This window comes from Eucalyptus grandis, chromosome 3, assembly GCF_016545825.1.
Source record: "Eucalyptus grandis isolate ANBG69807.140 chromosome 3, ASM1654582v1, whole genome shotgun sequence".
Taxonomy (NCBI): domain Eukaryota; kingdom Viridiplantae; phylum Streptophyta; class Magnoliopsida; order Myrtales; family Myrtaceae; genus Eucalyptus; species Eucalyptus grandis.
Genome location: NC_052614.1, coordinates 59,194,799 through 59,266,887, shown reverse-complemented (window position 1 = coordinate 59,266,887; position 72,089 = coordinate 59,194,799). Strand labels below are relative to the sequence as shown.

The window sequence follows — 72,089 nt, the reverse complement described above, 5'->3', positions numbered from 1 at the left end:
AATGTGAACTAGTCAACTCAAACAGCATTTGTCCTCCTCTTCATTTTCTCTCGAATTACCGATCCATTGCTTTGTTTCTAGAGCTTTGAAGCACAAGGAAAAGAACCCCACTTAGGCCTTTGATGTCCAATGTGAACTGTTCAACTTCAACGGCCTCCTTTCCTTCTTTTGGGGGTCCATTCCGATGAGCACACACAGAGCACCGACCCATTATTTATTTAGTGGCCAACAGCCAAACCTGTTAATAGGTTTAAATTAAAATACTGAGAAATAATGCATGGACGATCAACCTCATTGAGATTTCCCAGGGGGATTAAAGAATGCATGATAATGGAGGAATTAATTCAGTCCGAACAAATAGTCGTCACGAGTGCACTCTACTGCCCAAACCCTAAGATAGGAAAGCTTTAAGCTTGTAGATGGAAACAATTTTGACACTAGTCTAGCTGAAATATGAAATTTTTATGTCACGAGCCGTGATGCACCAGCCTCTGTCAGTTGATGCTGATTGAAAGTCCTCACGAGACAAAAAGAAAAAATGAATGACATTGATCTTATAATGTGCCGAGCAACAAAGATCAAGTCAATCTTGGTCCATTGATCTTTGTTCGTCTTCACTTTTTTGCTAACCAAGGTTCACACATTATTAGTTCATATTAAAAAGCCCCACTCAGTTCTATCCCCATAGCATCACCTTTTCTTCAGAGACAGTCTTTTTTCGCTTTGGTCTTACTCGGTCTCTCTTTATTAAATACAGTAGTGCATGTTGTTGTTAGACGCATAAAAGTTTAGAAAAAAAACAGAAAAAGATAGAATTTGCACCCCCTAATATAGACATAATTACATATCCCATCCTCCCAAGTTATTGTTACATTCTGAGTCTAAAATCTTTCTATTTGTTTGTCATTGTAACAACTAGAAAAACTTTTACCAAGATATCCATAGATATGAGAGATAGAGATAAAGTAATATATAGAGCGTGTGATTGAGAGAATGCTAACAATCTCATAATAATGACAATATAATTTGTTAGAGAAGTTTTTGGTGGTTTCACACAACTAAACATTATTGACACCTAAATTTTGGCAACCCGTATAATTACTCATTAATTACATAAAAAATTAGGGAAATTTTTAACTCCTAACAAAAATAATTTTCATCAAATTGCATGACATATAGACATTAGAAGCATATGCATTACTAGTATTAGAATTTATTAGTTAGAAAAAAAATTATTATTAATTAAAAAAGGGAGCAAGGCTGGGCTTGCCCAGCCCCTTCTTCTTCTTTTCTTTTCCTTTTCCTTTTCCTTTCCCCCTACTGGGCCGGTCCATCCTCCTTTTTCCCTGGGCCGGCCCTCTCCTTTTCTCTCTTCCTCCCTTCCTCTGTCTTGGATGCTAGCTGAAGGACGATGCGAACGAAAGGACGGCATGAAGGAGACAAGGCAGAGTAGAGGGCGTCGCGTGAGACGTCCAGTCGGGGGCAGGCCAACAGCTGCAGCTAGCATGGCAGGAGGCCATGCGCACTGGATGGCTTTAATAGGGAGAGAGGAGCGAGCTCTTGGAGGGGGATTCGTTCGAAAAAGATAGAAATTGAGAGAGAGAGGGGGGCCAGAATTCGCCTCGGCTGGGCGTCACTCAGCCGTCCTCGACGCAAATTGACATACCCTAGTCGGCATGGATGGTGGTCGTTGGAGGAGGCGGTGATTCTTGATTTAATATAGGATAGTTGGCGTTTTGTTGTTCTGGGTTTAATGGACGTCGATGGTCCTAGGGCCGTGCGAGGAAGACAACAGGAGTAGGACTAGAAGGAAATAGGAATATAGGGGTGAGGGGAGGATATGGGTTGGGTCAAGCCTAATGATTTTTGGGCCAAAATAGGTTTTACGAGCTTGGGTTTATTCCGGATTTTGATTTTGGGTTTGACCCGGCTTTGAAATGGGGGCCGAAGCTGGATTTTGTTGGATTTGGGCTTATTTGAGCTTAGTGTGTTTTAGATTCTGGATAGGATTGATGGGCTTGTTAAATTAGCTTTTGGTCCGAACTTGATCCATTGGGATTGGGCATAGGTAAATGCTCGAGGAATTGGGCTTAATTCTATGAGTTGACCCCAATTCGTGTTTTAAATCAATTAAAGCCTCATCACGTGTAAAGCCCATTTCGTGTCCATGAGCCCAGATTCGTGTGACCTGCGGTAGCGCATCTTCCTGGGTCCCTATTTTCGGAATAAAAAAATTATTTTTTAAAAATTATTTAAAAATATTTAAAAATTCCAAAAATATTTTTTTTTTTTTTGTTAAAGTTATGAAAAAGCTTAAGATTTATATTTTAAATGTATGAAAATCCTTAATAAAAAATTGTGCTCAATGTTGAACAAGCTTTTAAAGCTTAACAATAGGATTTGAATGTTCTTAGAGATGAGTGCTTGGTCGTTATTCAAGCGTTTCTCTTTCAATTATTAATTGATTACACACTCTCAATATATTGATTATCGTTTCCATTTTAGCCTAGTTAAGAATGACATTTTCCTTATTTCTTAGCATTTAATTCTCACTTTGCCTTGCAATTTATTTAATACTTTATTGGCCGTTGATTATTATTTTAATGATTCCGCACTCGTATAATTACATTAGATGTTAGTGAATAGGTTTCACATCAATTAAGACTGCCCGACAATTCTTCTTTCTCAAGGAGCAACATTTCCTCTCAAAAAAATTTCTTCTAGGGGGACATCTTCAGGGGTCATACCTGGTTCAAAACTCGGCCTCCGGGAAGGACTCACAGGTCGTGATGGACCAGAGGAAGAGGAAGAGGAAGAGGAAGAAGAGGATGATCTAGAACCACTAGTCCGGATGAGGAGGCAGGAGCACCTGGACAATCTGCCGGATCAGGTCGCCCAGCTGAACAAGGAGGAAACACCGGATCGGGACCAACATCAACATCACCGCACAGGCACAGCATTACTTGAGCATTTAGGCTGAGAACTCTGTGCTGAGAGCCCAGGCGGGTGAGCTCAGCCACAACTTGGAGTCACTGGATGAGATCATCGAATTCTTGAATGCGAGCAATGGAGCTTTGGATTTGGGGTTGCCCACGATGCCAAGAAGCTGACGAAAGGGAATCTCACCGGTCATTCGAGCAGGTGCTTGACACGTCTCATTATCGGGTTGGTAGTGAAATTTGTCTTCTTTTAATTTTAGATTTTAGATTTTATTTATTTAGGAAAATGAATAATTTTAAAAATATTTTTTAAAGATGATTTTTATATCACTTATAAAAATGAATGAACCAAGAATAGTTTCATCTTTCATGAAAAATATATTATTTAATTGTTTTTATCATTCATTTTATCTTTTTTAGCATGAAATTATTATTTGAGAAAACTGGATGACCGGTGCGAACAGGGGACAAAGCTATGAGCCATTGTACGGATGGACAATAAAGTTAGTATGCTCTGAAGAATCTCATAAAAGAGAGGCGAATTACATTCAAAATTAGCATTATTCATGAGTAAATTTTATTTACAGTGAACCCCCTTCACTCTAATGCTCCAATCATGCGATTTTTCAATGTTCTTGACATTTCTTTTTCTTTTTTTTTTTCCCATTTTAATTCACTTTCGTCAATTTGTGTGCGGAAGTTTATACTTGCTCATTCATTTGCCTCGGGCTAACCAAACACCTAGATACGGTCTAATTAGGCCCTGCAGCTATTTAATCACAAACTGGACAATTGTACGTTTTATAAAGTCTCTACCTAAACCCCTAATATCAAGTGAATGACGTTATTCGTTTGATCACTGTAATTTCGTTTGTTCTTCATGCATTTGCTTTTTCAGCACCTTAAATTCTAGTTTTTATCTTTCATTTACTTCAAATTTCGAGCCTTTTAATTTCTTGTCAAATGAACGCAAAACTATTTCACAAAAAAACCAAAATCAAACTTTAAATGGAAGATATCTCACTTCCTAAGTAAATTCGCATTTTTGGTGAAACGAATGTATTGTCATTTTTTATTGATAGAATATTTAAATATTAAATCATACTTTCGCCTATCAATTTAAGTTTCTAAGACAGTTATCAATAGTCCCATCATATCCCACACTTATCTAAGAATATGAACTCTCTCTAAAGGATTTTAACCCTCAGTTTGATTTTCATGAAAAATTTTGGATATAGATTTAGTTTCTATAGAAACATGACTTGGGTTGGCCTGATCAAACACGATTCAATAAATGCCTGAATGCACATAATGTGTTGTAGTCCCTAACATGTGCTGCAAGTCGCATATTTTAGTATAGCCAAATCAACCCTGATTGTTCAAGTGCTTCAGGCGCGTCTCTCCTCCCAGTGCATTCACATGCTCGGAACCTTTGCTTCCTTTGTTCTTGTTGTCCTGGTTAGATTTGCTAATCACGTTCCCAATCAATGGAAAATTCGAGTGAACTTTCGAACTGCACATGGTGGATTAGGACTGAAATGTCTGTTACTGCGTTCAGTGTGGTATATTGCTTTAATGGGGAATGCTGGCGATTGCTCGACTGACGGATATTATGGGGAATGCAATTAATGCTGCGGTTTATTCTGTTTTGGCTATTCCGTGCTTCCTTTGTGACACTTTTTAAGGGTTTGATCAGAATAGGCCACGGGAGAGAGAGAGGAAGAGATTTAGAAGGAAATGGCAGGAGGGAAGCTCCGTACATGGCAGACTCTACATTGAGGGCTCTCACGCCAGGATCATCAAAGAATCAACCTAGGCTGCTGTTGAGGAAGGGCAGTTTATTGAGTTATAACCAGCTTTCCATTGCTATAGGACTCAAGCTCCATATTTAGTGCTTGTCCTGGCCAACGCAGATTGAGTTTCCATTTGTAACTTCTCAGCTTGGTTCAACAACAATTAGAGAACGCAACTCCAGCCAACGGCGAGGTGTTCTACAGGTCTCCAAATGGGGTGCCTCCAAAAAGGCCATCTAGTTTGCTGTGATAGCTGAATGAGATACGGGTTGACCTCGCTGCACAGTGTTCATCAAAGCTAAGGTCCTCGTATGTTTTATCGTATCCCCTGCGCATGCACTTTGCTTCAGTGACTTTTCATTTATGATATCTGGCTTTGTATCTTCCTTGCTTTTCCATTGGAAACGTCACAATTTTCCTGGACAACCTGCATGTGAGGTCGAACGTTTGTATGTCCTGCTTTTGCTTTCTTATTCTTCTTTTTTAATTGAAGCGCTCATATCTTCAAGATCCCACTTTAACACCTGTACTGTGTTTGCATTTTGATGGGCGAATAACCAGTTTAATTTTCTTTCAACCGTTTGAAGAATATATGGACTGCATTCTCAAGGCAAGGGGAAGCAATAGAGTTTGCTTAGGTTCCTCCTCAGGTTCTTGTGTTCATTTACCAAGACAATTGTAATGGCCCGAAAAGATTTCTTTTATTTTCTTACCAGGAGTTCTGAAAGAGGTGGTCATCTTTTATTTGCTTTTTTAGGGTGCCCGTGCAAGGGATTGGTGTTTAATTGTGATATTCTTTTCAATCAGGTACAAAAAATATGGATCCGAAGTTACGCCACCATTATGAAGTAGTTTCAACTATTTCAGTAGTGATATCTCGGTGAATTACTTCATTGGAAAGTCGCCTTTCCCGATTTTGGATAAATTCATGGTCTGTGGCCTCTGTTGGAACCGTATTAGGCGATTGCTATCATTTTATTTTTAGATAAACAGAGTGATCAATCATTTCAATTGCTTCATACATACTTCATGGAATTCTACCAGAGACCGTGTAGGATATTAAAGTTGTTAAGTCTTTTCTAAGGAAGGCAATTAAGTTATATCTAGCTTTTCTGTAGTGGCAGACCTGAAAGAATTTTAATGGGACTGATATGTCCTATTTGAAAGGAAGTTACTGGTTGGCACTTTCTCCTTCCTTGCATAGTTGCGTCGAGAAAATGATCTGCTTTTGAAGGCCTATCGTTTCTTCTTCTTTACTCCTGTAATGTTGATGAATCTGTCACAGTATTGGTAAAATTCGAAGCTGGTACTAGTTCTCAGTGCATGGACTTATGGTTTATAGCATGTTGAGGAGCAGGTTCTACGAGCGGATAGGAAGAGTGCATACAAGCAATCATGGTATATGCTATATCTTTTCAATGAGAAATTTCTTGGGTTGAATCGTACTCTTTGAGCCTACCTTAGTAGACGCAAGCTTATTTTTACTCTATTCTGATTGGCCTAGTTTGCAAAGGTACAGAAAATTTCTGCCCAACATTTTATCCATTTGAAACCCTTTTTCTTTTCTATGTGGAATTGAAGGTAAATTGAGCTTAGTAATAGCCCAAGTTGGTGCTCTCCGCTGCGTCTGATCCCGGAGGATATCGTGCCTAATTTATCAGCATTCTTTGATTCTGGCAAATTTTCCTGGAGTAACTAATAATGTGGTTGACAATGATGAAAACACGACAAATTGCTCATGATATGTATGGATGGTTTTCTATAGCATTAGCGACTCCTATCTCTTTCCGTCTCCACTGCATAATTTCTGATCAACTGCTCTTCCTCTTTGGTTCATCTTCTTCCTCCATCTGTGCGTTTCCCCTCTCTCGAGCTTTTTTGGCCAGTAGAAATTCGAAGCTCTCGAGTGATGGCATAGCCCCAGCACAGAGAGAGAGAGAGAGAGTTTGTGCAATATTAAATTCCACAACCATTGATTTTACTATTTAATAGAAATTGACAACCGATTTAATATGAAAGAACAACAATCCGTGTACTTGGCTGTCATCCGTCAATTTTGGTTTAGTGTACGTCCATCTCCTGCCATCTTAACCATTGGGGATTGGGCGCTATGGCAGTGTCCACGGAAGGAAAATGACTAGTATGGAAAATTGGAAGAAGGACAGGGATGAGATTGGGGAATTTGCCAACCAAAATGTTGTCGTCTAGTCGAGTTGCCAAAGGTGCTAAGGAGTGGAACATGATGAGAGATCCTGCAAAGCTACAAGTGAAGTTGAGGATCAAAATGACCTTTCTTCTGCAAGTACTGGACATTTGCATCGTCCTAATTGTGAAGCCCTTAAAGCTTTATGTGGAATTGCAACGTGGTCCAGGTGAAGCGGGATAGAACTCTGACGATTACTTGCAAGAACAAGCAGAGGAAGCGAGACCAGATGTGCTTGAAATCCTAGAAGGGATCCTGCAGGAAGAGGCAGAGCAGGGGGTACAACTTCAAGTTCAAGAAACAGCAAAGCTTCAAGGTCGGTTTAGGGATGCAGCTTCAACTTCAGGAAAGGCAAGCCATCAAATTCAGGAAGGGCATTACTTCGAGTTCACGAAGCAGCACAACTTTGAATTTGGGAAGGCGGGCAGAGGATCAACTTTAGGAAAGGGGAACAACTAAAATGGGCGCAAGTTTAACATCAAGGATGGACAAAAGTTCAAGCTCAGCCAAGGTTCAGAGCCTCAACCATCAAGGTCATGATAGGAACAATAACGCAAACTCGAACAAGCACTGAAGCAAGCAGAAGGTCTAAGCTACTTCTTCAGCGTCCGACTAACCTTCATTGTTTATGGGTGCCCATGCCACTGGCAATGCAAAATTACGTACTCTGCTTTTCAGAGGAGTCTCGAGACCAATTTGTCAAGGTAAAATTCTATTTTCCTGGATATTTCCGACATTTTTTTTTCTCAAGGAGACTCGAAAATAACAAATGGTTATCAGGGACCGGATCAGTTGCCTCCTTTCATGGGCCAATCTACCTGCCTTCAAGAAAGGCGAAGCTGACACGTGTCTTGTTTTCCATGACGCGTTTTCATTCTGAAATAAAAGTGGTGAGCCTAACGTTATGGACAAATTTGTGCATGAATTCTTTACTAACTGTTCGTTCTAATTTCATCATTTCTTCCATTACTTTATTTTCTTTTCAATGAAAACGCATGTATTGGTGACTTTGAAAATAGAGGACCGTCACCTGCTCTCGAATTTCATTTCTTGGTCACCTCCAATCAAATTTAGTTTCTCGTTTTCAGCGTATGAATGTTAAGAGCATAATTACTTCGATTTACGATCCAACATGCACTAAAATTAAGGTTTATTAAATGGAACGCCAAACCCAATATAAAAACTAACGAAAAAGAAGTTTTATTAAATAATATTATTGCCAAAATATTAAGTGCACTGGAAACTTAGTAAAAGGGCAAGCATCATATGAGTAAATCTCATCGAACCCTACTTCATTAACATACTTATTGTAAAAGTCATAGGCATCTTGCTCACTCTTAAAAACCACAGCAATCGCATTTCACGTGACCTAGAAATTTAAAAGGATCAAATCAGCTCAATTGAATCACATTACCAGAGACGAATCAAGAACTTCTGCTCATACATCATACTCATACAAATGAATGGAAATCTACTTTTGTTCATTGACTTACTTCCTTGGTTAGCAAGATTTTGGGCCACTAGAGAAAAGTTAAAACATAGCGCCTAAAAATTTCATTAAAGCATGAGCGTAACACATGTCGACATGAACACTTGACAATCTCTTTACTACTCCGAGATAAATTTTGGCTGTCGCGAGATGTAGGGTTGATAATTTCTAAGAATTTGACTCTCCTACAACCTCAAATTCTCGTTCCAGAATCTCATCCACGAATTTCACGTGTTCAAAACCACTCGGGTTTGCCCCAGTGGTCACTCTTCCAACATTGAAGGAGGGTGGGGGTTTCAAATCCCCATCTTCTCATGGGGAGTTGTGGTGAGGACAATTTAGTTTGAAGTGTGGGTTTTGACTCCCACGCTCTATAAAGAGACATGATAAAAGTCTAAAAGTGAAGGTTAGAATAGAAGTAGAGTATAACCAAAAAAAAAAAAAAAAATTCATGTGTCCAAACAATGATGTTGTATGTTACGGAGTCTTACTATAAAACCACACCATAAATGCTATCAAGAATTAGTGAATCATCTTTGAGCAAATCGAGCAAAGAAGTCGTGTTTCCTTCGGCTGCTACTCCATAAAGCCCTCTCTCCATTTTCACTCCGAAACGAATCCGAGCTTTCACAATTCCGTTTTGCTTTTAGCATTTGGCTGACCGCTGCGAAAGTCAACCCCTTGTGAATCGAACATCAACACACCATCTTTTTGTTGACATTTCAAATATCATTTTAAAAAAATTTGTTGACCAAGTCATCAGCCCAAAAAAACAGTAGGACCTGATTTATTCATACGCGGGCACAAATGAATGTGGTTTTGATTGTTGTACATCATGCGTACCGGTGTGCTTTCACCGGAGAAAACACATACTTTCAAAAGTAATGTATATACTGATTTGTACACTGCTTGTCTCTTGGTATGGGATGTATAAGCTTCCATGATGCATGGAACTCGTCTTTTAGTTTAATGCGGGGCTGCATTATCATTAACAATACCAAGTGTGTTTGAAAGTTATGTCTATGCCAATTCCTACGCGGTTTGCGGCTTAGTTTCTGGATCTGACATCGATTGTGTGTGCTGTAGGGAATATCGGATTCCCAAAAACCGAATTCGACACTAAATCGAACCCCTAAAATAAGTACGGAAGACGAGCCCTGGAAAATCACATGTATCACCGATCCTAAGGCACATCATAGAATCGAACGTACCTTATTAGCCACAGATTAAATACCGACTCTAATATGAGGAAGAGAAACTGATCTCGTTCGATCCGATGACATGAATTTGTCTTCAAAGGAAGAGAGTGTCGCCTCCTTTTTCTTATTGTTCTTTTTTTTTTTTGGAGTGTTTTAAGGGAGAGAGGGAGGAGGAACGTACGTAAATCCAAAAGATGTGTTCCTCCCTCTCGTTTCCCTCTTAAATACGTCCTCTCCAAAGGACGTGTCCCTTCGGTAAAAGACATCCCCCAAAAGTTACAACTCTTCAACGTATCCCTCCATCCATGGGCCCTAATCTTGTGGGCCAGGCTTTTAGGCCCAACATGGGCAGACGGGCCAACTTAGGCCCATCACAATAATTAATAAAACCATTATGTGCTTATGAGCATGACAATTAATTTCATAAGGTCTTGGAGTAGATGAATTGATGCTATTTCGTCTACTGGCATGCTTCGTTTGTGGCTAAAAGGTAAAGAGAGCCATCGGCACTTATTATGGAATACTGGATCAAGAGAATTGGCGTGGCGGATCGGCAGGCCCAAAAGAGATGTCCATACTCTCCGAGGTCGAGCCTGCGCATGAAATTTGAACTGTCGGGGCCGGGTCCATTTGATAGACAATTTCAATTCGGGTTGGCCGGGCAAAAACACTCTCTTTGGCCCAACAGGTAAATCGCAATTCCAACTAGTGCAAAGGCACGACGTGGCTGAAGCGCATATAGAAACAAACTCCTTCCGTTCCGTGGGCCAATCTGCTGTCTACTGGGAAGGGGACATTCACATGTCTCCAGATTTTCTATGTGCGCCCCTTGACTTCGAAATACAGGTGATGACTTTTTCTTGGGAGAGGATTGCTAGGATGTGTTCATTATTTTAACGTATTGATGTATATATGCTTTGCATTCCAAATTAGTATAATATTTTTTTTACTCCGCACCCGGTAATACTCTTTACTTGTTTAATATCTATGGAATCCCGTCTTTTAATGTCTTGTTTAGGATGTGCGCTCTTTCATTTTGAAATACAAATGGTGACCTTTTCTGCGGTGAGCCTGGACTGAAAATTTTGTCCATTAATGCTTTTACTAACTTTTCATTCTGATTTCTTTAATCCTTCTGTTCCTATATTTCTTTTAGCGAAAATACATTCACTGGTGATTTCAACAATAGTGGACCATTCGATCAAAAAAAGAAAAAAAGAAAAACAATAGTGGACCGCGCGTGCTCTTGAATTTCATTTCTTGATCACGTTCAATCAAATTTAATTTCTTATTTCGGCATTTGACATGAATGCATAATCTCTTCCATTTACTGGTGTCTTGAAAAATAGTGGACCATCACCTACTCTTGAATTTTATTTCTTGATCACATTGAATCAAATTTAATTTCTTATTTTAGCATATTACGTTAAAGCATAATCTCTTCCGTTAACAATCCAATTTGTGCTAAAAATTAAGGTTCATTAACTAAAACATTTAGAGAGTCCTGTGCATAACATTCTCTGTAAAAGTTTAAGCACCATATGGACAAATTCCAACGCACCCTACTTGTTTCAGCTTATTTATTGTGAAAATAGCAGGCATCTTGCTCACTCTAGAACCCCAAGCCTACTGTTGATACGTACATCATGTCCTAGAAATTTAACAATGGTCAAAATAAGCTGAGTTGAATCACATTTCAAAAATGCACCACAAAAAAACGAGTCAAGAATTTATGCTCCTACATACTCGTACAAATGAATAGAAAATCAAAAGGAAACATAAAATTGGAAACTCGCGAGACTGCAAGTATTGGCGGGTTAGAGAAGAAGACGACGTCCGAAACCCTTCCGCTTCTGTTAAGATACTGGGGCCACTAGAGAAAGGTTAAAACATAAGGCGTACGAAATTCATTTAAGCCCAAATACGGAGCTCGCATACTTTTCACCGCCACAGCAAGTTCCCTCTCTCGAAGCTTTTATCGGACACGTGTCAGCTGATCCATGTCCGTGGATTGGACGAGCGTTCAGGATTCTCTCGGACGCGGATGTGGTTTTAGTATGCCATTTTCTTTCAAACAGGTCGTGCTGAATTAGCCTTTTGTTATTGGTGGGTTGGAATTTATAAATAGATTTCCATATTTACATTGAATGTAGAGGGTAAAGTATCCGTATAACTGAATTTAAGGTGCCGAGAATTTCATGAATCTATGAAAGAAATAAATTCTCATTGTCTGAAAACTAGAATAAAAGTAATTTTTAAGTAAGAGAACCCACTATATTTTTGCAATATTTTATGCAAATAGGCTATTGAGCCCTTTTATCTCCCACAAATGTATTATTTACCCTTTCCCATACTTGCCCAACTGCCGTTTCCTTAAATTTACCAAATTACCTCATCAATGGAAGTTTCTTATAGAGTAGGTTTTTTTAATTTAGCTGTCAATTTTTATTTTATATAGACATTTGTAAGATCTTATAATGTCCAAAGTGAAGAAATATTTAGCAGTTTAAACAAGTGTTAATGTTTTCTTTGGATATGTTCACTTGAAAGTCCTAAAACTTATCACTTAAGTATAATTGAGTCCTAAAACTTACAAAAAGTGTAAGTTAGGGACAATAAACATTGGGTTGTGTTTCAAAGGAGATAGTTTGAGTTTGTGAGATCTTTTGAGTGTAATAAAAGTCTTTTTTACACTTGACAATTGTTTGCTCTGAGCGATTGTAGTCTCCTTTAGTTGACTTTGAAAAAACAACTCGTTGATTTCTCTTCATGGAGTAGACATGGTCGGCCGAACTACATTAAACATTTATGTCAAGGTTAGTTTCTGCTTTTATTTCTCGCTCAATTGTTTGCATTTATTTCCCACTTCGGCCATTTCACATCACATTAGCTTTTGAAATGGATTTTTCCTTTTATTATCTAAAACTAGGCGAATCCCAGCCCAAGTTTTCCATCTAATCGACACATGTCCCCTCCTATCAATAATTAGGAGAAAGATTATTAACTAAGTTCATTTGTAAATGAGGATATATGACGAAAATTAGATTTAATATTGCGATGACCTCACTTTTCTTATCGCTGGACGTGAACCTGATGACATCTCAATTTATATTTGCTTAATTTGATCAAATATGCATAAACAATACTAATAACCTCACTTACTCCATTTCTTGAGGGAGGACAAAAAAAAAAAAAAAAACTGTCGAATCCCTAAGCAGTAAGCACCGCCACTGCTAGTAACGCGATTCTTTACTCTCTTTTTTTTTGTCATGTCGCGATCCTTTGCTGAATTGGCCATTTTCTAAAGGTCTATTTACTTAGAAAGAATGGAGAATTGTCTATCTCATGTGTCGAGAGATCCAAGAGCTCAAGAAAATTTTATTTGTTTCGACGGATGGCTACCCTTGCAAAGCGACATTAGCTGTGTTAGCATTTGCCAGACAATTGTACAACGGATTTACAGTTGCAAATTCGCAATGAAATTAGTACAAGGGATATATCGTTAAAACAACAGGAGATTACTTTTAGGTTATGGCACAAAACGAAATATCACCAATGGTGCAGAATTGGATAAATCATAGTGCTCCGTAGTTTTGCATAGGAGTGTGCAAAAGAACCGGGATCCGCCCGGACAACCCGAAACCGATGATTCTTGAGGGAACCGGTCCGGTTCCCGGTTCCAATTTATGAGAACCGGTGGGTACCGGTCCGGTTCCCGATTCCATGGGTGGATCCGTCCATCTGCCCATCCAGACCGGACCGATTAATTTTTCCATGAGCTGCAGCGATCTCTGCAGGGGATTGGCTTCTACCCCCCTCCTTCCTTTGTGCAACCATAGCCTTAGGAATCCCATAAAGAACCAACTTTTTATCCCAATATAACAAAGACAAGCCTCTCAAAACATAAGCAATAAATCACAGTATGATCCAAAAACACCAACATGAATTGCGACGACCCTTGAGATCTAAACCCAACAAACCACCCAACCCAACTAGAAACAAGAATGCAATGTATCAAAAGAAGAAGAAGCAAGAAGCAGAGACCTTGAAACAAAAACGAAACCAAGAAAAAATTATGCAGAGCGGCCCTATCAGACGTCAACGAACTCACGAACAAACTTGCAGCAAAATGGAAAGCTCGGAGAGCGAAAGCCAAAGAGCCTCGTGGGCAGGGTCCTCTGAATTCGTGCGAAACGAGAAGATAACAGAGAGAGAGAGAGAGAGAGAGAGAGAGAGAGAGAGAGAGAGAGAGAGAGAGAGAGAGGGGGAATGATGGGTTTCTTTCTTCCTTTCCTTGAGGTGGAGCAACAAGGAAAAGAGAAGAAAGAGACCAGGGATGGATGTCAAAACTACAATACCGAGTTGAAAAACCAGAAGCTTTTGCCTAGCTTCAGGGGATGAATCTGAAAGCTCTGCCAATATCTGTAAGGGAGAAGGAGAGAGGGGGAGAGAGGGTAATGTTGAAGCTAAAGGTGGTGAGTCAGTGATTTGAGGAGATGGGATACTGCACTTTACGAACTGGTTCCATGGATCCACTCGGGAATCAGACTAGACCGGTGGTCCGGTTCCCGGGTGGATCCATGCAACAAACGGGTGGATCCCAGTTTTAATTTTTTGGAACCGGTTCTTAGCGGGCGGTTCCCGGTTCTAGGTCGAGAATCGCTTGCCCGGACCATGCACGCCCCTTTGCATTATGGAGAGAGTGACGAGGTTCGGTGAACACTTGGTGTTTTTGAAAAGTCTTTGGGGAAGTATTAACGTGAATACTAGTTTAATGGTCATCCTAAATAACATGGAAAGGCAAGATGCTTGATTTGCTTTTATCGCAAGGAAATGCATGGTCCCATAGCAAATGACGAGGCTAAGCCTGATTACACAGATCGACAAGCATTGTTCTTCCTTGGTTTGCTTCCAGATAGTTATGGGATGGTGGTGACAACTCTCATCCCATCAGCATTTGGATGAAAAGAAAAGTTGGATGCTCCGAAATCTGGCTTGCTCGAATATGAGACTCGGAAGAAAGGCGTGGGACTCCATTCAACCACAACTTGTCTCAAAACTTAGAGAAAGGATTAGATCTCGAGACTTCTACATCCGTGATAGAACCAAGTCAAGAAAAGGCATAATTGTGGAAACTATGGTAAGCCTGGCCACATGAAGAAAGAGTATCGATCCTCAAAAAGAAGAAAGGAAAAGTAAATGCCAAGCATGAGGAGAATGACACAGCCGAGGTAAGTTCCCAAGAAGACTTGTTTGGTTTGTCTACCTGAGATAATATTTGTGTTGATTTCTCTGCGAAGATGGATCAATATGATGTTGCGAAAATTGTGCGGATTGGTGATGTTTGTGTTCAAATTAGCTTGGGCTAGGAACTAATGCTCCAGCATGGGAGCCATACAGTGGACCTTCGGTTGAACTCGAATTGTACCAGAAAATTAGACAATGACGAATTGGATAGTCGGTTTTTGAATGGGACTAAAAAAGCTTGTCGAGTGCTTGCCCAATATAGCAATGAGGAGGAAGAGTTGTGCTCTTTACCGCACAAGAGCCAAGGTCTGCAAGGACCATATTTATGACGTGGGGGGAGCAGTAACGCCTGATCTATGGCACAGGAGCTCGATCATATGAGGGAGAAAGGCCTCCAAATTCTTGCAAAGAAGGAACTCATCTCAAATGTAAAAGGATAATTATGAATGCCAGATGAAAGTTATAATTGATTGGGTAGATCACAAACAAATAGAAAATTTACTGTTAACGGAGGTAGATTACTATTTTCTATGGAATATTACAAGCTATAGGACCTATATCACGAAGACGAACTGGAGATTATGTCCTTTAGGGAAAAGTTACGAAAGGATATTTAAATAGTAAATTACTAATAATGAGGACAACAACGAAAGTTAAAGGAAAGTTACGATGAACGAAGTAATTTGCTACCGAACAGGGGAGGAAAACTTACCGTGGAGGAAGTTGACTATGTTTAGGGAAAGTTAAGAATTATAGGAACACAAATTTTACGAGAAAATGAGGAAAATTACCATCACTTGGGGATAATTACTTGGGGATAATTACGATGAGTCTAGAACTATATTTAAAAAATTACCATAATTGGAAAAACGTTAAGATGTACAAAAGGAAATTAGGATCAATGAGGTAATTTACTATAAATAGGAGAAAAAAAATTGCGAAATCCATGAGTAGGTTATGTGGAAAGAATCATAATACTCCCTAACAAATTACGACGTATATATCGAAATTGCCCTAAAGAAACAAACTTGCAGCAACCTTCAGCGACCGTAAATATTTCATTGTTGGTAATCGATTAAATTAATCCACTTGTTTATTTATTTGTTTATTTGACCTTAATAGGTGAAGACAACGGGATACGGATTCATAAATATAGCTTGCTTGCGTATGTATTAGAGCTGCTTGCTATTTTTTCCTGATTTGAAGAAACCCAAAAGCTATTTATAAGAAGTATGTCTGGCAATTTGTCTCTACTAATTCTTGAGAAGTGACCTTTGAGTAAGTACATGCGTGTCTATATATATGAATATTACTAGTTATGTGATGTTGACGTGTATTCCTCATTAAGCTAATCAATAAATCATGGACTAATTTGATTCCCAATATGTGAATATTACTAGTTATGGGATGTTGACATGTATTCCTCATTAATCCTTATCAACATATCATGGACTAATTTGATTCCTAGAAATGTTCCCTGTTCATCTGTTTCTCAATTGGGGAACAATTAATTGAGCTAGCTAGGTTTTGCCACCATTTTGCTCATGAAACATTTACTCTTTTTATTAGTTGCCTCGGTTCTTGTTTTGGCACTGGTGCAATGTAATAAATTTACGTTCTCTAAATGAACCGTGGACCTTATCACCAAATTAGCAATTACATGATTGTGGCTATATATATATATATATATATATATATATATATATATATATAATTGATGATTGTATATCTTGGTTAGTTGATGAATGCTGTTGAAGTGTTAGCTTGTCGTCCAACGTGGCACTCGCTGCCTACCTAAAGTGAACAAAACCAATGATCTTTCATGGATCGCATCATCCAATGGCCTTCAAGTAGAACAAAACTATCATTTAGATTATCTGATTTGCTAAGTTGCTTTTGCTGGTGGACCAATCAATTCTTTTGAGTTTCATTCCTAAAATGATGTAGTCAAGATGACGCCAAATTGAGCAAAGAAGTTGCATCTTTTTCAGCCGCTGCTTTGTAAAGCCACCTCTCCATTTCACTCAGAACCATCGTTTTGTTGGCAATGGAAATTCTTTAAATTTATTGACCACTTCGTTAGCCCACAAAAACAATATGACATTATTTGCCAATATATCAGCACAAATTAATGTAGTTTTGATTGGCGTATATCATGAATAGATAAATGTTTATGCGCTGTAGTTTGATAAAGATGCTTGTTAGATGAAAGTATATATATATTTAAAAGTTACGTATATGTTAGATTCGTACTCCACTTGCGGCTTGGTATGGATGGTTAAGCTTCTACATTCAATAAAATACATCTTTTGGCTTATCGTCACGCTCCTTCATTGGTAACGATACCAACATGTGAACTAATTTTATAAGGTTTCCAAGGAGATAAATTGACCTTATTTCGTCTACTTGCATGCTTCGCCGTGGGCCAAAACAAAGTTACTAATTATGGATCATTATTGGGTCAAAGAATTGGCTTTGGCGGCTTGACAGGCCCAACAGACATGTCCATGCTCTCCGAGTATCGGGCCTGCATGTGAATTTTGAACCCGTGAGAAGAGAACAATACAGTTAAAAGAGTTGGAGTTCATGCTGGTGTCGCAGAGAATGTAGCCCCCTCGACATGGTCAACCAAAGAATTCCCTCCGTGTTCGACTACAAGTTGTAGTAATTGAAGTCGCATCTCCTTCGATTTCTGCTTTGTACGGCCTCCTCTTCATTTTTGCTTCTTAAGCTTCGAAGGAATCAGGCTTCGTAGTTTCGTTTTGCAGGTCGCATTCGGCTTTAAGATGGCTGCAAAAGCCAATTCCTTCTAAATCGAACATTAACATCCTTGACAAGAAGCGTCGTCCTGTTGACATTGGAAAATTTTCTAAATTGTTGACCAGAGTCATAAGCCCAAAAAAATAATAACAATAATAATAAGATGCGATTAGTTTGTATATTGGCGCAAATGAATGTAGTTTTGAGTGGGGTATATCTTGCGTGGATAAAATTCTATGCATTTTAGTCTACAAGCACATGGCTACCACTAAAAATAATTTTTCCCCTAAAAATAATTAATATACTTAAAAGCGATATTTGTGCTGATTTTTTCTAGCATCCTTTGGCTCATGGATTACAGTTCTTAATGAGAAATTATGATACATGAGTGTAGTATACACACTAAACTGAATTTTGGTACATAATTAATGTGATGAGTTCCACTTGAATTTTGCTCCACCGGACCTAATAGCTCAATTGAACTTAGTGAACGTATTAGCCACTCGAAATACCTGCTCGTTGATGGTCATGTTGTATTTATTTAACGTCCTTGGAATTCAATTATTTATCCATCACATGATGTTTGTATCGGATGGAATTTATAGTTCATCCTTATCATTTCGTACATAGTGGATTTGTCAATTCACTCCAACTTTTTCAAAACCCAATGATTATATGTGGCCCCTTCCTTCATTATTTGTGTATCTCCTCCACTTTTGCGCAGAGACAAGTACGAATCACATGTCTATGTCAGTTTTATCCATCGCGTGATGTTTGTGCTGGATGGAATTTATAGCTCATCTTTATCATTTCGTACATAGTTGACTTGTCAATTCACTCCAACATTTTCAAAACTCAATGAATATATGTGGCCCATTCCTTCATTATTTGTGTAACCTCCTCCACTTTTGCGCAGAGACAAGTATGAATCACATGTCTATGTTGGTATAGCTGGATATCACTAGTTGAGAAGAGAGTTGGCCCCAAAACGCGTGAAGGACAAATAGTCATATAGTACTTATCCATCATGTGATGCTAATACTATATCGACGTGGGATTCACGTCTTTTCATGGTACATGATTTTTTAAAAGTAAATCAAAGCACATTTTACTAGACGAATGGTCATATAACATATAGGATGTAACTTTTATATGAGTAAACTTATTATTTCACTAAAAAGTGCAATTTATGACAAAAAGAAACGCTAATCAATTTTGAAGCATATTACTTTAGATTAAAAAAATACAACCACATATAGACTTTCATAAATGGATTTGAAACAATGTGTCCGATGGTTATGGATTTTTTTATTTGAAAAGTAGAAAATAGAATTCTTTTTTATTTCCAAAATGCAAAATAATTGAATTTATATTAGCATTATAATAAGAAAAAAAAAACTAACATTAAAAGATAGTAGTCCATGAAGTTTGATAAAATTACCCAAAAAGAATAGACTGATGAAATCAAATTAGAGACAAGATGGAGAGTGAAAGTTCACTAAAATAAAAACATATAAAAAGAAGAATGAGAAACGGAACTTTGTGTGGAACAAGACTAGTAAGACTCTCTTTCTTTTTTGGCTTTACTTGGTATGTTATGGAATAGCTAGAGCAAATATAAATTTTAAAGAAAAGATATTAGTAAATCAATCTAATGATTAAACTATCTAAGCCGTGTTGGAACAAAGTATGATGAGAGAAGAGCACCTTCATTCCTATCTATGTACATACCTGGGTAAAAGAATCCGAAAGGACCCTTCCTTCTAGTAGATTGCAAGGAGAAATATGTGAGGGTAGTAAATCCGGCCTTTATGCTTTCTCTTTTAATATAGTTTTTCTTTTAGCTTTTGACCACTTCCTCCTTTTCCATTGAAGGGATCGTAAATTGCAGATTGCTTCATCAATCGTATAATATTATAAACGTGACATTCAAGTACGTAGATGCTAAGACTAGATGACATGGAACTAACTAGCTGGCTGCGCCATTGGTGATGGGGGTGCTGTTGAGATAATGTAGCTTGTCGGTAGGTATAATATCTACTGCTGAAGTAGTGATGTCTTTCGGCGAATCTCAGCAACGTAATATACATATGTCAACAGTAGATACTTCCTAGGACTCGGGTACATGCGTAATTGCGCAGATAAGATGTCAATTTATAAAAGAAATCAAAGATTGACGTTCAGCTTTGCTTCTCAGGCATAAGGCGTTGATGCTTCCAATCATGTATCTTGACTTCAGGTCTTTCAGGATCTCTACAGTGCTTGGTTCTTATGTTTGTCAAGTTATATTTCGTGGTTTGGTGCTACTAGAGGGTGAGATGAAAAGAGAACATATGAGAAAGAATCTTTGTTACACTTCGGATAGTTTATTCATGTTTATCTTTAATTGTGTTTCTTTTGCAGTTAGTAAAGACCTCTCTTGCTGTTATTTGTGCCGAAGGCCTCTCTTGCTCCCCCCTCGTTTATGTTGTTTAAGGTGCTCTGTCACGCAAGGGATAACTTATCTGAATTCTGTTTTAAGCCTTCTGAGAGATCTTGGACTGGGCAGGCTTCATAAATTGTCGGCATCCCTCATGCTAGGATGCCTCTGCCCCCACACCTGGCTGTGGCAGAAGGGCCTGCGTATGAAAATGCTAGGCAGCATCACGGGAAGTTGAGACGAAGACGAGCACGTGCTGAGCTTGAAAAGCAGCCGGTCAAAGTTAGAAAGGTAAATTGCCTTTTTTATGGATGTTGATTTGGAAGCTCCTTCTGGACCGTGCCAATTACAAAAATTAATTATAAAGCTTTTTTTATTTTTATTTGAGGGTGTTCCGCTCGTGTTTGCTTCCTAAGCCACATGCTTTACTGTCGTTAAATGCTATTTTGAGGAAATTGTATTTTGTGAAATATTACCCCTTTAATTCGACTTTGAACAAATGACTTTGAAAAAATGCATATACCTTTAAGGCAAAGAGATTTTCTGAGATATTATATCATTTAGTAAATTGTAACTTTAATTAGTATTGTAAAATAACTTTGTGTAGATGCCATTTGGTAAAACCAACATTTATAAAGAGCTTTTTGCCTCTCTTTTTTATGTTTAATTTTGAAAATTAAATCCAGTGGAGGTGTGCCATCAGACAACCGCCGAATGGCCAGATCTAGTTGCCACACGGCCAAATCTAGCAGCCTAAGATTGCGACCTCAAGCGACGCTGCCCAAGTCGTGCAAACATAGGGAGTGTTGCCCTAAGTCGTGGGTCATGCCACCCCAGGTGGTGGTTGGTGGGGATGCGCGACCCTCAAGCAATTGTGGCAATTGCCAGAGAAGCCCAATCTTAGGTTGCAAATTGGGGAAGACAAATAGTCGTGGATGAATGAGGAAGAAGATGAATAGTGATAGTAGACTTGCATTTTCAAAATGCTGAAAGTTCAAAGTTTATACATTTTAGTCCATGTGTCAGTAAAAGCTTATGCATTTTAGTCCACTATTACAGGTGAAATATATATATATATATATATATATATATTACATATGTATTAGATTTGTACACTACGTATGGCTTAATATAGACATATAAGCTTCTACATTCAATATGATGTCTTTTAGCCTATCGTCATTATCTATGATTAGTAATGATATCAAGTGTATTTAAAAGTTATGTCAGTGGGTGCGGCTTGATTTCTGGATCCAACATCGGTTGCGTGTACTTACAAGCATGAGAACTAATTTTAAAAAGGTTTCAGAGGAGATAAATTGGCGTTATTTCGTCTACTAGCAAGGTCAACCAAAGAATTTCCTCGGCGTTCGCCCACCAGTTGCAGGAATTGAGGTTGTATCTCCTTCGATTTCTGCTTTGTACGGCCTCCTCTTCATTTTTGCTTCTCAGGCTTCGTTGTTGCGTTTTGCTGGTTGCGTTCAGATTTAAGATGGCTGCGAAAGCCAATTCCTTCTTCTGAATCAAACATTCACATCCTTAACAAGAAGTATCGTCCGCTTGACAAGGGAAATTTTTCTAAATTGTTGACCAAGTCATAAGCCCAAAAAAGTAATAACAATAGTAATATGACACGATTTGTTCATATATCGCAAATAAATGTAATTTTGAGTGGGTATGTCCTGTGTAGATAAAAGTTCATGCATTTTAGATTACAAGCGTGCTGTTACCGGTAAAAATATTTATTTCCCCTCGAAAAATAAATATATTTAAAAGCTATGCACATGCTGATTTTTTCTAGCGTCCTATGGCTCATGGATTGATGATAAATTATTAGACATGAGAGTAGTATATATACTAAACTGAATTTTGGTACAAAAATAATGATGAGTTCCACGTGAATCTTGCTCCACCGGATTTGATAGCCCAGTTGAATGCAGTGAATGGATCGGCTACTCGAAATACCTACTCATTGGTGATCAATGCTGCTTTTATTTATCGTCATGAAAATTCAATTATTTATTTATCATGTGAAGTTTGTTCTCATTTGTGGAATTTGTGATTCATCTTCATTGCTTCTACACAATGGACTTGTCGGTCCACTCCAACTTTTCTAAACCTAACGAATATATGTGGCCCATTCCTCTATTATTGGTATACCTCCTCTAGTATTGCTATACCTCCTCCACTTTTAAATATATTTGAATTGGTCTGTCACTTTTAAATATATTTAAAAGCTATGTATATGCTGATTTTTTCTGGCATGCTCTGGCTCATGGGTTACTGTTCTTGATGAGAAATTGTCATACATGAGAGTATTATTTATACTAAACTAAATTTTGTTATAGAAATACTGATGAATTTCACATGAATCTTGCTCCATATTTGATAGCCTAATTGATCTTTAGCGAACATATTAGCTACTCAAAATACTTGCCCGTCGCTGGTGGATGCTGCTTTTATTTATCGTCCATGGAATTTAATCATTTATCTATCATGTGATGTTTGTACTCATTTGTAGAATTTACAGTTCATTTTTTTTTTCATTTCGTACCAACATGTCCAAAACCTAATGAGCACATGTGACCCCTTCCTCCATTATTTCTGTACCTCCTCTCAGTCCTCTGCTTTTCCATGGGGCCATCGAAAATGGTCGGCAGATAACTCATGAAATCGGAATGCTTGAGGATGTAACTTGACTAATATCAAAACACTAAATGATTCGACCAATTAAATCAGTACATTGAAAGCTCGATTGTTCAATGACAATAATATTAAGAACTGTTTCGACAATTTACTCCTGATTCGTGCATAGACACGTACGAATCACATGTTTTTGTCAGTATAGCTGCACATCACTGGTTGAGGAGGAAGTAAATGAACAAAAGGGAGCGATGAGGGGAAGGGGGGAGGGGTTGCTCCCGAGTCATGTGTGTCATTTACGTTGCATTGCTTGACCTTGACTTGTTCACGCTGTCACCCACGGCCATTATGAACTAGATTTTTATGTTTCATTTTTTTTTGTCATTTGCAATAGGAATGTTGCACAAATTTATAGTAATTTCGATTATCTTTTGGATACCTATAAAATGTCTTAAAAATATAAGTTTCCTTCTTCATTTTCATTTTGATATTCTACTAGATTCTTTTTCATATTTTAATTTAAGTTAAGCCAATAAGTCACAAATATGTTACAGGGTAATTAAAAATAATTTACTCGACTATCTAGTTTTATTGATGGATGTTGACAATTGACTAAGTGGCATTTTTTTTATCAACACATGCAATTTCATAATATTCAAGATGTTGGTATAAGCCTAATTCGAATCTATTGGATTTAAATCAATCTATAGCAAATCTAACAAACTAGCAATTGCGAAAACAAACCAAAAGTTATTCTCTAGTTTTAGCTTGGCTGCAAAGTGATCAAACTTCCACACAGCTAATTTTTCAAGATGGAGGGAGAGTGAATGTATGTTTAAAAGGTCTGCCGGCTTTTAAGAGCAAAATATGACATGAAAAATGTCACTTCAACCGAAATGACAAGGATACTAAAATACTTGAAAAGCAAAGTGCGATGGTGGAAATTGAAGGAAATAGTAAGAAAAGTGTTGGAATCAAAGGAAATCAAAGGAAAATTAGAGCAATGACCACTGAAATTAAAATTTAAGTGTAAACAAAAGAAAATATATCACTAAAAACTTGATTGAAATTGAAAGATCCTCAAAGTTACGGACATATTGATGCTTAACTGGAAACATTGAAATGAAAGCTACACTATTAATCACAATGCACATGAAGAATAGCAAACTTAAAAACTAAAATTGAAATTGAAAGAGGTTGGCTCGAAACGGAAAATGTTTCAGAGGAAAATTTGGTAGTGTTTTGGCATAGCTCGAGCGTTGGCTCTTTCTCCGTTTTCTTTTTATTTATACTCTTGGGATTTCCTTCAATAATTGTTGGAATTCATGTGTGATCCCCCTCTCTAGCAGCTCTATATTTCCATGAGTTGCTCTATTTCCACAATTTTAGTAATCCCAAGGCAATCGTGTCTCCCACAATAAACTACCATTGCATTCATGATTTAATCTACTGTAACCATTCTAGTTGTCGACACAAATGGTTCGAGTTACCCCTTTCCTTAGTCTGATCAAAATGGTAACCAATACACCTTAGACCAAAGTTAGGTCACACAACCTTCGGGTGAAGTTGAACTTAAAAGGATTTGCATTGAAGTTGGGCTTAGTACAACTTGACTCCTTATACTTTGCTCTACTCCCCTAACGCATACTGATGATTGAATCTCTCCTCCATATCTAGGCTACAAATTTTCAACATTGAAGGGAGTTCCAAAATAATGTTCTGAAAATCTCTTAAAAAAGGTAGCATCGAAAAATTAAGAGCAACGGCAAGAATAATATTAGATAAAAATTATCATTTTCAGTTCTCTCCTTTTATTAATTATTTAATTTACCACATTTCACATCATATTTCTGTCTATAAAATTGTTTATTATTTTGATGGCAGGAATGAACGCAATTGATAAAGCTACTTTTTGATCTTAAGGTGAGCGGACCATTAAAGACCAAGTTAGTCATTGCAGTCTTTACTTTTCTGCCTGTGAGGGGTGACATCACCTTTTCTTTAGGTTGCTTCCGAAAGAAGCGAAGCAGAAGCCTTTTACCATATCATTATTATTATATTTTTTTGCCCAAGACTGCTAAAAGATACATAAATTAAGAACTACTTTCACTTTCTACAAAATGAGAGAGTCAATTACAAACTTCAACAATGCAACTGGTTATTGGGGAAAAAAAGAAAAAAGAAAAGCACTGCGGTCACCAGACTTTGAAAAGACGGGGAAATACCGCCATTTCTTAATTGGTCGTCCAGCCCTGAAGCATTGAAAAGAGAAAAACCTAACGAACAAGCTGGGAAACATATTAAAAAATAATTATATTAAACAAAAATAATTGCACTAAAAATCTTTGAACATGTCGCTAAATTCTAAAACTTTCAAAAAATAATTTAAATCTTAAAACTTATCAAATTTTTACAATTAAATCCTTCTATTGACACAATCAATTTGTTAATGGAAAATGCTAATATAACATTTTTAAAATCACTTTTTCTCTACTATGTGGTATGTTTTATTATTTTATTCTTCAAATCTTAATTTGATTAGTTTAAGAAATTTTTAAAGCAAAAAATTTATCTAAAAAAAAGAAAAAAAGTAAAGTAAAATGACAGGTTCGGGCCTTGTGGTGGGCATTGCCGCCATAGCTGCCTATTGCCTCTAGGCAAGAGCTAGTGACCCTCACGAGACCCATGGGGAGAGCACCTAGATCTTGAATGTATTGTTGAGTTTTAAAACTTTTAAAAAATGCGATCAATCTTAAAATTTATCAAATTTGTGCAATTAAATCATTCGGTTATGACTGCCAATTTATTTAATGGAAAAATTTGATATAACATTTTAAAATTACTTTTTCTCTCCTATGTGGCATATTTATTCAAATCTTAATTTGATTAGATTAAGAAATTTAAAAACTAAAAATTTACTTTAAAAAAAGAAAAGAAAAAAAAGAAAAGAAAAGGGAAATGACAAGGCAAGGCCTCACCAGTGGGAATTGTCGCCACCTCTGCTTATTGCCGGAGGGCACCTGGATCTGGGAGATGCTGGTGCTCTATTTTCTAAGGAAACACGAACTTGAAAACTCACATTTTTTTTTGCTGGCGAGTTCGCACATTATTAATTTATATTGGAAACCTCCACTCAGTTCCAGCCCCACAGCCCAGACCTACCTTTTTCTATAGAGAGAGACTTTTCTTTTTGGTCTCACTCACCATAGGGTCATTGTTGTCGGGCACCCACTAATCACCGTTCGCAAATCTCTCTTCCACAGCCGATTGTCCCTACGCTCTAGTGATGCCAACCGACCGCCAAAGCCATGATGATCATTACCACCGTTTATCCCTACGTTAGACGGACCGCTCATCCCCTTCCGTCCCACCGCCCACCCCCGGGGCCCCCTCCCTCGCTCCCTTGCTCGCACGTGCTTGTGACTGACAAATCTATTTAAATCTTTTATAATACTGGGATTTTTCTTTCCGTAGATCAAGCTAGAAAAAATATCATTTTTCTAAGAAAGATTCTCGCACTGAAATGACCATTGTAGGGTGCCCGCCAGTAACAGCGATTTTCAGCTCATTCTTGGATCTGAAACGAGATTGCAACAAGCAGCTTAATTGGCTCAGCTAATCATGTGCATTACCAATTTATATTAATTTGATAATATAATACCTTCAACTGATATCCTGTTATCTTAAAAATAATTTTACCATAAAAAAAATGTCGAGTTTGTATGACTTAATTATGTGTTGTAGTTGACTAGGATAATACATTTTTTAGTTGTCTAATTTCATATTTTCCCTCCCTCTATTACCTTGATGTCCTCTGCAAAAACTAGAGTCAACGATGGGTACTTATGAGGTTGTTTATCTATAGAGACATATGTAGAATGCTGTCTATAATTCTAAGAAGGTGGGACCTCGGGTCATTTCCAGGAAATGCAACCCTAGGTCTCTGGGGTTGCACATATTTTATCAAGCCAAAGGAGAAAAAATCGAAGATTTATCTGAATAGTAGTGAATTTCCCTTTATGGTCTTTCAAGAAGCCTAATTTTTTTTGAATTTGTTGAAATGTATGGGGTACTAAATTTAAAGTAATCATCGGTCTTAGTTAAGCGGTATATTCCACTTTGGTGCGATGCATGAACTTAAAAGAATTGTTGCCGGATTAGTTGGCATGTCAGACCATTACGATAAGAAAAGATTCTAAAGGAGATAGCAGATATCGATGGCGGTCGACACGATGACTTAGAGAGAAGTGGTACAATTAAATAATGACAATAGTCGTTCCTTGACTGGTTGTTCCCATTTCCCCCAAACTAACATACAATATTTGTATGGAAATGCCTCGAGCCACCCACTGTTTAGTCATCTTCTTCATTTTTTGAATCCTGAAACGCGTGTTAGGTGAGCCGGATCATGGTACGACGAAGCTGAAGTCAAGCAATTGACAGTTCGATTAAAGCAGCCTATTAATTTTTCACTGCAAGTGGAACCGTTTCTCCTTCTGATTGCATCATCTCTTTTTCTTTTTTTTTTTTTTTTTTTTTTGGGTTGGGGGGGATTTCATGTAGTGTTTTTATATGTCATTTCTATTAAAATATTATCTCATATCGCTTGAAAACAAGTCTTATTATTGACATATCAAATCAAAAGATAAAAGATCACAATAGTTGTAGTGTAGAATAGATCTCCAAATAATTATCTCATAGATACTTTGCTTGCTTGATGTGTTATCTTCTACAAATGATCAATTCATGGATACTCTACTTAATGTGTTATCTTCATGCTAATTTATAAAAGATTATGCACTATAACCATTGTGATCGTTTACTTTTTGATTTGATACTTCAATACTTATATATTTTTTATATACATATGGTCTCTCCCTCCACCTATCAATTTAACTTTTTAAATTGAATTTTTTAATAGTCTCGTTTACAAGATTACAATATGATTTTGCTTCACTCCAATACCCAGTGAAATTGTGACCAAATCCCAAACATTAACACCCCGCCCCCACCCAAGCCATTGCCCCAGACCCACAAGCCGGTGCCTCCTCCACACTGTTGCCTCTCCCGGACCCACAAGCCGATGCCTTCTCCATGTTGCCTCTCTCTCCCTCCCGCCCCCCACCCCTCCACTCTTCCTCCTCTCTCTGAGGGTTGACTGTGGTCGTGATTGGCTTCCTTTCTAACAAGCTTTGGCGTCTCCTCCTCCACTTCAATTGAGCTCTCGATGCGACTGCCCCTAGACGTGGAGGGTCGACGGTCATGCTTCCAAGTGACCTCGATATTTCTACATACCCACAAACATAGAAGGTCTAGAATTAAAAGAGGGAAAAGAGAAAAGAAATGAAAAGAAAATTGGGAGAGTTAAAAATAATGCCATGCATTGCACGGACTGTTGGCCTTGTATAAGTTAACTGTAGAGCCTTCTCATATGCATCAAAAGAAACGATAGTATTGGAAGTCCCTGAATTGTTATAAAATGCTTAATTAGGCCCTTCAATTATCGTCGGTATAACAATTATCAATCGAACCGACCACGAGCCGTCGCTGACAACAATGACGACACAATCTCGTGCTGCAGTGGGGTGACCTTGACGGGAGGGAGTGAGGCGTGGAGGAGGAGGAAGAGAACGAATTCAGGGAGAGAGACGAGCTCGTGGACGAGCACGTCATCTTAATGAACAGTGAACATCATCAATGGTGTATTTGTTTCGGAGACGCAATAATCAGGGCCAGCCAATGGGGCTGCTCTGTGCATTTTTTTTCCTTTTTCTTTTTGTCCCTTGTCTCGTTTCTGTTGCTTTCGCGGGAAAAATTGGGTTTCCCCAAATGATTTGGCGATTAGCTGGAATGCACGCTGAGTTCGTCTGATTTTTGGGGGTGGTGGGCTCAGTATGTGCTCTCCACCTGACGACACTAAGGGCGTAATCATAATTTCTATTTCAGAAACAATTTTTTTATTCCAAACTTGTTTCTAAAATAAACTCAGTTTGATAAACTTATTCTATTTTTCTATTTTGGAATAGATTTTATTCCGGAAATAGCCTATTCCAAAAATAGGTTTGGAATAGAAATTACAAGATAAAATTTTATACTTCTCTATTTATGGAACGTAAAATGAGAAATAATTTTTTTTCTCATTGTTTGTCAACCTGGTCATTTATCCGTTTCTATTGACTACCATCCATCAGTCACCCGCTGCCTGTTGGCCCTCACCGCCGCCGCGACGTTGTCCGAAAGGAAGAAATTTTGTGTCGTTATCAAACGAATTTATATTTTTATAGAGAAATTTTGTGTTATTATCAAACGCTTATTTTTGCTTAGAAACTCTTCTAGAAATAGAAATAGAAAAATCTATTTCTGTTCCATAAATTATTTTGAACAGAATGGTTGTCATGCGCGCCCTAAATGATTTGTGTGAACTGTATGGTGATTTGTTTTTTTGTTTTTTCAATATATTTATTATATTTAAATTAAATAATTGAGATCGGATTTGTTGTTGTTAAGGATAATAACACATGACTCATTAGTCATGTGTTATTATTCTTAATATTTGTGATTGAATGAACATGGACATGGTCACATCGATGATGATTTTTTTTTTTTTTTTTCTAAGTCGAGGAAATCATTCACATTTTAAAACTTTGGAGTGCCAAGTGACCCTCTTTAGCGTCTACTTTGTAATACATTGCAAAAAGGAAAAAAAGACCCATGATAGGACCTATTGGAAGCTCAACTTGATTATTGGATGAAAAGAATCTTTGATTCCTTCTGTATTGGTAACATTATCATCTGATTAAACTAATTCCTATGTATTTTGGCAACTTCACATTTCATTCGGTGCCTCACATCGTCAGCGGTCAAATTAAGAACCACCCGAAAATAGTACCTGACCATCTTTTTCTTATTTGCCGTTGATGCACATTGCCTTTTATATCCATAAAAAACTAAATTAAAAAAGAAAGGCAATGATCCTTTCACTTTAGGGGGACCAAACGACATGGCATGTTCACGCGGCTTGCAGTGAATGTGCTGAACATGCCGCACCATTCATGCATCTGCACTGTCCCCGAGTGCTCTCTCTCTCTCTCTCTCTCTGCACCATTCTTCCCCTTCTCTAGATTTTTCTCCGTTTATAATTTTAAGGGAATGGCCAACTCAAACAAGTTTTAAAACCTCAGTACTAGTTCATATCCAAAACCTCAGTCTATTTTTAGCTAGCCCGCGCCACACCAACCTTTTCTTCTTAGGGACGAGAGAGATTTCTAGAAGTAATAAGCTTCCTAGCTATGGCAAACTCAGAGGCTGAAACGAGCAGTGATGCTGCACAAGTATTAGGAGGCGAGTACCAAGTGTTCCTGAGTTTCAGAGGACCTGACACTCGTGTTGGATTTACTGACTTCCTCTACCACGAGTTGGTAGATGCTGGAGTCCATGTATTCAGGGACAATGAGGAGCTTCGTGTTGGCGATGTAATTGATGGGAGCCTTTTGCATGCTATCAACAACTCCAAAATCTACATACCCATCTTCTCTCAAACTTATGCTTCTAGTAGATGGTGCCTCTGGGAGCTTGTGCACATAGTAGACAACGTGTCCAAGTCAAAAGGTAAAAAAACAATCCTTCCTATTTTTCTTGACGTGGAACCTGAGGACGTGAAACTTAAGACTCCACAATATGAAAATGATTTACGAAAACATGCGAAGAAGTTTCCTGATGAAGTCAAGGCTTGGAGAGTGGCTCTGGAAAAGGCGGGTAAAATCAAGGGATTGAATGTGAAATCAAGGTAAAACTCCCTTAAGATCCCTACTAATTATTTCATAGCGGAAATATTGAAAACTACCTCCAGTTGCGCTCTCTTTCAATATCTTTAATGACATGGACCTAAATATTCCTTTAAGCATTTTCTTCATCTTCACTACCTCGTAAGGCTACGAAATTTCACGAGCACCCATTTGCATTTATTCTTTGGGATGATTATTAAACTCATCTTCAGATTTTGCACCCATATTGATCTGCATTCTCACTAATTTTGACCCACAAAAATCCATTTTACCCCGTGGTAAGAATATAGTTTCCATTTTCCATCTACAGGGAAAAAATGAAAAAAGAAAAAAGAAAAAAAGAGAGATCGCATCTGGGGCCAACTTAAATCTAACATAAGGTTAGGAAGCATTATCATAGCATGTGGCCGCCCATTAGCTTTTCCAATGTAAATGAGGTGTTTTCGCACTATTTTTCATGGTGGGCAATCTCTCATGCTTATGGATTATGTAGGCCGCTTGAGAAATTTTGTCTGACCAAAAGATGGAGTTTTTGTAAAGCAAACTGACAGGGCCTCTCCATTTTGCTTTTATATTGATAAGGTAGTCCACACTTGATGGTGTGAATAATCGAATGTGTGTTGTGAGTCTAATTGACACATATATCTTCATTCCTAATGGGCGTAGGATCTCTCTATTTTCAATTTTGAACAAATCTTAATGAGACACGGGTCTGTAAATGCCATTATACTTGATATAATCAGATCCATAGAAGACTTACATGCAAAAATTAAGCAATAAAAATGTTACAGTAGCAATATGCAGGCACTGGGAAATAGTTATAAGTTTTGGGATCTTTTTTCCTTCACCAAAGCTGCAGTGTTCAATGGATGGCGTTGTATTTGTCTACCTTATCTCGGTTCATGATTCTCCTATTAAGAGTGTGGAAACTTTTTCTACGCTTAGCTATAAATGCCGAAATTTTGCATGATATAGCTGCCACTTGGTGATTTTGGCTGTCATGTAAATACTTTATTCTTTAGAAATTCTTGTAATCACATATGGAAAACATATCATGTGAAGTCTACTTAATTAGCCTATATTAATTATTCAGTGCATTTAGATATCTTTTGTGATGTACTTCAATCTTTTCAAGTAAGGTTTTGACAATCCCACCAATGATGTGTAGGTATGTAATTAATCTAGTCAACTAATGAACTTATGAAAGCGCTTTTGTACATGGCAGCCCAGCAAAAATTGTCAAATTGGTTGTTGAAATGGTTTTGGAGAAGCTTGAGACAAAAAAAGAAACAGTGACTAAACATTTACTTGGACTTGATAATCGGGTAAAACACTTGATAGAGTCATTAGATGTCAACAATCCTGATGTGCGCCTCATTGGAATTTTTGGAATGGGTGGCATCGGTAAAACAACTATTGCCAAGGTTGTTTATAATCAACTATCTTCCCACTTTGGAAAGTGTTGTAGCTTCCTTGAGAACGTTCGAGAAAGGTCATCAACTGAGGAGGGCACAGTCAAGTTGCAGAAAAAATTATTATTGGACGTTGGCTCTAGATCTGTGGAAAAGGTTGAGGATGTTGCAAAAGGAATGAAGAGGATTGGAGAAACACTCGGTAACAAAAAGGTCCTTGTGGTTCTGGATGATGTTCATGATAAAGAGCACATTAAGAAACTAATAAGAATTTCCAAATTATATTCAGGATCAAGGATAATCATTACAACGAGAGACACAACCACTCTAGACATTGAGGGATTTATAGGTGAAATTCTACGGTATGAGATGCAAAAGATGGATGATAGTCTTGCCCTTCAGCTTTTTTGTCAGCATGCCTTTGGTAGAGATGTCCCTTCGAATGATTTTCATAAGCTTTCAAGTGAAATTGTCTCACTTATGGGAGGGCTTCCTTTGGCCATTGAAGTGGTAAGTTCGTTACTTAAGGAGACGAAAGACGAAGAACTTTGGAAAGAGGCGTTATTCAAATTAAGGAAAGCACCTGAGGAAGCGATTCTAGAGAAGTTGAAGATTAGCTATGCCAACCTACACAAAACTCAGCAACAAATTTTTCTTGATATAGCATGCTTCTTTGTCAATGAGAAGAAGACTGATGCAACTTACATATGGGCTGATTGTTATTGTTATCCCGTAAGAGGAATTAAAGTCCTTACCGAGAGGTGCTTAATAAAGATATTGCAGGGTGGGAAGCTATGGATGCATGATCAACTAATAGCATTGGGAAGGCAAATTGTCCGTGATGAAAGTCAAGATGGCCTTGGAAAGCAAAGTAGGTTGTGGATCGTAGAAGAGGCCCTCGAAATCATAAAAACCAAAGATGTAAGTAGGAATCATCTCATTTTCATATATAAGTAGTTTATCCTGAGATTTAGAATTCCTTTTTTGTTTAGGATCTTCATCAATTTCTTTTTTTCCCATTTGAGTTGTAAAAATGGTGGTTGGATGTTGACAAATATCTTCGCATCATTGTAAAAATATCACTTGCAGAGGAAGGACAAGGTTCAAGCCCTACAAATAGTTAGACCATCTTACAACATAGAGATCACAAATGAAGAGTTTGAAAGGTTACAAAACCTAAGATGCCTCAAGTTAAACGAGGGAACTTATGTTGGGGACTTTGCAAGGTGTCAGTCGAATTTGAGATGGTTTTCTTGGCATTCTCCTAAAGCGATGGATTTTAGGGCAAAAAATTTGTATTTGGTTCACCTTGTTGTTTGTAAACTTGATGATCTTAACTTCAAGGATGATTCAAAAGCATGGGACTTGATCAAGGTAAGTTACATGTTTTTATTATAGTTTGATAGTTCCTGTTTATGCGATGCGATAGTTCTTACACTTGACATGCGGTTTACTTTTACAGAGGTCACAAAATTTGAAAGTTCTATCTATGACTTCATGTTATGGCATAACGACAATCCCAGACATCTCTAGATGCTTGGCTTTAGAGATGTTGACTCTTGCAAACTGTTGGAATCTAAAGAAAATTGAAAGCTTCATTGGAAATCTACACTCGTTGATTGAGTTAAAGATCGAAAAGTGCAGTAATTTTACAGATTTGCCTGAAGAAGTAGGGGCATTGGTGAAGCTGAAGCACTTCTCCTTGTCGGGATGTAAAGGATTAAGAGACCTTCCAGATTCAATTGGCAATTTAATCTCATTGACAGAGTTAGACTTATCAGGTACAAGCATTGTCAAACTTCCAAACTCAATTGAAGGATTGGTGAATCTCGAGTCTTTTCTTTTGACAAACACGAGGATTAGGGAATTTCCCAACTTCATTGGAAATTTGAAGTCATTACGTGTGTTGTGTTTGTCAAAAGACAGATCATATATTTTGCAATTATCTAATGAAATTAGCAGTTTGAAAATTCTTGGAGAGCTTCTTGGGACAAGAGACCTTCTTGAGATAAGTGAACTCCCCTCCTTCATTAGAATGTTGGTAACATTGTGGGAATTGATGTCTTTACCATATTTGCGATGGTCAGATGAGGGATCATATTCTCTGGAGGGTAATGCTGGGCTGTTACCTAGTGGCATTAGCATGTTGAGAAATCTTGAAGAGCAGGATTACCATGAGTATGGTAGAATTAGTGGTCAAATTCCTGTTGAAATTGGAGAATTGTCATTTTTAAGAAATCTAAATCTAGAGGAAACCTATATTTGTAGAATTCCAAGGACAATCAATAAGCTTCATCACCTCCAGAGTCTCAATTTATGGAATTGTAATGAGATTAAAGGGTTGCCGAAGCTTCCTTCAAGTTTGACCCATCTTGCTCTTAAATCTAAATCATTGCTCTCAATACCTAATCTGTCGAACCTTACTAATTTGGTTGAACTAAAACTAAGTGACGGCTCTCGTGATATAGGCAAATCAAACCTAATCACAGTACGGAATTTCAGGGGGATTGGGAGGTTATCTAAACTGAAAATGGTGTATTTAGATCTGCTATATACCTCTGCACCTCCAAAATTTGCTTCTCTTTCTCATCTGGAAGAGCTTGATTTGTATGGCCTAGACCTAAGACCCATAGGGAGGCTTCCATCCTCTAGCTGGAATTGGAGAAATTTGTTGACTTTAAATTTATCTCGGTGTGAAATGCAAGACATTCCACTTGGACTTCCGCGACTGGAGAATTTAATACTCCGTCATTGTACAGTGCTTGAAAGATTATCTATTCCTTCGGAAAAGCTACAGCAGGTGCATCTACAATATTGTCCGGAGGTAGTTGAGATACAAGTTGTGGGTCTTTTGCATTCATTGAAATCCTTGAAGGTCTGTGTCTGCAAATCTTTGAAAAAAATAGGTGGATTATCATACTTGAAGAACCTGAAGAACTTGCAAATCAAAGAGTGCGACGTACTTACTGATGTCCAGGGCCTAAATGAGCTACGGTCTCTGCAATCCTTGTCGGTCAGCAAATGCCCGTTATTGAGAAGCTTGATTGATGCATATCGCACAAATATACCAGATGATACCTTCGTCCAAATAGACTTGTTTGGAGACTCTATTGAAGATTATGTTTGGAGCGGAAGGACGTCAAAGCATTCCATAGGAGAGATTTTTTTGGCCACTCCCTACAAGGTGCGACATCTTCTTAATCAATATACGGTTGTCGTTTATGAATGCACGAATATGAAAACTGATTGGTTATTATTTCAGTTTGATGATATAATTCGGTAAAACAACGCAAATTGCAAAAAGTTAAATATTATTCTGAAATTTAAACAGACGAAAATATATTTGCTAACCAAATGACGAATATTTAGAGATGATACTTAAATAATTTCAAATGCATTATTGTTCCTTCTATATGTTCTTTTGTATCAATTAAACAAATATACAACTAAAAGCTTTAAAATTTTTAACACAATTGAGTTTTGGATATTAAGTCATATGATATGTGTTTATTTTCATGTCATACATGTTTAGCAATAATTTGCCTCTTGAATTTTGGCATTATTGCGCAATAGCCAACAACCTTTTCTTTCCCCTCAAGAAAACTTTTAATTTATGTTGCATCCATTAGCTTTTCAGTCTGCATTGCCATTAAGGTTTACCTAAAATAGACTAACTATTTTTTCTTTACCCATTTTCTCCGATAATTTTGTTAATCATGCTTCATTCTCTATTTTCTTAACTTCATAAACCATGTAGCATATGTTATTCTAGTCAAATTAGACGGCCATACAAACGGAAGAAGTGATTGCTGAAACAAAAATAAAAGTTAGTTCGGTAATCTATACATTTTCAAAGTTTGCATGCTACTGGGAAGATGTGCTAAAGTTCAGGAAAGATATATGATATTTTTCAAAGTGTGGAGCTATTGTGGAAGGGGCTAAAGTTCAAGGGGGTTTTAAGTTACTCATAATGGCTAATATAAGAACGTCCATAGTAGATAATAGTTCAGAAATTTATTAAATAAATGAGGAGTTTGTTTAATTCAAACTTCCATTAAATCTTTTTACGCATTACTCTCCGTAATAGATAACCTAATATTTTATGTTAAGCAGTCCAAAGTCTTCAAAGAGCTAGAAACAGTTATGTACATACTTTTTAACAGAGAAACTTCTTTAATGAACAGTAAAAATGTATGTCGAAGATGCATTCTTGTATTTTGTTAGTATCTAAATACGCAAAGCACATATTGTTGTGTTACCCTCTTATTTGCTGCTTTGTCGGTGTATGCATATGTTGGGGGCTTGACTAGTTTGGACTTCATTAGTTGACCACGGGTTTCTAGTACTATAGCAGATTGCCACCAAGGGATTCACGTCTTTTAATAATACCTCGCCTTTTCAAAGTAAATTAAAGCACATATGGCTTGAATAAATAGTCATATTATGTCACGATACAACTTCTATACAAGTGATCATATTATTTCTCAACTAGATCAAGAAAGAATACAACAATAGCTCAACATGGTTTGTTCCAGTACAACCCTGTTGGTTTAGTTATTAGATTGACTTACTAATGTATTTCTAAGATTTATCATCATTTCCACTAATTGTACCATGCCAACAAAGTAAAGGAAAATAATAAGTGAGAGCATCGCTTCTTTAATTCCGTATCCAATTCCGTTTCTCTTTCTCTTTTTTTATGCTAACATATTAGTGAACTTTAGCTCTTCATCTTATTTTCATTTTAATTAAATTAATCTGTTCTTTCTGGATAATTTTATCGTACTTCAGTTTCATTATTTATTTCTATCATCATACTAAAATAAAATCAATTGTTTTGCATTTTGGAACCAAAAAAGAGTTTTATTTTCTACTATTCGAATGAAAAATCCACAACCATGGGACACATTGTTTCAATTCAATTTATTCATTCCTATCTATCTACCCTTCCATGAGTGTTTGCAAGGTGTTTCCCACTTTTTAAAATTTTTCGGAATAAACCCTCTCCATGAAACAATAAAGTACCATTTTCTCCGCTAATCAATCAAATGACTTCAACCCTATAATGACCCGAAAATATCATTGCCTTAAGTTTTGTAAATGATTAATTTCAATAAAATAAAGAGGAAATTCCCGTAATTAAAAAAAAATTCCTTGAGATTTGACCTGAATAAAGTAATTTAGATGTCGGACCGGCCAAATCTTTCATAAATGCCACAACCGTTGGTTTTGCTATCTAATAGGAATTGATTGCTGAGTCAGTCTGAAATAATAATAATAATAATAATAATAATAATAATAATAATAATAATAATAATAATCCGTGTACTTAGCTTTCATTGGTTAATTTTTGACAAGTATACGTCCATCTCGTGCATCTTAACGATAGATCTCTTGGCCATTCAACAGATCAAGTTTTTCTTTTTTTTTTTTGGTCGGTATTCAACAGATCAGGTTAATTGGCAGCAAATTAGGTCAAGTTAAATAAAGGACAAATCTCGATTAAAGTATCATCCACTGATATTGACTAAGAGGAATAGCTAGTATTTTTGCTGCAATACCATCCTCAAAATTGTTTAGCACCTGATTAACGAACTCAGAAACAAACTAAAGATCATCCTTCTTAACTGGTCCATACCCTAGATCCCTTGAAGCCAACTGTCCGCTTTGATTCGAATCAGCTTTCCATCCCCAATCATCCACCTAACAAAGAGAGAAATGTAATCTCTGTCCATAGAAGACTTGCCATTCTAAAGATGCCCGATGCCCTTTTTGCTACCTAAAGTATTGGGACAGGAAGCTATTCTCCAAGATTGCTTGGCAAGCATAGCTCTGTTAAAGCTCAATAGATATTCAACCCCATTTCCCCTTCCTTTTTTCTTCAACGTACTCTAGTTCCATTTTATAATTTTTCCAAAAAAAAAAAAGATGCCATTTTTCGCTCAATTCCCCTGCAAATAAAGTCCAAGATTTTAAATATTAAAATAGCATAGGTTACTTTAATAAGTACTCCCTTCCTAGCTCTTAATTGTAACTTTTCCTGCCACCCTTCAAGTTTCATGCTAACTCTCGCTAGGATCTAAGTGAGCAATTGTTTCTTTGAAAACTCCCAATTGGAAGGAATGCTCCAATGCTTCCCATTTGTGCAATCTGTGAAGCTAAGCATTGGATAAGTTTCCACATATGTTGACATCTAAATTTTTTTCTCAAAGGTTATGAAACATTTTTCAAAAAAATTGGAATTTCCTTCAAATTTATTGATTATTTTTTATATTCTTGCATTTTAGATTCTTTAGGAGATAGGCATCTCTAGTAACGTAGAAGAGCATTATTTGTCTTTATAATAAGATATGACAAAATCAATAATAGTAATCGCAAGACACCGAGAATAGTTGCTGCAAGGAGTTTATAAAGAAGATGAACCCACATCACGGCTGTTGTCTCTTCCGATATTTGGTCAATGCTAACTTCGACAAGATCTCATGCTTATAGACCTTGACTAGCCTTTTTGTATTGACTAACATTGTGGTTCATGTCTTTACATTTTGGGATTTGTAGATTCAACCTTTTATATCTAGATTATCTTTTTCAACCAATTCAGATAAAAAATTTCTACTCTATTAACGCATTCATTTTATGTTTTCAAAGGATTGTCTATTGAGCATGGACTATAGACAAACAAAATAATAATTCAAAAACTAACCAATACCCATTCATCCACAAAAAAAATGCAATATGTTGACCCGTGTGCGGTGAACGTGTTCCAAATATTTGTCTAATAGAATGGACAGGCATAAGAGTCCACTAGTAACTTTGTCCTTCGAGTCACACTTTGATTGGACAGGCATAAAAATCCACTCCCAATTATGTCCTTCAAGTGTCTACCTTTCAAACAATTTTTTACCATGATCTAGATTTAGAGCTGACATGTAAACGATTCAGTTATCAAATCATGAATTATCATTTGTTTGTTCTATAGATAGTTTCTCAAACCTTCTTATCTTATTAGTGAAACTGAATACTTGAAAAAATATGCCATAAGGAAGACCTCCTACGATAAGAGACAGAGCGCCATAAACCAAAAAGTATCTTTAAATCGACAAATTTTATAGGAGATATCTATCAATAATTATCTATATTATTACATAAAGTAAAGAAAACCTAATACTTTTAAAGTGCCACAAATATTTTTTACCATCCCAAAATATACTTAATTAGTTTTATTTATTTATTTATTTATAAATATTCAATCAATGGACAAATTCGTAAATTGATATTGTATTTTATCTCTCACATACTTCAATTTTAAAACTTGAATGTTTCTATCTTATAAACAACCTTTTCAAAATAATTTCAAATCTGAAAATGCTTTTCACTTTCCACAGATACGTTCCAATCTCTTTATACTATGTTGATAATATTTTTTTCTTCAATTCCTTAATTATTCAAATCTTTCACAATTAGGCAATTCTATGAAATCTTTTAAATGTTAGTTTTTTACATACACGTGATGCGTGCATATTTACTAGGATTAGAAATAAAATGCCCTATTGGAGCACTATACCAATAAACGAAATTTTTAAATATTGAGGCCAATTAAAATGTTACAAAACATTTTAAAAATACGCTTATAATATATTCGATAACATGACTAGCTTTTTAAGAATTACATTACTAAATTTTATGAATCATGAGAAACTAAATTTTTATTTGCCAACCCAACTAAACCTAACATAGGTTATATATAGATTTTATGTTTATATCAGCAAAGATAACATGTATTGGGAAAAAATATCACGAGACTTATGAAATGATAGAATTAATCGATTAAATCTTATAGAAAAATCTTTAATGAGTGTAAGAATTAGTGTATGATTACCTACCATCATAAAAATTTTACTAGGAGATTAATTGTCAATCATAAAATTAGAAAGATTCACCACCATATACAATATACGTAGAACTACACGTTTTCAACAAAATGCATGCAATTATTTTAACATCACAAAAGGCATTATTATCAAAAGTTAAGTTGATAATATTGTCTCAAATTAACCATTATTAATAAAATTTTGCATTTTAATACAAGCATATGCGAGCAGCCATTTTTTTCTTTCTAAAAACAAGATTAATGGTTCTCTTTTGCGTCAAAACATCAGTAATTTGCAATCATATATAAATGTTCAGAACTATATAACCATATATTACAAAATTTTCACTTGAGAAAAGTATCAACATGTGGATAGAAAAGGGATTGAAATTGAGCAGAGTAATTGATAAGGAGGTACAAGTGAGAAAGAAGCAGTGTAATCCTTTCAAGTCGTTGGGTATAATGAAAAGAAACAAGCTAGAAATAAATTGTTAGTAACTTTTTGCTCATTGGTGCTAGTAAAAGTAAGCATATATGATGAAGGATAATTTTTGAAATATAAAAAGAATTAAAAAGAAAAGAAATAATTGGGTGATAGTTTTTAATCTACTGTGAGAATAGCAGTCTATTCAGGACCACAAAAAATCAAATAACAAATAATCATAAATTGTTGTGAGACCAACTTCTTTAATAATTTGTGGCTCACAACAAACAGTTATTCTCACAATAATTCAAAAATTATTATACTAGTAAATCTCAGAAAAAAATAGGCTCTTTTTTGTGTTTCTATGAGTGGTTAGAAGATGACTACATTAGGAAGGAAAATTTACATGTAAGGTAAAGTACAAATAGGAATAATAAAGGAAAGGAAATAGCTCTAGACTAGTACTAGCGAACCAAAAGTAAGTACATTACTTCACTAAGTCTAGTATTCATGTACAAAAGATAATCTTTTGACATCAATTGTACAATCTATTAAGTTATGAAAAACTTGTATACATAAATTGCAAAAGATTCATGTGCTGGGCACTTTAGGAAAATTTCCTTGCTCTTCCACCTTGACTACAATTTTTAACTGTTAGCAAGGTAAACATTGCAATATACAAAGTAATCTCAGATGCGACACCCATCAAGATGTGGATAAAGCTTTATTTGAAGAGCGGAGATGCAATAGTTTGTGTATCAATAAGAATTAATCGAGATAAAAGATAGCACTATGATATTCAAATAAATTTTTGTAAAAAGGTTTCTATTAATCCGATTTTCCTGTAACTCTAACAGTATAAAGACAATGTTTCTCAAGGGACCTAATATGTCCTGATTTGATAGGGAAGTTTTATTTGCACTAACAAACATTGATGAGATAGTACCCCTAGTTAGATAATAATCTAACTTAGTTGATGTTTAATTAAGATTTACATCACATACTTGTTAAAAGTTCAAATTTAGTTAATGAAAGAAAAATCCAAATAAGTATTATTGCTATTTCGTTTGACAGCTGACCACAAGATTTGTCTCTAACTATTAAATGATGTCTGTGCCGATTGGATTTTGGGTAAAAATGCAAACAGGTTTGATATATATGTCCCATACATATGTTGTTTGGCTCTGACGTCGAACTTTGTTACATCACAGGTGGAACTTCCCTTCACGATCATATTCGTCCTTGGAGCAGAGAAGAAGAGCGAGGGGTTTGGGTTTGCTGGTGGAATAAAGAGGATAAAAGAAGATGTGACTCCAGGTTCAGTGACATATAGAGAATTGATTGCTGACGTCGAAGGTTACGGCTTTCGTATGGAGAGAATGTGGTATGTGGCTCCTGGTATGGGCCACACGTTGCTCATAGAGATCAAGGGCGATGAGCAAGTGAACGGAATGGTGCAAGCAGCATCTCAAAAAGGGTTCATTGATTTGTACGTCGAGGTCGGGACTGACATTCGATCGCAAGAAGCAATAATTTGGGCCAGCCAACGAGACTCCTCCGTACATTTGTTGCTTCTCCTTTGTGCGTTTTTCCTGAGTCTCTTGCTTTCGCGGGTTTTTCCGGGAAAGCCGCATTTTTCTCAATTTTTTCTCAGGGTATTATTTAGAATGGGTGTTGATCTTGTTGGGATTTTCGGTGGATCATTTTAAGACGCTATATGATGCGTGTGGATAGTGGTGATTTTTTCCGTCCTTTATCTCTTTTGTTTGGATTCAAAAAATTTAGGACGAGTTTTGTGTTAATCGGATGGGATGAGTTTTGTTGTGACTGGATGAACCTGGACAACACAGGCAACCTTTTCTTCTTTTTTTGTTAAGTTGAGAAAATCATTCACAAACAGAAAAAAATTTAGATTGCCAAATGAGCCTTTGGAGGTTTTGCGAGCATCATGTCAATTGTTGATGTGGCGCCTTGATGGACATGTATTCGCTAAGTTGGACTAAAAAAGTTGAAATTCTAATGTTTCTCCTCCCTTCTCCACCCACTTAGGCCCGTTTGGTTCGACTATGGGGGAATGTCCTTAAGGAAATGCAAAGGCCTTTTGGGCTCCGTTCGTTTCGCAGAAAATAATTTCCAGGAAAATGTTTTCAGATTTTCCGGTGTTCGTTTAATGGAAAATGAATTCCTTAGGGAAAATGTTTTCCATCAAAAGAAAAAAATATCCTAAAGTAGGGAAAATGTTTTCCACTTTTGAAAAGTGAAAAACATTTTCCTCACTTGATCTCTCCTATCTCACACCTTTACAATCCTCATTTCTTCCTTCCCTTTCTTATTCTTCTTTTCTTTTTTATTTGAATTATTTTTTAATTTTCTTTTTATTTTTTAATTCAAATTATTTTTAGGCTCCATTCATTTTACGGAAAATATTTTCCAAGAAAATGTTTTCCATCAAAAGAAAAAAAGTCTTCTAAATTAAGGAAAATGTTTTCCACTTTTGAAAAGTGGAAAACATTTTCCTCACTTGATCTCTCTTATCTCATACCTCTACAAATCCCCACTTCCTCATCTCCTTTATTTTTCTTCTTTTCTTTTTTATTCGAATTATTTTTAAATTGTATTTTTCTTTTTTAATTCGAATTATTTTTAATTTCCTTTCCTTTTTTTTTTTTTCTTTGTTTCCCATCTTCTTTTTTTCTTGGCTAGTCGTCGGTTGTCACCAAGTGAACTTTAAGCTCGTCAATCTCAAGCTCGCGCTTGTCGATCTAGCGAGCCTTGAACTTGATATTTTCGCCGCCAATCTAGTGAGCGGAAAAATATTTTCCTTGCCGAACACCGGAAAATATTTTTCGAAACATTTTCAGTTTTAGCCAAACACCGAAAATATTGTTATTTTCCCTGAAAAATGACTTCTGGGAAATTATTTTCTAGAAATGGCTCATTTTCCACGAAACGAACGGACCCTAAGTTAAAATAAGCAATAAAGAAAAATAAATAATTCAAAAAATATGAAAATTTTATAAAAAAATTATTCATATTAGTGCCGGTCCTACCGCATTAAATGGCCAGTGTCAAAATTAGTAATTTTTCGGCCAAAATTGATTAGATTAATCCAAATGACAAAGTAAAAAGATTCATAATTCAATTGATAAAATTAAAATATTTATGATGTAATTGATAAAAGTGTAATAAATTTAAAATTTTTAAAATAATTTTCCCTTTCACTAGGTTGAACTAACCCCTCATCTCCCTCCTCCCGTTCTCCTTTTGTCTCACCACACGTGCTTGTGCGTGACAAATCCATTGCAAAATATCGAAATATTTTCCTCTCTTTGGGGAAACCATTTCCACTAAACTAACATAGTATTATCAAAGTTCGATAAAGCTTTCAAACTTCCGTGGATCAAACCAGAAAAAGTCTTAGATTTTTCCAAATTTTTATTTTTTTAAAATTGGAAAATAATTTTTTATGCTATAATTGCCCATAAGGTGCAACGTCGGCATCAAGTGGCCATGTCAACATCTCCGTTTACAATTTTAATGGAACGGCCAACTCGAAGAGCACGGTTTAGTAAGTTAGTTGGACAAAAAAAATAATTTTTGAGGGACTTGATTAATGATTAAGAAACCCGATGACTTTATCCCAAAGGGAAAAAGAAAAAGAAACTTCTGATCGACCTTTGTGTGGTCTCTCAAGGAGTCTTTAAAAATTTCCATGCGTGTTAAAAAGTGTTGGACACCTTCATCAGTGTCTACTTGCTAATGCAGAACATAGACAATTATATTAGAGTTTAAAGCGAGCCGGCCAAGTCTTTAAAGGTATCGGCAATCCCTTGCCCAGTTCATATCCAAAAACTCAGTTCATTTCTTAGCTAGGCCACGCCACACCAACCTTTTTTTTTTTTTCTCTTTAGCGGAGGGAGATATCTGGAATTAATAAGCTTCATAGCTATGGCAAACTCAGGGGCCGGATCGCATGGTGATGCTGCCCAAGAAACAGGAGGTGAGTACCAAGTGTTCTTGAATTTCAGAGGGTCCGACACTCGTCATGGATTCACTGACTTCCTTTACCGCGACTTGATATATGCCGGAGTCCGTGTATTTAGAGACGAAGATGAACTCCATGAAGGTGAAGGGATTGGTGACAACCTTCTTCACGCCATCAACCACTCCATACTTTACATATCCATCTTCTCTCATAATTATGCTTCTAGTAAGTGGTGCATTCATGAGCTTGCGCTCATGACAGACATTGTGTCTAAGTCACAGGGTCAAAAAAGTATCTATCCCATTTTTTTCGACGTGGAACCTAAAGATGTTAAACTTAAGACTCCACTATATAGTGATGCTTTACTAGAACATGAGAAGAAGTTTCCCGTCGAAGTCAATGACTGGAGAAAGGCTCTTGAAAAGGTTGATGAAATCAAGGGATGGAATGTGAAGAAAGACCAAAGGTAACATTCTTTTAAGATCCCTACCTATTTCAGATTTTGCACCCACATTAATCTGCATTCTCATTAATTTCCACCCAAAAAAAAAAAATCTATTTACCCTCAAGTAAGAATATCAGTTTTCATTTTCCAATTATGGAGAGAAGATGAACAAAAGTAGAGATTGCATTTGGTGCCGACTTTATTTTACTCATTCATGAATGCTCCTCAAGAAACACCAATTATACAAGGAAACAAAGATTCGGTGAAGAAAGATCATGTCTAAATATTCAATGGAAGCAAGAGCTATGAATGCTCCTTAAGAAACACCAGTTATACAAGGAAAGAAAGATTCGGTGAAGAAAGATCATGTCTAAATATTCAATAGGAGCAAGAGCATCTTTAAAACATGTAAAGAAAGACGAGGCCATCAGCCCGGGGCCTCGGGGCCGTCATCTCGGGCCTCGAGCCCTGCAGAGCTTGCTATAGGTCTAAATCGAGGCCGGGCAACCTCGATTTGGACAAGATGTAAGGAAAATCGTTCCCGACCTTTGATCCGAGGTCAACGATGGCAAAAATTGGTGTGGTCACGAGCACAAAGAAGAAGAAGAGAGAGAGAGAGAGAGAGAGAGAGAAGGGTCTCACGGTCTAGGGGATGCAGGAACTTTGCGCTCGTACGAGCAGCGGACCATTAGAAAGCGACCGAGGATGGACGGTGAGCAAAGGTCGATGGCGATAGGTGGAAGAGAGTGGTGATGGTAATTTTGATAATAAAATGGAAAGGATAAATAAGTTAGGGATTCAATTTGAAAAATAACGTAAAAGTTGGGGATTCAATTTGTTTGGAAAATAGTTGTTGCAATTTCTCCTTATTATTTTTCTTTTCACCTTTGTTCAGGGTTGTCTTAGTAAAGTAAACAGCCTTGATATAGGAATCATCCATCTAATCTAATCCATAGCTACAAAGGTGGAAATGAATAGTGGGCCACTTGGCTCAAACATGAGCTGTGGACGAGTTGGTTGTGACATGGCAGTGAGGCGGCGTAATAAGACATTTGTTATTGTTTTGGGGGTCGTCGCATGACATTTATATTAACAACTTAATATGCTTAACATCTTTCCTCAATGACAACACGTAATGTGGCTTCAATTGATAAATTTAAATATAGCACATGGTTCATTAACACCTACCATGCATAACTGTAGCATGTAGGCTCCCGTTAGCATCTCCAATGAAATTAGCTGTTTTTGCATTGTTTTTTTGGAGTTGCCAATCTCTTATGCTTTTGGTTATGAAGTACATGTGCCCGACATGCCACTTGAGAATCTTGTACTTCTAACAAAAAGATGGAGCTATTGGAAAACAAACTAACAAGACCTCTTCATTTTGTTTTCATATTAATAAGGAAGTCCGTCTTAAATGGATAAATTTCAAAAACACGATTTATCCTACTAAGGGTGTGTTTGGCTGCACTTACTATTTCTTTCAGAACATAAATTTCTGTTTTTTTGTTCCCTGGGAACAAAAAGGAACAGTAAACGTGTTTGTGTGCGTTTATGTTCCTTTTTTGTTCTTTTGTTCAAGGGAACAAAAAAGAAACAGAAACAAGAAATACAAAAAGTTGTTTCTTGTTTCGAAAACAAAATCTAGAAATACTTCTATATTTTTCTTTTCTTCTTCTTTTTTCTTTCTTTTTTCTTTGGCCGGTCACCGGCGACCGGCCGACGAGGGCCGGCGGCCTCGCCCGGCCACGGCGAGGCTCGCCGGCCCCGGCGAGGCCGAGCTGGCCGTGGCCGGGCGAGGCTCGGCCTTGCCTTGGCCGGGCGAGCTCGAGCTTGCCCAGATCCGGCGAGGCCGAGCTTGCCCAGCCGCCGGCAAGTCTCGGCCTTGCCCGGCCACCGCCCGGTCGGCGTCGCCGGCGAGGCCGAGCCTCGCCGGCCGCCGGGCGAGCTCGGCCTTGCTGGGATCCGGGCGAGCTCGAGCTCGCCCAGCCGAGGCGAGGCGAGCCTCGCCTGGGCCCGAGGCGAGGCCGAGCCCGCCCACGGCCAGCTCGGCCTCACGGGGCCGGCGAGGCCGAGCTCGCCCGCCGGCCGGCGAGGCTCGGCCTTGCCCGGCCACCGCCAAAGTTGGCGTAGCCTGGCGGTGGCTCGGCGAGGCCGAGCCTCGCCCGGCCCACGGCCAGCTCGGCCTCGCCGTGGCTAGGCGAGGCCACCGGTCGGTCGGCCATGGCCGAGGCCGGCGACCGCCAAAGAAGAAAAAAAGAAAAAATAAGGAAAAATAAATAAGAAAAATAAGACAGAAAATAGAAAAATAAAATAAAAAATTTAAAAAATAAAAGAAATAAAAAATTATACAAATTTACCAAACGTGTTTCTATTTTATTTTTGTTCCCGGAACAAGTTTACCAAACGCGTTTTTTTGTTCAGAAATTGTTCCCAGGAATAGAAACACTTTTTTTTATTTCTGTTCCTTGGAACAATTTTTAAACAGAAACACAACCAAACGCACCCTAATTCTATGGACGAGCTAAAGTGCAAGCCAAAGTTGATAAGTGAGTGAAATTTAGGCATGTTTCCACTTGATAATGAGGAGAATCAAATTGCTCTTGCACACGCAATCCACGCACATATCTTCATTCTTTAGTCACCAAGTTAACCCCATGGAAGCCGGTTTATTAATTTTCAATTTTGAACAAATCTTAATATGACACGGTTCTTAAAATGCAATTATACGTGACATAATCGGATTGATAGAAGAATGACATGTATAAGTTAAGACATTACGAATGATTTGGAATATTTTTTTTTGGGGGCTAATATATATTTTCACCAAACTGTAGTGTTTAATGGATAACATTGCACGCGTCTACATTATCTCGTTTCATAGTTCTCCTATTACGAGTGTTAGGGTTTTTTCTAGGCCTTGCTATATATGCCAAAACTTTGCTTATGTACGATATATTAACCACTTGGTAACTCCGGCAATCATGTCAGCCAATATTATGGTCTTCCGAAATTTTTATATTCTTAAATGTACAAAATATAAAGTGAATTCACTAAATTAGTCTATATTGATTATTCAAAGTATTTAAATATCCTTCGTGATGTATTTCAATCTTTTCAAGTTCAAATTTTGGCAAACCCACGTGTAATGTGTGGGTATGAAATTAATCTAGACAATTAACGAAAGCGCTTGTGTACATGACAGCCAAGCAAAGATTGGAATCAGTTGTTGAAAAGGTATTGGAGAAGCTGGAGACAAGACAAAAATTAGTGCCTGAACATTTAGTTGGACTTGATGACCGGGTAAAACACTTGACAGAATTATTAGATGTCAATTATCGTGATGTGCGGCTCATTGCAATTTATGGAATGGGTGGCATTGGTAAAACAACTATTGCCAAGGTCATCTTCAATCATTTGTCTTTCCACTTTGGAAAGTGTCGTAGCTTCCTTGAGGACGTTCGAGAAAGCTCGTCGACCAAAGAGGGCATAGTCGAATTACGAAGAAATTATTATCGACGTTGTTGGTTCCGGATCGTAGAACAATTCAAGGATAGTGAACATGGAATGCAAAGGATTGGAGACACACTCAGCACTAAGAAAGTCCTTGTGGTTTTGGATGATGTTGATAATAGAGAGCACATAAAGAAACTAATAGGACATTCTTTGTTACATTTAGGATCTAGGATAATTATTACAACAAGAAATATAGCCATTTTGCAAGTTGAGGGATTTAAAGGTAAAATTCTACCGTTCGAGATGCTAAAGATGGATGATGGTCTTGCACTTCAACTTTTTTGTCGACATGCCTTTGGTAGAGACATTCCTCCAGATGATTATCAAGAAATTTCAAGTGAAATTGTCTCAAGTACTGGAGGGCTTCCATTGGCTATTGAAGTGACAGGTTCATTACTTAGAAGGAGAGATGAAGCATTTTGGAAAGAGACGTTTGTCCGGTTAAGGAATGTACCTGAGGAAGGGATTTTAAAAAAGTTGAGGATTAGCTATGATGACTTAGACGTATATCAACAACAAATATTTCTTGATATAGCATGCTTCTTTTTCAATAAAAGTAAGATTGATGCAATTTACATGTGGACCGATTGTCAATTTTATCCTGAAAGAGGAATTGAGGTCCTCACCAACAAATGCTTGATAAAGATATTCGACAATGATAAATTTTGGATGCACGATCAACTCATAGACATGGGAAGGCAAATCGTCCGTCAAGAAAATCCAAGTAATCTTGGCAAGCGGAGTAGGCTATGGACCGCAAATGAGGTCCTTGAAATAATAAAAATCGAAGAGGTAAGTGAGAAATGTCTAATTTTCAAATAGAAGTCGTATATAATTTTTTTTTCCTTGCCTATTCAAGTTGTAAAACATAGTGGTTGGAAGTTGACAAACTTCTTCACATCATTGCGAAATTTCAACTGCAGAGGAAGGACAAGGTTCAAGCACTTCAAAAAAATGGACGGGACCACTCCATAGAGATAACAAATGAAGACTTTGAAAGGTTTCCAAACCTAAGACTCCTCGAGTTACAGCATGGAACTTTTGCTAGGGACTTTAAAAGGTGTCATTCAAATTTAAGATGGTTTTTGTGGAGTTTTCCTCCTGAGAAGGATTTTAGGGCAGACAATTTGTATTTGGATCGGCTTGTTGTTTGTAATTTTCATTGTATTGATTTTGAGGATGATTCAAAAGCATGGGACTTGATCAAGGTAAATTACATGTTTTAATTCTAGTCTGCTAGTTCCCCTATGTACTATGCAATGGTTCTTACACTTGACATGCCATCCATTTTTACAGAGGGCACGGGCTTTAAAACTTCTATCAATTACTTGGTGTTTGGGAATAACGACAGTCCCAGACATCTCTAGATGCTTGAATTTAGAGAGATTGACTCTTGAAGGATGCTTTGGTCTAAAGAGAATTGAAAGCTTCATTGGAAATTTACAATCGTTGATTGAGTTAAAGATCGAACAGTGTGAGCATTTTATGGATTTGCCTGAAGAAATTGGGAACCTAGTAAAGCTTCAGCATTTCTCATTGTCGAGATGTAACAAGTTGAGAGAACTTCCATGCTCAATTGGGAATTTGACCTCATTGGCAGAATTAAACTTATCGGTATGCGCCTTGCCAAACTTCTAAACTCCATTGGAAAATTAAAATACAAATGTTTGTAGTCTGAAACTTGATAAATTTTCTTTTGACAGACACGATAATAAGCAAACTTCCCAACTCCATTGGAAAGCTAAAATCATTACGCATATTGCGTTTAAAGGGTAGATTATCTTCTCCAGATGTTTGGCGTTACCTAGTGATATCAATATGTTGAACAATCTTGAAGAGTTGTATCTCTCAGGGCACAATGTGATAGGTGAAATTCCCATTGGAATTGGTGAATTGTCATCTTTAAGAATCTTAAATTTAAAGCGGACTGGTATTTGTGGAATTCCAAGGACAATCAACATGCTCCATCACCTCCAAACACTAAACTTAATAGGCTGTCATGAGATTCAAGTTTTGCCGGAGCTTCCCACGAGTTTGACTTGTCTACTTCTTGAATCTAAATCATTGCTCTCAATCCCTAATCTGTCAAACCTTACTAATTTGGTTGAACTACGACTAAGTAATTACCAATGTCTTAGAGAGAATTCAAAACCACTCATAGGATGCAACTTAAGGGGGATTGGGATGTTATCTAGATTGAAAAAGTTGAAGTTAAATCTACTTGATGTCCCTGCACCTCCAGAATTAGCCTTTCTCTCTCATTTGGAAGGGCTTGTTTTGAGACACCTAGACCCAAAACCCCTCATGCAACTTCCGTCGTCCAATTGGAGCTTGAGAAATTTGGAAACTTTAAAGATCAATTGTTGTGAAGTGGAAGCCATTCCACTCGAGGGACTTCCACAATTGGAGAAATTAGTTGTTGACAGTTGTATACAACTTCAGAGATTATCCATCCCTTTGGAACTAGGAAAGCTCCGGAAAGTGTGCGTGTCATATTGTCCAGAGCTAGGTGAGATACAAATTGTGGGTCTTTCGAAATCGTTGGAACACTTGGGCATTGATGATTGCAAATCTCTAACAAGAATAAGTGGGTTATCATACTTGAAGAACCTAGAGACTTTGGGAATCGAAAAGTGCAATGTACTTACTAATGTCGAGGGCCTTGATGAGCTAGATTCTCTAAAGTTCTTGAAGGTCATAAGTTGCATGTCGTTGAGATGGTTGATTGATGCATCTTGCTCAAATATACCAGATGATTGCGTTAGCAATATAATGTGGTGTGGAGACTCTACCAAAGATTCTAGATCTCCATCTAAAATTCTCGCACCTCTAGAGTTAGCTTCTCTTCCTCATCTAGAAGAGCTTACTTCGTTTGACTGGGACCAAGAAGCCCTCGAGCAGCTTCCGTCCTCCACCTGGAGCTGGAGAAATTTGTCGACTTTAGAGTTCTATCGGTCTGAAGTGGATGACATTCCGCTCAAGGGACTTCCACGACTGGAGAAATTCACTCTTGAGGATTGTGTATGGCTTCAAAGATTATCTTTTCCTTTGGAACTGAGGAAGCTACGGAAAGTGCGTGTGTCAAAATGTCCAGAGCTAGTTGAGATACGAGTCATGGGTCTTTCAAAATCAATGGAGTACTTAAGCGTTGATGAGTGCAACTCTTTAATAAGAATAAGTGGGTTATCATTCTTGAAGAACCTGGAGAAATTGAAAATTGAAGATTGCAGGGCACTTATTGATATTGAGGGTCTAAATGAGCTAGAGTCTCTGAAATCCTTAAAGGTCGAAAGGTGCATGTCATTGAGACAGTTGATTGGCGCATCTTGCACAAAAATACCAGATGATTGCTTAGTCAATATAATGTGTTGCGGAGACTCTATCAAAAATTCTAAATGGATAATGCTTTTGAAGCATTATAGAGAAGAAATTCTTCTTATTACATCAAACAAGGTGTGATATCTTCTTCATCAATGTGTGGAACTTTTGTTTAATTTCTCTTTAGGCCAAATATCTTCCTTTCTTTAGTAACACAATATCCGCCATTTTAAAGTTGCCATTTTTCAGTTGCTCCGTAATTTCTTAGGTGGCTGATTTATTTCCATCGTTCTCTAGTGTTGGATATTTAGGGTTACTAAAAAATATTTCCTCCCTCGTTTTAGTTTCCCATTTTGTGTTGTACTTTAATCATTTACGTTGCATTTCTTTGTTTTGTTTTTTTGTTTTTATAATCTTAGTCGCTTATCTCTACTTGCCTTTTTGGTGTTGGATAGTTTTGGCTCTTTGATATTGCCAGTAAACTCATTTAATCATTCCTAAAGTATTAATCATCAAAAATTGCTTTCATAGACAAGAAATTAGATAAAAGATCACCAATTATAGATTTCAAAAGCATTATATGATGTTTTTTGTCTTCTAATTTTCTTATTATTTTGCAATAACCATAATTAATGCATACACTTAATGTTTTATATGACAGTAGTACTTATCAACGATTCGAGTCAATTATTTCATTAATAAGTTGTGGTGAAATTAATGTCAGATTATTCAATCATAACTGTGCAAAAAAAAAAAAAAAACTAATTAGATTCTGCCACGTGTTGCCACATGGGAAATGAATGATGAACATGGGATAGTTAGTTCGTAGTATGTATGTTTGATATTATGATGATCAATCTCCTATGAATTTGTTCTTGACCTCTTGAGTGAAGATACTCGGAATGTTTGTTTTGTCTCTTTCTTTAATAATTTTGTTAGAATGTTTATGCAATTTAATTCAGAGCTAATCTATCCACTTGAAGATTAAGTAGTAACTGTGGGCCCGTTTGTTTGTATTCTTTTTTTTTTGTTTCTAAACACTTTTTCTTTTTTTGTTCCTGGGAACAAAAAGGAACAGAAATAAGAAACACAAAATTTGTGTTTCTTATTTCTGAAACACATTTGAGAAATACTTTCTTTTCTTTTTTTTTTTTTCTTTTTCTCTTATTTTCTTCTTCTTTCTTCTTTTGGCCGGTCGCCGGCCTCGGCCATGGCCGGCGACCGGCCGACGAGGGCGGCGGCCTCGCCCGGCCACGGCGAGGCTCGCCGTAGCCGGGCGAGGGTCGGCTCGCCTTGGCCGGGCGAGCTCGAGCTCGCCCAAATCCGGCGAGGCCGAGGCTCGCCGCCGGCCGGGCGAGGTCGAGCTCGCCCCGGATCCGGCGAGGCCGACCTCGCGCCGGCTGGCGAGCTCGATCTCGCCCGGATCCGGCGAGGCCGACCTCGCCCGGCGGCCGGCGAGCGTCGGCCTCGCCGGATCCGGGGCGAGTCGGCGTCGCCCGGCGGTGGCCCGGCGAGGCCGCGCCGCCCGCCGCTGGGTGAGCTCGGCCTCGCCGGATCAAGGCGAGGCCGATCCTCGCCGGGGGTCGGCGAGCCTCGCCGTGGCTAGGCAAGGCTGCCGGCCCTCGCCGGCCGGTCGCCGGCCATGGCCGAGGCCGGCGACCGGCCAAAAGAAGAAAAAAAAAAAGGAAAAAGAAAAAATAAAAAAATAAAAAAATAAGAAAAATAAAAGAAATAAAAAAATATACAAATTTACCAAACGTGTTTCTATTTATTTTTTGTTCCCGGAACAAGTTTACCAAACACGCTTTTTTTGTTCGAAATTGTTCCGAGGAACAGTAAAACACTTTTTTTTATTTCTATTCCTCAACAATTTTTAAACGTAAAACACAACCAAACGCACCCCGCGTATCCCATTTATTTGCTGCTTTGCCGGTGGCATGGGTATCCAGTGGGCTTGACTAGCTTTGTATTCTGAGCCACCAGTGGGCTTCAAAAGTTTTTTTTTTTTGGTTAGTGGGCTTCAGAAGTTGACAATGCATTTTTAGTACCACTGCAAATCGTCAGCACGCGGGATTGACGTGTTTTTATTATACATGATTCTTTCAAATTAAATTAAAACACATATTGCTTGAACAAATACTTTTATATTATGTCAGGAAGTAACTTTAATATGAGCAAACATACTGTTTCACTAAAAAGTGCAACTTATGGACAGAAAGAGTTACTATTTGATCTTGAAGCATATTACTTTAGATTAATAAATAATACAACAACATACAGATTATCATAGACTGATTACAAAAATGTGTCCCGCATTTATGGATTTTTCATTCTAAAAGTAGAAAATAGAACTCCTTTTCAGTTCCAAATGTAAAACAATAGTAGTATTATAATTGAAATAAATAGCTAACATTAAAGATAGTACTACATGAAGTACATAAAATTATCCAAAAAGAGTATATTATTGTAATTAAAGGGAATGTAACCTGAAGGATTACGTTCACCAAAATAATGACATTTATCCAGGTAAATAAATAAACCTTAGCGCGGGCTTACCCATAGGATGACTCCTACTTATGATTAGTCTGCCTTAAAGTGAGAAACAGAAACGGAACTTGATATGGAATTAGAATAGCAAGATTTTACTTCTTCTTTTTTTCCTTTACTTGGCATGGTCTGGAATAATTAGTGTAGAGTGATGATAAATTCTAAAGAAATTAATTTAATAAATTAATCTAATAATTAAACCATTAAGGTTATGTGGATAATGCATAAGGTGCTATATATAAATAATGTCGAACTCAGCCCCATTCTGAGTTCGACATTTCAGGTTTTCTGATAAAGCGTCAGACTCTGCGTCTGTTGGTGAAACCGAGACTGATGGCACCTCCTCCATTGATGATTTTCAGTCAGAGCCGAGCAATGCTGAACGTTTTGAGGCCACGGGAAATAGGTGGCAAATGACAGACGGAAGGATTGGGTGCTATGACAGTGTCGATGGCGGGAAAGTCGCGAGTATGGAAAACAGGGAGAAATACAAGGATGAGATTGGAGAACCTGCCAACCCAGGTGACGTTGTTGGGTCAAGTTGCCAAACATGCGAAGGAGTTGAACACTACGAGAGATCCTGCAAAGCTAAAACTGAAGTTGAGGATCAAGGAGACTTTTCTTCTGTAAGTACTGAAGATTTGCATTATCTTAATTGTGCATTCCTTAAAACTTATGTTGAATTTCAACGTGGTCCAGGTGAAAAGGGACAGGACTGTGGAGACTGACCTAGTACCTGCGAAAACAGGCAAAGGAAGTTTGACAGGATGTGCTTCAAACCCAAGAAGGGATCCTGCAGAAAGAGGCAGGGGAAAGGATATAGCTTCAAGTTCAAGAAACGACAAAGGTTTGAGATTAGTTAGAGGCACAGCTTCTACTTTAGGGAAGGGCACGACATCAAACTTAGGAAAGGACATAGATTCAAGTTCACGAAGTAGCGTCACCTCGAGTTCAGGAAGGGCCAAAGGTTCAAGGGGCGCAACTTTGAGTTCAGGAAGGGGCGTGACTTTGAGTTTAGGATTGGGTAGGGGTTCAAGTTCAAGAATGGACACATCTACGACGGGCATAACTTCTAGTTCACGAAGCAACGCGACTTTGAGTACAAGAAGTGGCAGAGGTTCAACTTCAGGAAAGGGCACAATTGTGAGTTCAGGAAGGAACACAACTTTGAATTTAGGAAGGGGCACGACTAAAATAGTATCAAGTTTAAGAGCAGGGATACAGAAAGGTTCAAGTTCGGCCAAGGCTGAGCCTCAAACATCGAGGTCACGAGAAGAACAATAAGGCAAGAATGAAGAAGCAAAGAAGCAAGCGGAAGATCTAAGGTAATGTAACATATTTAGTAGGCACGCACGTTCTTCATTCTTCGTGTGTGCTCACCCCCAGGCAACGCAAGATTACAAACTCTACCTTTTAGAGGAGACTTGAGACCAATATGTCACAGTAGAAATCTATTTTTATTTGAATTTTCCTACATTTCTCTTAAGGAGGACCAAAACCAACAAGTGGTTACAGGACACAGATCATCGTTTCCATCCATGAGCCGATCTGCTGTCTCCGTTCTGTTATAGGTGTTTCCGGTTTTTCTTTTCTGACTTCTTCCCTATTTTTATTTCCATTCCGTTAAGTAGCAGGTTTAATCCATTCTTCTTTCTTGCCACTCAACATTATACGGTGATGTTGCGGTGTTCTCTCCTATAATCCAACCACAGGAGGATGATTGATCTTTGGGGTTTTCAATGGGCCATAATCTAAATTGTTCAAATAATTCTCTATGTCATTTATACTTCCTAGTTTTACTCTAGGTATAATTTCAGATTTACTTTCTTTTTGTTATTTCTACGTATCATTCTTCCCGGCAAACCTTTCTTTCTCTTGGAGTGTGTATTTCTGCAAACTATTTTCTTTAGTTTTGATTTTCTTCTGACAGAAAATCTTCTTTTAAGGTTTTGTGGTCTATTAATTTAAAGAAAGTGTTAATAAGTTTATTTGGAAATCTGAAAACATGAGAGACGTTGGCCTGGAGGTACCCTAGTCGAAGTGTTAGTATGAATATAGACGCTTTTTCTAGCAATGCAGGACCAATCCTATAAGTAGGGCGTATTAGTTATTCTTTTGTTTTTCTAATTCCATTGCAATTTTTTTCCCAAGCTCTTTTTACTAGGATAAGGGACCGTGATGATTTAGAAGTTACTTTATATGAAATTCTTTTTGGACTTATTTCTTCATTTAATTCTTCAACGTTCACTTTCATCGATCTACTTTTGTAAACTTAATTTCTAATTTTTCATCCTTATATTTACTAGAAAAATACCATAAAAAACCTTAGAATATGTCCACAGTAACATCAACACTTTCAAAACTTTGTTGGCGCCCCACAGATCCCAAACCCTGACGGTTCTGTCCAAGACTGCCCATGAAAATACTGGGGCTTACTTCGACACAACGGAATGCAACCAGAGCTGATGTGGCTCGTGGTAGGTTAAATGAAAATGAACGATGTTGTGGCGGCTGACGTGTGCTACAGTGGCGCCGTTTTGCTCTCTCTCGATTGCTCATGTCGATTTGGGACTAAATTCTAGGGGTGTTGGTTGGTGTTTGCTCTCTCTTGGTTCCTTGCCAGATCCGTGGATGTTTAACCAAGATTTATCCAAATAAGAGTTTACACTGTTCCAAATCCATGGTTGTTTCTACTGTCGGTGTTTTTCTGATTCTGGGTTTTGCCCTCTTTTATGGTGTTTTTATTACTCTTTGGTTATGCCATTACCACATCTTGTGCATTTTTCCCTCTTCAAAACTGCGTTTCTTACTCCTGCAACTTGCAGTTCTCTGTCTTACATGCTTATTGGAAGAGATGGATCATATTTTGCATCATTCAATTTCGTTAGATCTTTAATTTTCATATATCTTGGGTGCATCTAAATCTTGCTAGTATTCTGTAATTTGTTAGGATTATACACCAATGGTATTTGATAATTCACTGCAAGTGTAGTAGTTGAAGGTGGCGATCCGAACTTGGACTGTGATACTGCTGGGATGAACTTGGTGCTCTCATCGTTGTTAGAGCTCTAAAAGGCCACTGCTCTTGTTGTTGCGCTGCATATGCTTTTGAATGCCAGGGCAAGAAGATAACAATAGACTAAGACCCGAGCTATAGAGGAGCAGATGTGTTTCGATAATCTGCACAATCGACAAACCTTGGTTTTCTCTTTAGTTATTTGAGCTAGTCACGAGTATACTCAAAAAGATTTCACTTCCAAATTTTTGTTCCATAATTTTGTTTCCGATGATCTTATGTTGGCTAGTGGAAGGAGGTCTATCGTTGGAGGTGATGGTTTGTCAATAATCTGCTATAGATTTGGGATTGATAAGATAGTCCATTGTCGTTAAAAATGGTTGCTTTTATTCGCCAGTTGAATGTAGGACCAGCTCACTATTATGTGTCGTTCATTGTGGGTCCCGTGCATTGTGAATTTGAATATGTCGTGCTGTGTTTGAAGGCCTCTATTTCACAAAATTTCTAGTGTTTCCAATAAATCAACCTGCTTTCTTATGTGTTATGCTGTGCATTGTCGAATTGAATTTTCCGTCAAGGATGCACTAGTGGAATTTGAGTTGCTGGCTCGTATTGGACAGGTTGATGATTGCGGTTTTTCAAATACATTGATCCTAAGTATGACAGGGAAATGATTTTTGGATTGATCAATGAAAAGAGACCATTGGAAATTATGGAGGTCAGTTGAAAGTAGAGAAACTCCACATTCTCGAAACGCAGCTAGAAAGGAGTAAGTAACAGAACAAGATACAAGTGGAAGTATCTCAACTAGGAGCAAAGGAAAAGATCTATTTTAAAGGCATAACTGTATTAGAAGAATTGATGTGCACAATGCTGACGTTGAAGTTAGACAAAAAAAACACAACTTACGTTGCCTTAGATTGGCAACAATGTTGGATTGGGGATGGTCGTGTTGTTTGTCTATCTCTTTTGCTTTTGGGTAGCGTAAGTGGAGTGTATATGCTAGGCAAGAATAATGTTATGATGCCAAAAAAGTGAATATGTATTCAACTGTATTAGCAAATCCAAGTTCAACCGTGTTGAATTTACTTAGTGAATCCATGTTCTATTGTGTTTAATTGTCTGCAATGAAGATGTCTTGTTTGTATACTGCACACTTATTTCAGATTCCTGTAGTAATACTATCGTGTTATGATGTCGCACAGGCTGAGAAGATAAAGGACTTAAGTTCTTAAACTTTTAATAAATAAGGTGTTCGTGATTGGAAGGGGAGGGATTTGCTTGGAGATGAAGAAAAAAGGAAACAGAACAACCCTGCATCTACAAACAGAACAACCATCACCAATTATACGCTTCAAATGAGATCTAAAAACCTCTCTTGATTTAGAACATAGATGATTGCTATAGTAAAAAACAACTGGACAAGTTGGTATATGGTTCAGAAAACAAAAAAAAAGGGGAAATTACAGTCAACTTAAGCAATTAAAAAGAGAAAAACCAACTGGACATTAACTACCAAGTTGGTATATGGTTCAACCGACAGAAAGAAGAGGAAATTACAACCGACTCTAATGATCACAGCACATCCATCACAGCCACTTGTCGCTGTTCCATTAGCCTTTGCAGTGGCTGTCATGGAGTCCTTCCTTCTTATGTCTCTGCAACATAGAGATTAAAAGAAGAAAGAAAAAAGATTAACAATGTTGTTGCCATTTTTGACCCTATCACGTTCGTCCTCTCGCAAACTAGCTCTTCAAAGCGTCAAATCGGCCTTTCAGAGCAACAGATCAAGATGATTTCTACCAGACCCTCACTAATGCACCATATGTCTGCCTCAAAGAGTCAGCAGTTTCTTCGCAGTTCGCGAGAACGCTTTAACTGTTCTTTAGCGAGTTTGGGTTTCCGATCAAGAACCACGTCGAGAATTTCATGTGTCCGGGCATTACTGCTATCTATAGATGAGTCTCGCTATAATAAGATTAAGAGCCCCACCAGGAATCGATCGAGAACCAGTGGATCATCTCTTAGCAAGGACAGCAAGGAAGCTGCGTGTCCTTTTCCTATTTGTGAAGTCTCCTCTCCATTTTCGATCTGGAGACAGACCTAGGCCTCAGCATGGGACTTATATATCCTGCTAGAAGATGGCCATGAAAGTCATCTTCTGATTCCGAAATTAATTATTAGCACCCTTCATAAAATTTCTTATTCAGTTGACATTGGAAATCGATTAAGTTTGTGAAACACTGCAAGTCATTGATTAATGAGTTGCTGGTAGTTAGTCCGTGATTCTTGGAGCTGCATGAGTTAAGTAATCTTCTTTTAAATTCTGCACCAGCCCTTCATAGAAGCATGAGGCTAGAATATGAAATAATTCGCTCGGTACATTCATAATAGAGGCGGAATTTGCCATCTGAGGAAGTCAACCAATACTTGGACTAAATTATCTGCGGAAGCTATGCATAGTCTCTGTTTAGATAAATTACCAAAAACACATACTGCTGATATGATGAAACAAAGCCTTTGGGTTTTCTTCATAAGTCGCAGCTTAAATCTCCTTGCACTCTAACACTCAACTTCACAGCTCCCTTTTGGCTATTGCTGTCGTATCTTTGTACTTCAACCAGCGTATCATATGGATGACTACAGCAATTTGGAAGACCATTGGCCTGGAAAAGTTGCATCGCTGTCTCAAGTTGCTGTGTGGTCAAAACCAGATGCATAAAGATATGTGAAGGCCATATAACTTGCTCCCATGCAAGTTCCCATAGATTGGCCTAAAACCCAGATAGACCTTGTCTCAGAGAGGGAATATGTAATGTTGACAATAGTTCTTCAGTCAAGTCTCCAAACTTATCAGTTAATCCTCCCCAAGGCCCTTTTGAGTGAGTGTTGTAATTTTCCTTTCTTCTTATTTATTTGTTTTTTTTTTTTTCGGGGGGGGGCAAAATGGAAGTTGAGTTCTCAGGAGCTCCTTATGTGAAATTGGATTTCAAGCTTGGGCTTGCATAGTATAAAACCCGGCAGGCCCTAGTGGTTTGTTGAAGCATGTTATACACTCGGGATACATTTAGTTTGGGTGCCCCTTTTGATTCGTTTAGAAAGTCGATTTTTAAATTGTAGATTTTTATTTTCGGAGTGTTTCTTAAAGCAAAAATAATATTTGATCTGACCGAAAACATAAATGTTCATTAAACATAGATATTACGGACTTAGTTGTTTGATGTAAGTTCCCTAGAAGACTTGTTTGTTTTGTCTCCTTGTGAAGATGATTGTTTGTGGTGCCTCATGTCATGCACCCCCATGTGTTAATTTCTCTGTGTCTTACAGGGTGGGAGAATATAGTTTTTTGAAGATGGGCAATTCTGATGCCGCGAAAATTGTTGATGTTGTCTAGAAACTAGCTTGGGCAACAAACTGATGCTCGAGCATGTGAGGCATATTCCGAACATTCGGATGATCTTGATTTCTACTGGAAATTTATATGATGACAGTACGGAAAGTCGGCTCAAGGATGGGACTTGGAAGATAGTTAAAAGGGTGTCTCGTGCTAACAAGGAGGAGGAAGTGTCGTAACTCTTTGCCACACACAAGGCAAGGCGTGCAAGGATTAAATTCATATCGTGGGAGAAGAAGCCACACCTGATCTATGGCATATGACACAATGTATGCAAATGTTGCTTTGATAAAACAAAAAATCCAGAAAATTCAATGACTGAATTTTTGTTATAAGGAGCCGTTTTTATATATTTCTATGTACATTTTTCTTAAGTGATTGTAATGCCGGGTGTATCACAACTTAAAAGTTAGGTCTGAGTGCTAATTTTGTGCGTACGTGGTCACCTTAGTCATCCATACGAATGCTGTTAAATTGCTAGTTTATCATAGAATGTGGCACTTACAGGCATACTTATCTAGTAGTAAGAGCTCGTGAAGATCCGATTATCAGGAGCATTGGAATCATTGGAGAGCCTACATATTGACACCCGTCAATCTCTAGAGAGATTTGGATATCTCCTGGAACATCTAGGCTATAATAATGCAAAAGATATCGAGTTACATGATGGATCACAATCTTCAAGCGAGTTGGAAAATTACGTGGGACTAATATCCCTTCGGAAGCGAAGATGTTTCGCTGTTTTAAGTTACCCAAACGTACTTGAAATTCTAAGTTGTGGGTGCTTTGGAATCGCTAAAAGAATTTTACATTTACGACTGCAGATTTCTAGGAAGATTAGGTGAGTTATCAAACTTGAAGATCCTGAAGTATTTTCATATCTAAGAGGGTGATGAACTGATTCATGTTGAGGGCCTTGATGAATTAAGGATTTCCGAAATTGCTGACGGCCAAATTGTGCATGTCATTGAGAAGGTTGATCAATGTGTCCCCCACAAACAATGCCCGACCATTGCTTTACCATTTCGTTTTTTTTTTTTTTTCAGATTTTGCCTCGATCGGAGCCTTCTCTCTCCCGTTCGGCCGTCAATTCCGCTTAGGCCTGACTGCTCTACCCACTTCTCCATTTCTTTTTAGTATTTCGGCCAGTTTAAGACGGGCATAGCTCATGTTTTTGCCCGGTCCACAAGAGGTTCGCAGCAATCTTGCCTGAGTGGACGTTTCGCAGGGACATGTTATTCTCAAAGAAAAATGTCTCTAGTATCCAAGTGATGGAAAAAAAAAAAAAAAAGCAGCAGTAAAGAACAAGAATCACAGACCATGGGTCAAATTCATTCATTTTAGGCAGATTCGATATCTAATTTTCTTGTTAAATGATTGAGTAGATATGCACATTCATTCCTCATGTGTTCCCATGCCACAGGCAATACAAGGTCATAAACTCTACTTCTCAAAGAAGACTTCAGGCGCATATGTCAAGGTAAAATTCTATTTTCCTTGAATATTTTCGTACATTTTTCTAAAGGAGACTCAAAACCAGCAAGTGATTTTGGAATGCAGATCAACCGTCTCCTTCCATAGGCCAATTTGTTGTGTCCAAGAAAGAAGACCGCTCGCACGCGTCTTCAGAGTTTTCTATGGGCGCCTCTTCATTCTGATATACAAGTGGTGGCCTCTTCTATTCATTTAGTTTTTTCAGTGGAAAACGCATGTAACGGTGACTTTGAAATATGGGAAACCATCATTTGCTCTTGAATTTCATTTCTTGATCACCTCTAATCAAATTGAATTTCTTATTTCAGCATATGACGTTAAAACTTAAAAGCATAATATTTTCGATTAATGATCCAACATGCACTAAAAATTGAGTTTCAGTAACCGCAGCACCAAGTCCAATAAGAAAACTAACGAAAAGATTGACATTCGATTATATGAGTACCAAATTACTAAGCACACTAGAGAGTCATTATGTGCCTGAAAAACTCAGTAAAAGACAACCATTGTACGAATAAATCTCATCGGACCTGTTCTTACTTCAGCAAATTTATAGTGAAAATCATAGGTATCTTACTCACACTCGAACATTATCATGTCTACTGTTGATATGACCTAGAAATCTGGAAGGGTCAACATTAGCCCAGTTGAATCACATTTCGAAAACATATAAAATGAGAGACAAATCAAGAAATTATGTTCCAACATACTTGAACAAATGAATAGAAATTTAAACAGAAATACAATATTGGAAACTTGCGAGAAAATAGAAGTATTGACGGATATTTAATGAATAAAAATTAAGTTACGCATAGCAATTTCACATATCAAAACCAAGTTAACATACCATGCATCATGAAGCAGTAGGCATACGACCACACAAGCCCTATTATCTTATTTTTCGGGTAAGGTAAGAGGTATATTGACTTTTAACCAAAACTATACAGGAGGGGGATCACACAAGCCCTATTATCTAGTCCAGCAAAGCATCAAAAATCATGTTATGATGAAAGGGACAAAGAAAGGCATAAATTTCCATCGCAATAGGTCTGCAACACAAGAATCAACCTTTTGCATCCAATGTTAGCTCATGGAGTAACAACCGATCCAAAGTGAAACCCACAAGAAAACAGAAGTATTGGCGGCTTGGAGAAGAAGACGCCGGCCCAAACCCTTCCACTTCCGCTTGTTGACTTGGTTTCCTTCTTTTTAGATATCGGGCCACTAGAGAAAGGTTAAAACATAAGGCCTACAAAATTCATTAAAGCCCACATGCAGAGCCCGCATTTTCCGGCCACGGCATGCTTTCTCTCTTGAAGCTTTGACGAGGGTATGAGGTTCGACGTGGCTAATTCAGTCTCCAATAACGGCTTAAACTGACCGGCCAGTAAAATGTACACAGGCCCAACCAACAAGTGATTTTTCCTGCAACCGGAACATGGGTTCTTTTGTCCAAAAAATATGAACAAAAAATTGCCATCCCTATGATTAAGAAAAAACTCAATTTTTTTTCTCCTTTTCTTCCCGTCTTGTCGACAGCCCATAGCTACAGACCAAAAAAAGAAAGAAAGAAAGAAAGAAAAAACCATGGCCTCCAATGCCATATGCACGATCTCGTTCACCAAAACCGTCGGATCTCTTTAGATACTTCTTGACCGGCATTGAATTCACCACCAGATCTCTTTGAATAGTAGCCAGGGAAGAGTGGCCACAGCGAAACCGGCTTTCCTTTAGCCTCCTCAGCAGCTTCTCCCACGAGATCCTCACCAACCTTTCCCAGTCTTCGTATCTTCCCGTCTTCTTCCTTTGTTTACAATTACTGCATACTGTTGCGACCTCTTTTTTCGGCACCCGCGATCGGGCATTTGAGCGCCTAAGGAGGCTAATGGCTCGGCTGAATTTATTAAGCCCGGACTCTCCCAAGTCCACAAATTCGCGACTTTAATAGTTTGAGTTTTTAACCTATAAATCAATTTTTAAAATGGAGTCGCCACTAATCGATTTGGAGTGGGTCGATTAGAAACCCAAGCGAAGTATCGGGAGAAATACTTGCTCCGCACAACTAGAGAAATTAGGATCGGGGACTTGATTACACTAGTTAATCACTAATGCCCTTTCGGTACCTAATCTTGTTTAAACCCTAAGGCTTTTGGATGTTTGAGAGATTTTCCATGCATTTTTGGGAGGAAAAATATTTTTGAGTCATTTTCTAATTTTTTGGACACAAAAGGAATTTTTGGGTTTTTTTGGAAAAATACAAGCCTTTTTAGCTTTTTCTGAATTTTTGGCTTTTTTGGAAAATATGAAATATTTTTGATATTTTTGATTTTTTGAAAAATAAATATTTTTTTATATATTTTTGATATTTTTGGAAAATAAATTATTTTTTATTTTTCTCGGTTTTTTTTTTTAATAAAACATTTTTTCGACATTTTTAAATATTTTTCGATTTTCTGAAAATTAAAACATTTTTTAATATTTTTTGAAAATAAAACACTTTTGATAAAATATTTATTTATTATTTATTATAATATTATTTTATATTAAGATAATAAAATAAAACCGACCGGTCAACCCTAAAACGCAGACGGGCCCGCGACTTTTTATTTTAAAAACGACGCCGTGGCCGGGCGTTTAGAGACGCCCGGCCCGGCCCGACGACCCGACTCCACAACCCGCTCCCCGGCGAAACCCTACCCGACCCGACTCCCCGCCCGCGGATTGCGAACCCTACCCGATCGCTTCGCGACCCGGAAAATCGCAAACCCTAGGGTTTGCGAATCCACGTCGCCGGAGACGGAAACCAGGGCATTTCGGCGGCGACGATGACTATGGTAGCGGCGGCGGCGACGAGAACGGGACAATGGAGAGGGCTACCTGGTCAAGACCGGCCACCGTTCACGGCGAGAGACGGCAACGGCGTCGCACGCGCCGACGCCCTTTCGCCTTCCCCGAGCTCGATCTCCCCCCTCTCTCCCGATCCACTCCTCCGGCCACGCCTCGGATTTCCGGCCACGAGCCCTCGGACCCCGAAGTCTCTCGGTGGGTCGTCCGGTCTGCGACCTCAATCCGCTTCTCTCGAGTTCTCGCAGATCTGGGTTCGCTCACCGCCGGCCTCCCCCGAAGTCTCGGAGGGAGGTCGTTGAGCTCGCGACCCGACCGCTTCGCCCTTGCTCGCTCTTTGAGTTCCCGAAGTCTCTCAGGGTATCTCTCGGAGCTCGCAGCCTCTCTCTCTCGCTCGCTCTTCAACCTCCTCCGAAGTCTCTCGGGAGGAAGTTTCCAAGCTCGCGATCTTCTCGGTGTGTCCATCAACGACGGAAATGCTCCGCTATTTATAGGCGAGGAGGTCCGGTCGACGGAGAGGCTCGGCCGCCGGTCTTTGGCTTGCCGACCGGACCTCCGTGGCCGAACCGGCGTCCCATCCGCCACCTGTCCTCCAGCTGCCCCCCCTTTCTCACGCGCGTCGCCGTCCGTCCGCTCATCCGGCGTCGCGCCCTCTGCGCGTGTGTTGCAGAGCGGATGGAGGAGGAAGAAGACCGAAAAGGGCTGGGCCGGAGGAGAAGGAAAGTGGGCCGTAGAGGCCCGTGCGGAGGGGGAAGAGAGGGAGAAAAATGGGTTGCTGGCTTCTGTTTTTCTTGCTGTTTTTTTTTTTTAATTATCTTATTTATCCGAAATAAAAACTTAATAAAATTAACCTACTTAAAATTGAGGTGTCAACACATACTGACCCACTCACTCTCTGTCTCTTCGTAATTACAGTCTCTCCCTGAAACAGTGGTCTCTCCATCCTAATTGTGTAGTTGAATGCTCTTATGTCGGTAGTTTCATTAATCTGCATTTTATAATAACAAGCACCATATTTATCTTTGTACGTCGCTTTACCCGATGTGGCTCAAGCATACCGTTTTATTGGCAGCGTCTTTGACCTGAACACCTCTGGTCATGTGCAGAAACTAAAAAATATGGATCTTAAAAAACGTCATGTGCTCTTCCGCTCTTCCAACTTTTGGGAAAAATTTCCTTAGTCACTTCCTCAACCAGGAGTTAAGGCTCTGCTGTGTTCCTTAGAACTAGTGTCCCTAATTGATAATTGGACAGCTTCAGAGTTTTATATGTACTATAAGACCTTTAAGATTTAGTGAGAAACAGCTAAACTGTGTGAATTGGAGGTTAAGCTTTTTCGGTTCAAAGAACCCAGGCGTGAGCGTGGATACTGGGCCAGTTTGACAACATATTGTCTAAATCGCAGTCCGGTAGCTGGGGTAGGGCAGCAATCCGTGGGCGCAGAATTAGACAGGAGACGGCCCCGGTCTTAACCTTATCCAATATTCCTTCGTAATTTCTAGTTCACACTAGAAAAGTTGGTGCTACTGGTGGTTAAAGGAAAATATGCAAAGGCAAGCTGTAATTCATGACTTTTTTTTTTTTTTTTTGGCTTTTCCTTTTTCTTTTCTTGGTTCTTTATTGTGATGTCCGTGTTTCTAGTAAAGACCCCATGCTTTAGTGCGATCAAGTGGGGCAAGGTGCAAGTATCCATTATTTATCCCAATTTATTAGGTGCATGATAATGACACTCTTCGCTGAAATTGAATCTAAATATGTTTATTAAGGTAGAATGTGGCACCCGTGAATGATTCCAACCAAAAAGCAATCGACAGTAGCTGCGGGAAAGGACCTGGAAAGGGTGGAGCATGTCTCACCCCCCTTCATCTATATGCACTCACATGGCTGTAAGACATAATTGAGCAATTCTTATCATGCATCGAAGAATAAAATTCAAGCATCAATTAGAATCGCATGCAGAAAATAGGACATAAGATAAATATGACCTCCAATCATTGTTCGAATCATCTCCCTAGGGAAAGGTTTGGAAATGCTAAGAAATCGCACGAGGCATGTTAGTTTTGAATGCCTAAATAATTTCCAAAAGGTAAGAAATAAAAATAACACCGAAGAATAGGAGCTCGATTTTGGGTCCTAAAAAACGAAGTCTCAAAGGAGCGATAGACATGATTTCTAATCAATGGTGTTTACGAGTACTAATTAATGTTCTAAAGCTTTAGAAAAAATCATTCCTAAAATATTTCACAATAATGTCACGTGTTGCACCGGCTATTGGCCTATTGTAAGCTAATCACAAGCCTTATCATATGCACGCACAAAACAAAACAAAACAAAAATGGGTAGATGTATAGGGAGTCCTTAAACTAGCAAAATGTCCAAATAGATTCCTCAATGTATAGCAAATTGTGCAAATAGACACACACACATGTACATATATATTGTATAAAATGGATACCTAAAACTATATACTCGTTTTGTTAGAATTGATTCTTCTGTTAAAATTACAAATGGAGATGCTGATGTGGTCGTTAAATGCTAACATGGCACTTTATGTGTCATAAAATTTTTCGTAAATATACTAATTTAGGATTTTTTATGGTAAAAAAATTAATTTAAGATAAATTTGTTACAAATGTATCAATTTGGAGTTTTTTGTGGTATTAACCCAATAAAATAAGAAAAATCAAACAGAAATTCATTTTTGAGAAGCGGATGCATCTCCATCTAAAAGAAGTTTTGTAGTGCTCTCTTGCTTAAAGATGAATTCATTCTGCAATAAATGAAGTCAATTCACCAAATTCATGAGAAATGCATTTGTATCCTCTTGGTTTTGTAGACGATTGCAGTCTTGGCTCGCTTTGGTCCTGTCCAATCGCACATGAAGCTCCTGGAGAAGCGGGAGATTGTCCTCTTCGATCTTCTTCAATAGGTTATCCACAAGCACGTGCCTCTCCAAGTCCCTGAGCTTTGCGATGTCCACCACCTCACAGTCCAGTACAGACGCCCTCTCCGTTCTTCTTCAACATACAGGTGGAAGCAATGAGGGTCACCAACCTTCGCCTCAGCTTTGAGCGAGGGCCGCCCCTCGCTGAAGATACGACCAAAAGCCAAAAAGGTATGCCGATTAGGAACCCGGTCGCACAGGAAAAAAAAATGCGGGACATGATTGCACATTTTTTTTTAACAATTTAGGGATTAGATGTCTTATTCCAAGAAGGGAAAAAAAATAGAAGAGCTTCTGATTGGCCTTTATGGTCTCCCAAGGAGTCTGTAAAAATTTCCAGAACTTGTTAGAAAGTCTTGGACGCCTTCACTGGTGTCCACTTGCGGCTGCAGAATGTTAGGAGGGAGGAAGACGATTAGATTTGAATTTAAAGTGAGCCGACCAACTTTGTTTCTTCCCTCGGACCAGTCCAGCAAAAATCTCTTATCTTTTGAGAAAGATTCTCGCATTGACTTGACTGTCGCACTGAATTAATATAAATTTTCAAGGATAATACCCTCAAATGGCATTATGTTATCTTAAAAATTAAATCCATCACAAAAAAAAAAGAAAAAAGAGTTGAACTTGTTTGACTCAGTATTTCAGTTGACTAGGATAATGCGATCTAATAGATGTCAATTTCTTATTTTCCTTCCGACTATCACTTTAGCACCCCTTGCCAACATATGCCAAATGCTGAAGTCAATATTTGCTACATGTAAGATTATTTATCTATAAAGACCTCTACCTATAATTCGGACCACGGTTCATTTCTAGGAAATGTAATCTTGGACCTGTTGGGTTGCGTGTATCTTATCAAGCCAAAAAGAAAAGGATAACCAAAATATTTTATATTGGTATTGAAGAGACGAGGGTGGGGTTGGGGGGCCTTTTCACATGTGACGAAACGTGATTCGCTCTTATGGAACCGAAATCACGTATAAACATACTACTTAGAAACAAAAACCATCCAAATTGATATTGAAATACAAAGTTTCTATTCAAACATACTGTTTCAAGAAAAGGTGTCTACATTTATTTTATTACAAAGAATATTCGTCTAAAGTACTTCTAGAAATATGAAAAGAATTCGACCAATCATTTAGTAAGTATGCAATATTTTAATGTAACATGTCTTTCCTAAAACATGTCTATAGTGTTTAAAGTAGTCACTAAACCTTCAAGCTTCAGAAAATATCATTTCTGAAATAGTTCTCGATTATGTCGTGCCATGCACAAACTATTGGTCTTGTGTAAATTGATCTAAGAGCTTCATCATATGGACCCAGATTTAAGGACAAAGACATTCGGAGTCCTTCCTACAAAATGTTTAATTAGGCCCTTCAACTACTATCATTATAGCAATCATCGAAAGAACAAACTAGGAGCCGCCGCTGATGACGATAACAAGATAGTTTGGTGTTGTTGGGGGATGACCTTAGGTTATGTTTGGTCATTCGGATTTCTAATCAGGATCGGATTAAATAAGATTAAATATAAAATTCAGGAATTTCACTATATCTTGTCCATTGTTTGATGATTGCAATTTGAAATATTTACATTATATCAGGTACATTGTTAGTATAAATGGCAGATTAATATAAGCAAACCAAAAAATTTGCAAACGGAAATAATAAAAATCTCTCGTGACACTTTTGCTTACTTTATTTTTAGTTGCTCTTTCCATTTTATTTTCCTCTTTTTTTTTTTTTAAATTAATTTCTTTGTTATTTCTTTCTTTCCTTTCTATCATTCTCTAATAAAATTTTATTAAATAGCAAACTATACTAATATACCTAAAATACTAAAATACCTAAAATGTGTAAAAATATAAATAAAAATTTATATTTATATATTGAATTTATATTCTAATATAGACTTAAATTCTAATATATAAGTAAAAATAAGATTAAATTAAAATCACTAAAATTTTATTTTTTTGAATTTCTTATATTAGAATTCAAATATTATTTATATATTGAAATATAATTTTAATTTTGTTAATTTTTTTGGTCTATTAATTTTAATTTAGTAAATTTTGTTAATTTTGTTAATTTAAGAAATTTGTTATCTCGAGAAAAAATAAATTTCCTAATTTGAAAGTTAAAATTTTTATATAACTTTATTCCATCTATCTTTTAGGATAATTTTATCTCGATATATATATCTTTATATCCGACTTTATTCTGTCTTGAGGATATACTAAATATAGAATATGATAAATTTTATCATATTCTGAATTTTATTCTGATGGTCAAACATAGCCTTAATAGGGTGGGAGTGAGACTTAAAGGAGGAGAAAGAGGATAAATTCAAGTAGTGAGGCGAAAGCCCGCGGAGACTAGCTTATCTCCATGGACGCCGTGCATGTTGCAATTTTTTCGGGAGGAGCAGTAATTAGGGCCAGCCAATGGGGCTGCTCCGTACAGTTTCTTTTTTGCTTTTTGCCTTCTCCCTCTTTCTCTCGCTTTCATGGGGAAAATTGGATTTTCCCGAGAAAATTTGGTGATTAGCTAGAACGCATGGTGGTTTGTTGGAATTATTTAGGGTTAGTTGGTTCAATCTTTGTTCTCCACCTGAAGACACTATATCAATTTGTCCTTTTGGATCTTCCCCTAAACCCGCTTAGTTATGCAAGGTAGGGATGGGAATGGAAAATTTCCCCCGTGGGGTTGTAGGGCAGAGCTGGATCTCGAGTCGTTCATTAAAGCTTTAAAGCTTTAGAAATTATCATTCCAAAAATAGTTCTCGATAATGCCATAAGTTGCACGGGTTATCGGCCTTGTGTTAGTTTATTGACAAGCCTTATTATATGCAGATAAAAAAAAGGATCGAGGTATTAGGCGTCTCTAAATTGTTGCAAAATGCTCAGTAAAGTCCCCCAATTTTTTTGTGCAATAAGGTCTTTAAACTATATGCTTGGCTTGTTCGAGCCTTATGTTGAAAATGCAAATAAAGATGCTGACAATGTTGTTATATGTTGAAGGACATCTTACGCACGAAAATCATGAGAAAAGCATTTGGGTCCCCTTAATTTTGCCTATAATTATCCGATTGCATTCTTCGCTCACTTCGGTCCTCTCCCCTCGGTCAGGAAGCATTTAGGGATGTAGGAGATTGTCATCTCCGATCTTCTTCGTCAGGCTGTTCACGAACAGACGCCTCTCCCCGTCCCATAGCCTTGCGAAGTCCACCGCCCCACAATCCAGCAAAGCCACCCTCTCCACTCTCCAATCCCTACCTTTTTTTGAGGATTTTTGTTCTTTCCATATTTTTATTTTGGGTTAATATTCTAAAAAACCTCAAATTAGTACACCTATAACACATTTACCCAAATTAATTTTCTGACAAAAAAAAAAAACCCAAAATTGGTACACTTTTGATAAATTTACCCAAACTGATATATTTGTGCTAAATTTACTATGTTAGTTTCTATTAAATTTAACTATCAAATTATTAAGTCGATGACACGTAAGGTTGACCGATATACCAATTTGAGATTTTATTCTCTATTTATAACATTTAAGCAATTTTTATGATTTTTTTTTTGTGATATTATTTGTCACAAATGTACCAATTTCGGGTTTTGGCAGTCAAATTAGTTTGGGGTAAATTTATTACAAGTGTAGTGGTTTGGGATTTTTGTTGGTCGTTTGAGACAAATTTGTCACACGTAGATCGGTTTGAGGTTTCTCATGGTAAAAATTATTTTGGAGTAAATTTATCACACTTGTATAAGTTTGGGGTTTTTTAGGATATTAATTTTTTTAAAAATAATTTAAAATAATTTTTTATATTATAATTTCCCCATAAGGTGCACCTCTGTTTATAATTTTAATTGAAGAATCAAATGGAACAAAAGGTATGCCTTTATAAACCCAATTGCACCACCAAAAACAAATTGAGGGGCTTGATTGAACATTTTGCAGTAGTTGAAGGACCGATGCTTTTATCCCAAACGAAATAAAAGAGATTCTGATTGATTTTTATGGTCTTCCGAGAGGAGTCTTTAGAAATTTCCAAAATTCTTAAAAAGTCTTGGACACCTCCACTTGCTAATGCAGAACGTTAGGTGGGGCATAGACAATTACGTTTGACTTTAAAGTGAGCCGGCCAAGTATTTTAGGTATTGGCCTCGTTAATATCCAGAACCTCTCCTCACCTCATTTCTTGGATAGGCCACACCACACCAACCTTTGTTTTTCTTAAGGTGAGAGAGAGATTTCTGGAAGTAGTGAGCTTCCTAGCTATGGCAATCTCAGCGACCGGATCGAGTAGTGATGCTGCACCAGCATCACGAGGCGAGTACGATGTGTTCCTGAATTTCAGAGGAGAAGATACTCGTCATGGATTTACAGATTTCCT

At 37.7% G+C, this 72,089-nt stretch overlaps 6 protein-coding genes across 6 annotated transcripts in view; all 6 read left to right on the top strand.

Annotated features, from left to right (window-relative positions):
• The window catches only part of LOC120292017 (kinesin-like protein KIN-7A), an 8,934-nt gene extending 5,954 nt beyond the window's left edge, over positions 1–2,980 (top strand). Inside the window, exon 10 of the mRNA XM_039309864.1 lies at positions 2,725–2,980. Within this exon, the coding sequence (XP_039165798.1) occupies positions 2,725–2,980 (256 nt within the window). The remainder of the gene's footprint in view (positions 1–2,724) is intronic.
• Positions 2,981–29,981: 27,001 nt separating this feature from the next.
• Positions 29,982–41,891, top strand: LOC108958225 (TMV resistance protein N-like). The gene is made up of 7 exons (XM_039309863.1): positions 29,982–30,478; positions 31,702–32,809; positions 32,978–33,262; positions 33,351–33,600; positions 33,976–34,071; positions 34,795–35,072; positions 41,394–41,891. The coding sequence occupies exons 1-7, from the start codon at positions 29,982–29,984 to the stop codon at positions 41,889–41,891; spliced, it is 3,012 nt and encodes a 1,003-aa protein (XP_039165797.1).
• Positions 41,892–44,130: 2,239 nt separating this feature from the next.
• On the top strand, positions 44,131–44,637 carry LOC120292016 (toll/interleukin-1 receptor-like protein). The gene has a single exon (XM_039309862.1). The coding sequence runs from the start codon at positions 44,131–44,133 to the stop codon at positions 44,635–44,637; it is 507 nt and encodes a 168-aa protein (XP_039165796.1).
• Positions 44,638–47,810: 3,173 nt separating this feature from the next.
• On the top strand, positions 47,811–49,766 carry LOC108958709 (disease resistance protein RPV1-like). Its single transcript, XM_018871305.2, has 3 exons — positions 47,811–48,920; positions 49,052–49,336; positions 49,425–49,766. The coding sequence occupies exons 1-3, from the start codon at positions 47,811–47,813 to the stop codon at positions 49,764–49,766; spliced, it is 1,737 nt and encodes a 578-aa protein (XP_018726850.2).
• A 172-nt stretch (positions 49,767–49,938) lies between these two features.
• Positions 49,939–55,502, top strand: LOC120291454. Its single transcript, XM_039308824.1, has 3 exons — positions 49,939–51,581; positions 54,356–54,619; positions 54,693–55,502. Exons 1-3 carry the CDS (start codon positions 49,947–49,949, stop codon positions 55,275–55,277), a joined length of 2,484 nt encoding a protein of 827 aa, XP_039164758.1. The 5' UTR covers positions 49,939–49,946; the 3' UTR covers positions 55,278–55,502.
• Positions 55,503–71,973: 16,471 nt separating this feature from the next.
• Positions 71,974–72,089, top strand: part of LOC120292015 (toll/interleukin-1 receptor-like protein) — a 501-nt gene continuing 385 nt past the window's right edge. The window contains exon 1 of the mRNA XM_039309861.1: positions 71,974–72,089. This exon is cut by the window's right edge and continues 385 nt beyond it. Within this exon, the coding sequence (XP_039165795.1) occupies positions 71,974–72,089 (116 nt within the window).

Coding starts and splice junctions, on each gene's coding strand:
- LOC108958225 (XM_039309863.1), top strand. CDS start 29,982: ATGGCAAACTCAGAGGCTGAAACGAGCAGTGATGCTGCACAAGTATTA. Junction 30,479..31,701: donor GGATTGAATGTGAAATCAAG/GTAAAACTCCCT, acceptor TGTACATGGCAG/CCCAGCAAAAATTGTCAAAT. Junction 32,810..32,977: donor AAATCATAAAAACCAAAGAT/GTAAGTAGGAAT, acceptor TATCACTTGCAG/AGGAAGGACAAGGTTCAAGC.
- LOC120292016 (XM_039309862.1), top strand. CDS start 44,131: ATGGCAAACTCAGGGGCCGGATCGCATGGTGATGCTGCCCAAGAAACA.
- LOC108958709 (XM_018871305.2), top strand. CDS start 47,811: ATGACAGCCAAGCAAAGATTGGAATCAGTTGTTGAAAAGGTATTGGAG. Junction 48,921..49,051: donor AAATAATAAAAATCGAAGAG/GTAAGTGAGAAA, acceptor TTTCAACTGCAG/AGGAAGGACAAGGTTCAAGC. Junction 49,337..49,424: donor AAGCATGGGACTTGATCAAG/GTAAATTACATG, acceptor CCATTTTTACAG/AGGGCACGGGCTTTAAAACT.
- LOC120291454 (XM_039308824.1), top strand. CDS start 49,947: ATGTTGAACAATCTTGAAGAGTTGTATCTCTCAGGGCACAATGTGATA. Junction 51,582..54,355: donor TTCTTATTACATCAAACAAG/GTGTGATATCTT, acceptor GATGATTTTCAG/TCAGAGCCGAGCAATGCTGA. Junction 54,620..54,692: donor ATCAAGGAGACTTTTCTTCT/GTAAGTACTGAA, acceptor AACGTGGTCCAG/GTGAAAAGGGACAGGACTGT.